The sequence below is a fragment of the Pelmatolapia mariae genome, linkage group LG20, assembly GCF_036321145.2.
Source record: "Pelmatolapia mariae isolate MD_Pm_ZW linkage group LG20, Pm_UMD_F_2, whole genome shotgun sequence".
Taxonomy (NCBI): domain Eukaryota; kingdom Metazoa; phylum Chordata; class Actinopteri; order Cichliformes; family Cichlidae; genus Pelmatolapia; species Pelmatolapia mariae.
In genome coordinates this window covers 36,118,106-36,169,867 of record NC_086244.1, presented here as the reverse complement: position 1 = coordinate 36,169,867, position 51,762 = coordinate 36,118,106, and the positions used below count along the sequence as shown (strand labels likewise).

The following is a 51,762-nucleotide window of genomic DNA, read 5'->3' as shown; positions in this document are numbered from 1 at the left end:
ATCCGTTTCAGATAACACATTAGACCAGTATCCTTGCAGTTTCAAACATGACCAAAAGCAGTGAGTTGGGGTACCAATTTCTGTCTTGCATTTGAGGCACATGGGTGAAAGGGTAGGATTGTATTGATGTCTGCAGTATGTGGATATGTGCATTCTGTGTATAGTATTTAACTGTTAACTGTATTGCTTTGGTGCGATTACAGACTGAGATTGATTTGGCATAACTCCAGACATCCTTCCACTCTTCATCATTAATTATTATACCCAATTCCTTTTCCCATATGCCTTTAAGCCTCTGTAATATCATTGAAGGTGCGAGATATAAAGCCTTATAAAATATCTTCACAGGTACCTCTTTATCTGTTAAAAATAATAATTTCTCAACAGGAGAACTTTCATGGTTCTCACTGAAATTAGTACCGTGCAAGATATAATGCCTTATCTGTAAATAACGCAAGAAGTTGTGTTTGGAGAGAGAATATTTCTCATTTGGTCAAATTTGGCATAACCACGTTGTCAGAGAATAAGACCCTTAACCTGTGAACCCCCGTGTCCCCATATCATTATTCACAGTAGGGGTGACCATAGATGTGAACTTTGATCTTCCCTCAAGTTGACATACTGATTCCCAGGCCTTAAGTGTATATCTTTAGTCATGTTCAGAGATGGGCAGTAACGCGTTACTGTAATCTGTTTACTTTTCCCAAGTAACGAGTAAAGTAAAGGATTACTATTGCAAAAACGGTAATTAGATTACTGTTACTTTCCCATAAGCATGCTGCGTTACTAAACCGTGATTTTGTTTGCGAGAGTGTCTCATGACATTAACGTAAACGATTGCAATGTTCAAGGCAACAGCTGTGTGCAGATCAACAATGGATAATATATCGAGTGCGGGAGAGAGTATGACAGCGCAGCGTTTAAAGCGTGGAAGTACTGACCTTAGTTTTTAAAAAGTAACTAATTACTTTTGAAAATAAGTAATCAGTAAAGTAACGCAATTACTTTGGGGGGGGGAAGTAATCAGTAATTAGTTACTGATTGAGTAATTAGTTACTGATCAAGTAACCTGACCAACACTGGTCATGTTAGCACATTACCTTCAACAGGTGGTGAGGCTGAATAAAGAGGCACACACTCCACTGCAGGGTCCCTTCATTCTTCACATAATCCATGTTGGGCAAAGTGTAAATCCCGAGGCTAAAATCACTTTTTTAAATTGCAATTTAAAAATGGATTTTTAAATTAGGTTTTTCCTAAAACATTTTGAAAATCACTTTTTTTAAAAAATTGGAATTCAAAAATGAATTTACAAATGCAGAATTTATTCTACAATTTATTACTTAATTACAGAATTCTTTATTTCGATGCGTGTGGCTCTTGTGGTCCTCCTTCACTATAATTATTATTATATAATTATTAGCTTAAAAAATCCAGACTTTAAAAAGGGAAATAAGGTCCAGCTAAGTAGAATTCACAGTATTCTTGGCTATGTGGTATGAATTCTAACCAATCAGACTTCCTGTGTTATATTTTAACTGGAAAACCTGTCACGGCCAGGGCCCCACAAGACAGACTCTTAGCGGAATTTACGCGGAGGCACAGAAATAACGTGGTTTACAAGACTTTATTTCAATAAAGCACAGAATTGTCAAGAAAACAAAAAAGTGTCCACTCTAAACCAAGGTTTTCGCAATAAAACGACGAAACAAGGACGATAACTGAGAACTTTTGTAGAGTTATGAAACAACAATAATCTGCTACAAAGGCTAGAAAAGAAAAGCTGAGATTTAAGAAAAATGCTCCCTTAATCTCATTTTTTAAATATTAGGATATACATTGTAGATGAAAGTAGAACACTCCTTCCTTGTTGGCTGCAATCATCACTTCATTTAAAAATAAAGAACTATACAGTGAACAAAGTTTGCTTAATTAAAAAATGACTGCATAGACTTGTAGTCAGTCATTTGACAAAGTTTTGCAACCTCAAGTTGCCAAAAAACTACTGTAGGTTGCTCCCTGTCACAGCAGGTAGCTCTGCATGTTTGATTTGGAAGAGTTTTACACTCAGTGTCCTTCTGACATAACCCCAAAGTTATCTGTTGCTGGAATCCAACTAGCAATTTTTTGTTTATTAAGCAGATACATTAACCACTACATCTCTGGAGGCATACAACAAAGCTGGGAAGATTTAGTGAGTTTCATTCACTATCGTGTGTAACAGTGAACCCAGAAGAATCTCTCTGCTGGGCTGAAAGCTCGTAGAGCCATCTCAAATCAGCAAAGGCCTTTAGTGTGACCATGTCTGATTTTCATAAGAATTTTAAGGTTTGTAAATTGGTTAAGTTTGGACATATATGATTGCTGTGAAATTTAAGCTTAATGTATAAAATACTTTTAAAGATTTAAAAAAAAATTCTCCATCAACCCACTTAAATCAAAGGTAAAAGCCTGAAAAAGAAAATAAATTCTTAGTTACAACATTTGGTACATTGTTATTCCACTGTTTTAAATTAAAAAACATTTTAAATGAGTTGCAATTGAAATCTCATGTTATTCACAGCAAAAATTCCTGGCACAACTTTACCTGCTTCCAAGGTGCATGCAGAGGATGAAAGAATTCAAAAAGCAGGAACTCCAGCAACACTTAAGGGAAGAAGAACAACTTTAATAATTGACCAACGCGTTTCGGCTTGTGGCCTTCATCAGGGTCATAGTAAAACATTGTAAAAAAATTGCTTAAGTACAAGACAGGAAACAGAAAAAAATTCAAATTAACCAGTCAAAACTTCACAGATAGGTCAGCTGACATATAATAGGTAGGTATTGGTTAATTGGTTAAGTCACACCCAAGTCCATGCACCTTGGAAGCAGGTAAAGTTGTGCCAGGAATTTTTGCTGTGATTTACCTTCCTTTGTTTCTGAGACACACTCACCATGGAGCAACAACATCAGAATTACAACACGTCCCACTCGACCACAAGAGAAGATGACATTCAAGGAGCATCAGCCTTCTGTGGCTTCAATCCCTTAGAAGTTTTGAGGAATTCTTCACTCTTTGAACAAGACACCAATCAGGAGGCAACAGATCACCTGAGAAAGTTCTATTTTGCACGCCAGAAGATACTCCGGAATAAATGGCATGCTATCACCCTATCAGACTACATCAGGAAAGAAATGATCCCAAGAGGACTACGTATTCTCAAGCCGCCATCTTTTGGTAAAGACAATCCAGCTTTCACTACTGCATGGAACAGTGTCCTCAACAAATGCTCCTATGCGTTGATGGTCATCACTATTAGGTATTTGAATGAGGAAGAGAGTAAGATACAAAATGAAATATTACAGACTGAGCAGCACCTGAGGTGCTGGCAAGAGACAATAATGATGTGCTGAAACAAATGGAGGAAATTGATCTAAGACTAACAGAATATGAAAATGAAATAAAGGACCTCAAAAGAACCAAATTCCTAAGAGACGAGAGAGACTACAGAAAGGGATTTATATACCCGTGGTCCAAAGACACTCACAACTTAACTACCAATGCTGCCATGATCACCGAACCACGCCAAACACAACAAAAAGTTTGGTTTAAGAAAACACATCCAAGACCAAGACTTCCTTCAACTACCACCAATAAGAAAAAGCCACAGCACAAATCACCTTATCAGTCCAAATATCCTTTTTTGGACCAAACAGTTTCCCCCCTTGGAACCTCCATCCAGGAGAGGCCCCAATGCAAACGCACACGGCGGGGGAAAAGGAAAAGACTCAGTGAACCGTCCATGGACCCGATCCCAATTCCGGGGAAGAAGTCAGCTGTTGTCAACTTAAGTACCGCTGCTTTGACCCCTGCTCAGCTATCAGTGCTTGAACTTGGTTTTTCTTTTGTAACAACTCCTTCTGTAAGTCAATTTGAACTCTTTTTAGATTTACAAAAATTCTTTAGAGATGTTAGACGCAAAGAATTTTTTATGAACAATGAACCTTCCCACAATACTATACACAAAAGTACCTTTTATATTAAAAGCAACTTTTGTCCTCCTAAGAACAGAAACCATCTGATAGATACATACTGTAGACTCACAGAACTAGAACTCGAAAAACATGTTAAACAGAAAACCTTTTCTTCACACAATCTAACAGATGTCCAACAGAAAGCACTGGCAGAACTGGAACAGAATAAATCAATTGTAATCAAATCTGCTGACAAAGGAGGCGCCATTGTCATAATGGACAAAATTCAACATGAAAATGAAATCTTAAGACAACTAGCAAATCAAACTTTCTATAAAAAACTTAAATCTGACCCTACAAAAGAATACTTTAAAGAACTACAATTGATACTTGAAGAGGGGTTGACCCAAGGGGACACTTCCCTGAAGGAGAAAACATTTTTACTTAATGAACATCCCTTAAGGGCTTTCTTATACATATTACCAAAAATTCATAAGAACCTAGAAGAACCACCTGGCAGACCCATTGTCTCTGGAATTGGTAGTCTAACTGAAAGAATATCAAGCTTTGTAGACTTCCACATAAAGAACTTTGTACCGTCCTTAAAGTCTTACATAAAGGATAGCTCCCACTTCTTACTTTTTCTCAAAGATCTGCCACCTATTGCTACGGATACAATACTATGTACTTTAGATATTGAATCCCTGTATACCAATATTAATCAGACACAAGGCCTAGAGACCTTGGAACACTTCCTTGAGACTAGGTCTACTAAACTACCATCTAGTTCCTTCCTAACGAGGCTGGCTGCCTTTGTCCTTAATAGGAACTATTTCTTTTTTAACAACACACCATACCTTCAGATCTCTGGCACTGCAATGGGAACCAAAATGGCCCCCAGTTTTGCCTGCCTTTTTGTTGGTCATCTGGAAGAACAAATTCTATATAATCACCAAAATAACCCTTATTTACCATTCATTGTATCTTGGAAATGGTATATAGATGACGTATTTTTACTCTGGAAAGGACCAGTCTCTATATTACTAGAGTTCGTAGAATTCCTTAATGGACATTTTGCAGGCCTACGTTTCACCCTTAGTTACAGTACTGAAGAAATTAACTTTCTGGACATGAAAGTAACAAAAAAAGACAAATCTCTGTCCACATCTCTGTATTCTAAACCCACTGATCGGAATACATTATTACATGCTGCAAGTTTCCATCCGTACCACCTCAAAAAGAGCCTCCCTGTAAGCCAATTGATTAGACTCAAGCGTATCTGTGAGATTCATGATGAATATAATGAGAGTAAAGAAGAGATGTTGAACAAATTCAAAGAAAGAAAGTATAAAGAGGACTGGTTAAGATCTGCAGAAGAGAAGGTGAGTTCAGTAAGTAGGGATGTCTATTTAACAACCAAGAAATCTCCAAAACGTAAACCTAACCTTATCTTCTGCACAACCTTTACGCCAAAAACCAGAACAATTAAAGAAATAATTCTAAAACATTGGCATATCCTTCAGAATGACCCAAACTTATTAGGTACCTTTAAAGAACCACCAATGATAACCTACAGGAGAGGAAGGAATATTAAAGATAGACTTGTTAGAGCTTGCCAGGACCCTATTACTCCAGATAAAACCCTGATAACCCATAACCTACATGGTAATTTCAAGTGTGGGGCATGCATTAATTGTCAATACACCAAAAATGTTAAATCATTCAAAGACCCTATAGGTGACAAAACCATTGCCATAAAGGGCTTTATCACATGCAGAACTAAAAATGTAATCTACATGATACAGTGCCCATGCAATAAAATATATATAGGAGAAACATCCCGCCCTCTTAAAGATCGAATTAATGAACACAGAAGTTCGATCAAGAGGAATGATTTAACCAGCCCTGTTGCAAGACACTTCAATGATAAACATCCAAATTCACCATTATTTTTCCTAGGCATTGAAGCCATTAAACTAAACCAAAGAGGTGGCAATATAAATTTTATCCGGAAAAAAAGAGAAGCATTTTGGATATTCCGTTTTAAGAGTCTACACCCCAGAAGTATGAATGAGGATTTTTCTATCAATGAGTTTTTATGAACTATACCTTTTTTTTAAAAAGGTTTTTTTTATCCTAATTTTATCAGTTAAATTACTCTCACATTAATCTTGTTATTTCAGCCAAAGAAGGAGTAGCGTTCTAGACATCTCAAGTCTACACTTCAAGTCTAAATTTTAGAGACATAAATAAGGATCTTTTAACAAATGTGTTCCCATGTGTTGATGTAATCTTGTTTTCCAATTCAAACGTGCTTTTACCATTAAAGACTGCCCTTTTTTTAACCTGTGTGTATATTTATAGTATCCTTCTTATGCTATTCATGCATGTATTATTTTCAGACATATGGGGGTTATGTCACCCCCCCTCCTCCTCATCATTAATGTTCTAGTCCAGTATTTACTTGGGCGTGACTTAACCAATTAACCAATACCTACCTATTATATGTCAGCTGACCTATCTGTGAAGTTTTGACTGGTTAATTTGAATTTTTTTCTGTTTCCTGTCTTGTACTTAAGCAATTTTTTGAAGAAGGCCACAAGCCGAAACGCGTTGGTCAATTATTAAAGTTGTTCTTCTTCCCTTAAGTGTTGCTGGCAGTAGCGGTTTTAGATACGGGCGACACGGGCTGTTGCCCGGGGCGGCATCGTGGTGGGGGGCGGCATCACGGGCATCGGCAAAAAAAAATGCTCGTACTCATGCTGCCCCGACAACATGCCAGCGCAAATTGGGAATGTCATAGGCACCGATCGGTTTTCTATCGCCCATTTGCTGGGAGTAAGGGCGCCCTCCGTTTGCGAGGTGCGCCTGCTGCTTGCGGCACAGGGAGGAGAGGGCGGGGCGGCGGGGGATTCTCTGGGTGGCTGGAGCAGCATCTAATAACCAACTTGCAAAATAAAACAAAATAAAAACAAACCAACAACACGAAAACAGCAGACATTATGATACAGACTTATAATTTGCACCGATGTTTTTTCGAAATTCTATACGCGAAAAGTGAGCGCGAGAGCCCTCGGTGCGCCTGCTCGCTGCTGAAGTCAAAGTAAACTTTATTGTCATCTCCGCTACATACAGTCCAGTATATAGAGAGACGAGACGACGAGGCTCCAGTTACAGCAGTGCAAGTAAACGAACAATAAATATAAGAAGAGTAAGAAAATAAATCTACACTTTAAGACCAGGGGTAAAGGGATCAATAACAATTTAAAATGTATATTTTATATTTTGTTGCTTTAAAGTCTCACACACAACCCGTTTTTAAAGTTTAAAAAAAAGAGAAAAGAAGAGGAGTGTAGCGACTTCCACAGTCGCTAGAGGCCGGGGATGGAGCCTGCCTATTTGCCTGACGCGCTGTCAACTTTACGCAATAATGCGAGAGGTGGAATTGCTTGCTTGTTTATTAAAGTGCTTGAAAAGTTTACAGAGCAATGTGATCGGCTCGCGACTCAAACTCTTAAAACATCACAGCTCTAATGCAACAAGGGGAAACTCGTTGTGCTGCGCCCTCCTCTCTGTCAAAATCAAACCAGTGAAAGACAGACTGACAACGCCCTCTTAATGTCACCGCTAGCACCCACGTGACTCCCGTTACACATCACCATAGCAACCAAACAAATGAAAACCCAGTGATCATTAAAATTCAATACATTTAATTCTGGCTCCTACAAGGAGAAACGAGCAAAAGATACAGGTAAGCAGATGTGTCATTGGATAATGGCAGGTCATGTATCCTAAAACATTAAGAATCAGAATACTTTCTTAATCCCTAAGGAAGTTATGTGGGTTACAGTTCCTCCAAGAAGAAATGGTAAAAATAGTAACAGTAAGAGACTAAACTCCAAACAATATATACAATAATATAATATTAATTAGTCAGTGTCAGTTGTTGATTTGTCCTGTTCCCATTGTATGACGAATTATGATGTCTGTTTGGTAGCCGTTTGCATACTATGCATACTCTCTCTCTCTTCATATATAGGGTCATATATGTGTGTGTGCGTGTGTGTGTGGGGGGGAGTGGGGGAGCGGGGGGGGCAGAGGGCGTGTTCGCCCGGGGCGCCAAACAGGCTAGGACCGCCACTGGTTGCTGGAGTTCCTGCTTTTTGAAATCTCATGTTATTGACATTTTATTGACATTGGCCAAGCTTTTTTTTGTGGTTCTGGGTGACAAAATTTGTGTTATATTTGAGTTCTTTATCCATTCATTCATCCCTGTCATTATTATCAGTTTTCCACGTTATTTTTTTTTAGCGCATTTACTGCACAAAGGCCTAATTCACATCTGAGATAAATCATTTCAAATTACTGAAGTTGAGAGGAATGCACTACAAAAGCAACTGATCTTTCAACCTTGCTTCTTTCTCTCATAGAGATGCAAAGAAAACATGTGATTAAGAGAAGTAAGGAGACCTGTTAGTAGTGATGCCCGCTTAAAGCTGACGCTCCGGCTTGTGTGTCCAAAAAAACCCAACACACTGCATTCAATGGTTTATAAGGAAATTAATCATTCGTGGGGTTATGATCATTCCACTGATCATTTTACTGAGAGGTATGGAGCCAGCGAGGAAGGGAGGAGGTGGTTGATTTTAGTTATTCGAGTGGGTTTGCTAGGTTTCTGTTCTTGTTGTTTGCTTTTGTTTTGTGTGGGGTTTTTTTTATCTGTAAATGTGAAAACGTAAAATGTTTTAACAAAACAAAAATCTGCTTTTCATAGTACAAATATCATTTAAAAACTTTAGAAAGACTTCCATTTGACTCTTTAAATTTTAATAAAATTAAAATATATATTTTATTTAAAAAAAAATCTTAAAATGTTATTCTACAAAATGTGCAGCAATTTAATGTGTTTAGTCTTTTTAGGTGATAGCCTGTGGGACCCAGGTAGACCGTATACCTGCATCTCTACCAACTTGCATTGCAGTTTATCTGCACTCCAGCTTCTTCTGTTTTAAATTAATAAAACCAAACAGGACCCTAAATGCATCATGTTTTTACTTTACAAGTTCATAAGCATTTTCCCTTTCCAGTTTCATACCCCTGGTCAAAAATATGTGTAAGAAAATTGTCCTAATATAATCTTATTTATAAACATACCTGTCTCATGATTAATTGTATAAGTACATGGAGGCAGGACCTCACAGCAGAACAATATTCCATAATGTGCTGTACAGTATCATATGTATATTATATGTATCTTTCTTCTATTGTATTTACCAACATCAAGTAGTCACAAGCAAAGAAAGACCACACCATGACACATGTTTAAATAAGAAAAGTTTATAGTTGAAAATTATTAATTAAACAAATAGACATATTTTTCCCCCATGTTCAAAGCAACACAAGCGTGGCCCAATATCAGACAGAATTGGGAACTCCAGTGGTCAGTCATAATGAAGCCGTTTAATTTTTAGATTCAAGCTGTTCTTCATATTTTTGGCCACTAGATGTCACCAGAGATCACTGTGTTGAACGTTGAAGTAATGAACGGGGTTTTTTTTAGCACAAACTTCGTTTGGCCATGATGCTACAAACACCAGAGGGTGCTGTTATTCCAACCCCATCAAACTGGATCACTAACACTCTCTGCAGTGCAGCCAAGGAAAAGGCAACAAAAGACAACAAATCGAGTTTTCTCTGGCACAGGGGAGTATCATGACCATCACCATTAACATTTTTATTTCATCTGTAGTCTACTATCTGCACAGGATGTGCAGGATGAAACCGGAGACTATAATGAACCACACCAGGTTTTATAACTGAGAAAGAGTCATATAATGAGGTGAAAAAAGAAGAGCAAGATTACAGCCAAAGAATTTATGACAGACTGACATGTACTATGGCCAAGGTCTCATACCAAGCAGGAGGCAGGGCTTTTGATCTCAGGCTTGGATTTAAAAGTGCCTGAGAGCAGAGATTCCTAAGCAAGGAGGTGACTGTTTGAGACTCCTACAGGTGAGCAAGATCTTTATATAAACATTAGCATATGAAGTGAAAACTGATTTTTGAACATTTGGCAATCTCCTGTGTAGAATATTACATCAGTTAGTGGTAATAATCAAACAGATTTACACACAAATCTCAAAATTATGATCAAGATTATGACCTAAAAGTCTTTTATGGACACTTGATATTTTGTTATATACACCAAGACAACTCTCTCTGAACTCGCTGTTTCAGAGCGCAGTGAACCTGTACAGGGAAGCAGTGAGTGAGCAGTGATTCCAGTAGATGAGTCTCTGAAAGGAAGGAGAAGTTTTCACATGGAGTCCAACGGTACCCCCAGCGTGCAATACGACCGCTGGAATGAGGAAAATATCAATATGAACGTGGAGGCTTCACAGCCTGTTCTGCGAAGGTGAGACTTGAAATGATGCATGACATTAAAGTTGCATATTTCCCAGTGGTATAGAGAAGCAAAGCTACAATGCACTGAATAGAAACAGAACTACACAGATGAGATAAAACATAAAAATATAATGTATAGGTTTGATGGGGGGCATTGCAAATTCAGTTTCAAACTCAGCATTACATGAAAAATATACCCACAAGTATTGTTTTAACCTTTTAAGTCTGAACCACTAAATAATTGATTCTTCCTCCCTTTCTCTGCCATTCACAGAATCTACAACAGAATGTGCACCGGCAACATTGGAATAGCAGTGAAGGTTGCAGGAGCTGTAGCTGCACTGGTGACTGTTTACATTATAGGATACGTGACTGGATACCACGTCCATCGATGCCCGTAGAATGAAGGAAGCCATCACAAGATAAAAGTGCATGGACAAACCATGAATTTATACAATGCTATGTTAACAGTGAAAAATTTTGTGTTGAACAGAATTCAAATCAACTCATATTTCAATTTTTATGGAAAAAAACACAAATCTGTGGCTTTGTGTGGGATTCAGTGCCTCTGATAAATCTCATATCCACCTTCTTAATAAAAAGAAGCTGAAAGCCATGTTGCAGTCCTGGTGGATAGCTGTTGCTACTGTAAAACTACAGTATCACTGGGCACTCAGCTGTATTTTAAAATGCAATTGTATCTGAATGTTTCTTGCCAAATTCATTCATTCAAAGGAAATTCACTCTTAACTGACATCAAGCACTGACAGCATTTTCTGAACTCTAGACAGCCTTTTCCTATTTTGCTGCACACTGATTTCATTATGCTTTTCAGCCCGTAGTTAGTTTTCCAGCATTATGTAGCAAAGACATCCTGATTTGTACATTCAACAATATTTGCAGCACCTAGATGAGTGTTCCACTTTTCAGAAATGCATCTAAACACAATCATCAGTTAAACTGTGCAGGACTGGCTGATTACACAGCTTCTTAAAAAGGAGTGACTGCAGCAGTTGACTTGTTATAGTTTGTGAAACACCCTCCACAAACATTCACCAGCAACTACACAGGAGTTTAATTTCCCAGTTATTAGCGCATTACAATTATCTTAAAAAGCAGAAAAAGCAGCAATGATGAATTATCCTTATTATGGAGACTTTTAACACTCATGTAGCACATAAAATTCTGCTTTTAAAAAGAGAAATTAAGTTAATCAAAACTAACTTTGGCATTCTTGACTGATGCTTAGGTTAGAAATACAACAGCATCTAATGTAGTATTTCTGAATGAGTCTGAATAATGCCTAACTAAACTCACAGTTTGCTGAATGTTTCACTGCAGCTCCTTTGTAATCATTCCTTCTTTTAATGCTCTGCTTTGAGAACTCACTTTTTGTTTCAAATAAAACCAACTTTTACTTTCATACAGTGTCTGTTGGTTATTTCATGCATTTGATTACCCTCTGGAAAACCTGCTCCAGATATTTATCTTAGTCATATCTTTGTGTTTATTACGCCTGAAATATTAAACTATAAGGGCATCTAATCTTTCACTGACATTTTGACATTAACCCCTTTGTAACATGAGAACAAAGTGGACAGGCTGTTTGGAGTAGGAAATGACATGAAAGATTTAAAAGTGCGCATTTAACGCTCTACATTTTTATTCTTTTACTCTGCCTTATCTATAGGGTAGCTTTTGTATCACTTTTCCATACATTCATCTGTTTCTACCATTTATACAGTAGAAAAACTGATGGATGGATGGTTTAAAAATAATCTTTATGTATCCTATAATTGCCCTCAGTGAGCTCCCAAACAACATCCACTGTTTTAGCTCCTGTCCCTTTAAGGCCATCTTTTCTTAAAAGCAGCAATTCTCTGATTGGCTGCCATAAACAGAAGGCTGTGCTCACAGCCACAGCTGTGTGCCAATCATTCCTCAAAGATCCCAGGTAAACGAAAAAACAAACAAACACTTGACTTTTAGTTCTGTGTTTATTTCAAAGTGTTGCACTCAGATCGCCTTCATGTCTTTATTCAGATTATTAATATCCTACAAGTATTGAATCTACAAAAGATGTCTCCATTGAAATGAGATGTAGGACATATTCTATCTAATATGTACAGTATAATCTGTTGTTTACAAAAAATAAATGAGTAAAATGTAAAAAATAGCAGCACATTTCTGTTGCATTGTAAAACAGAAACATATCTGGCTGCAATGGGGCACATAGTGCCACTAAAACTGACATGCACATCAGTGAGTTTATTGAGTTCATGTTCTTTTTGTCCAGGTTAGCTCCAGTGGATCCGGTGTAAATCACTTTAAGAGCAATTTGAAAGTCTTTCTTATCTATGAATAAAACTGTGATAATGAGGAAGGAAATGTAACTCCGGTAGCAATAAAGATCTCTGGATAACAAGTACAGTACAATAATTTAACAGCTTGCTGTGTCATCAATCAGTCTGACTTTCTAATACAAATTACAGTGGGTCTTCTTTATTTTATGCAATGAAAGAAGCGATCATCACTGAGAAAATATATGCTTGGAATAAGATCATATATGCATGCACATGAAAATAATACTATATTTTGGTTATATTTGCTTTGAACTTCTAGCTTTTATGCTTTAATGAAAAGAAACACCCAAAGAGATTTGAACATGTAATGCTTTATAAGATCTGATTATAAACATGAGCTCTAATCCAGCAAATATTGCTGCCATATATGACAAAAAAGGACTCCAAGCTGAGGAAATTATTCTCTCAATTCGAGAACACTAATGACTTTTTCTTAGACATAATAGCACGAAAAGGGAATACAGATGGAAAAATAATGAATGAATTCATGATTTCTGAGGCTCACTAAAGAGCGAGCCATATTATTTGTGCAGCCACATGGACGCTTTTACCTCGCTTTCTAATGTAAAATTTAAACACACACGAACCACAGATGTTAATGCAAGGGCATAAAAAGTATGTGTCATTTTATGACAAAGATGTCACGTAGCACAACTGGTTAAAAATACTGACATCTGCATATGGGGTTTGGCTAAGAAATCTCACTAGAATACGCAAATGTCCTCTGAGACCTGTCTTTATACTGTCCCTGAAAACGGTGCGACTTTTGTTATCATAAAGCTGTACGTGAGAATTGTTAACAATGAAGAAGCCACTGTTTTTGTTGAACACAGTTCACATAACTTTACGCATAATATAAATGCTCTATTTACCGAGACTGTGCTGAAATGTAGTGTGGCCTTAAAAAAAAAAAAATCAGCGTCAAACTCGGGGGAAATCCGTGATCGTGACGTCACTGTGTGAAGGCAGCCGGGAGGCGGACCTGAAGGAGGACGGTTCACCTAACTCTACAGCGTGTCTGAGCAAAATGTAACATGGATGAGGAGATCGCTGAAAGTTGGGAAGAAGCTGCTGATAGTGGGGTAAATAACAAATGTCTCAGTGTAGCTTCGGTTAAAGACACATGTGCTTGTAGGTGATTCTTTTTAACGACGGGGTTAGCTTTAAGAAGTTCCCATAACGCTGTTCAACGTTAACGGGTCTTACGGGCCAACAATGTGGCTAAAGCTAATGTTAGCTGTAAGAAACTTGGCGAACAAGTAGCAATAGCTCGATACTGAGCCAGGCTTAACGCGGACTTTGCCAAGCAAACGACTTGAGCTGTTTGGAATAAATTTGCGTTGAATGTCGTTAATGTGCTAGATTTTTAGCTAACGTTGGCGAGCTAAGCACTATGGCTTCTGACGCGAGCTAAACCCCGGAATTCCATTTGAAATGCTAAGGTTCAAGTTGGCTAATGTAATGCTAAGCTAGCTGTTTACTGCTCGCGTAGAAAATGTGTCAAAATAAAGTCAGTTTATTTGTCGGCAGGTATAGGCACTTCGCACAAGAGCACCAGAGCCCATATTCCTATCTAAATTTGCCTCATATTCATTTCGGCATACATTTTTAAAGCTTAAAACTTATCTTGGAAAAAATGACATCTCCGCGATAACCTCAGAGCCAAAGCAGCCCGTGGATGGCGACAAGCAGCGTTGTCAATTTAAGGAGGAGGAAATTTGTCAGAAAGTGAATATAAACTTCTTTAAATAGGCACCGCTACGTTGTCGTTCATTTTCATGGGGCCTGATTGAAAGTGGTCGTATTGTTCAGTGTGTTCTTCCCCCCCGACTTCACAAGGCCAGGCTGTTGCTCGATTATTTCGGCCATGTTGTCAACTAGTTCCCGGTTTGATATCTAGTTATGTCACCAAACTGGTCAGTTGGTATCACTCAGCTAACATTAGCTAGCTGTCGTCACGGTAGTTTGGCAAACGCTCGTTAGCTGATGACGTCAAGAACGTGGCTCTTGGTTGGGGCTGGCCGGAACTTCAGAAGCTCCTCAGGTTGAACTTGCGGGTTGATTTAACGTATCTTGCTGGGGTTCGACGGTACCTCTGCTAACATCTACATTTAGTTTTCGTTGGCAACATCAGGCGGCTAATGTTAGCAGGCGGAACACTCACTCTGTTATGACTTGGCAGGTGTTGTGCACATGTATAAATAGCTTGTAACTGAATCCCAACTTCAATCCACTTTCCCACTTATTGCCTGCTGAACTTCTTTCTATCTTGAACATTTCATTTGTTTATATGTTTCCTCATGCATGCTGGTTTTCCACACAGGAAATGGAAAAACGGTTGGAAGAGAAGCTAAGGATCAGCCAGAAAGAAAAGTAAGGATTTTAAAGGTTGAAGAAAAATGGTATTTGTGTTCTTATGCTTGTTGCTGTTCCCACTATACTTGTACCATTTATAGCAATACCTGCTTTTGTTAATACAACTTTTTTTTTAAAGATTTTAATTCTATCCTCTAAACCTATTAGCACTCATTTGTAGTGGCCTCTTCCCATCTGTCATGTAAGTAAATTTACATGGACGGCCTCTCTGTTGTTTTGCTTCCAGGGATTCCAGCAATTCTTCGAGATCTCTGAAGAAAACCATGGTAATACAGGACGACTCCTTACCAGCAGCACCTCCACCCCAGATACGCATTTTGAAACGGCCTGCGAGTAACGGTTCTCTGACCTCGGGCCTGAATCAGAACAGGCCTACCCCGCAGGTCAAATCCCTGGCCCAGAGAGAAGCAGAGTATGCCGAGGCCAGGAAGAGAATACTGGGCAGCGCTTGCCCAGAGGAGACGCCTCAGGATAAGCCCAACATAGACAGGTAATACTCATCAAATATAACTGAGGAGTTTTAATCACAGACTAACAAAATGCTTGCTTACTTTAGGGAGCTGAGCAGTCATTTGATAGAACAGCAACCTATGCACAGGCACAAGTATGAAGTTTGTGTTTCAGTCTAAAATGCAAGGCAGTCTCTTATCACAATTTCAAAACGGGGTTGTTTTTATTTACAATTTTGATTTGACAGTTATAATCTATACTCTTGGATAAACAGGAGCTTTGAGGACATGATTACTAGGATGGGTGGACTTCATGTCCTCCCGCTCTGAAGATTACGGCTAATTAATATATCTTTTGGTTTTGGTTGAAACTTACACTGATCACAGAAAGCTCCTAATCCTTTGCATTACTTAATGTGACATTATTTGAATAAAAAAGAGGAAGTTCTATTCATTTGATTTGAGTTTTGCCAGAATCAGTGTTAATGCAACCAAAGTGCAGTGGTGTAAAAGTTGAAAGTTTGATTTGCATAAGATTGTTTTTTTTTTAAAGACAAAACTGTAAAATCGTGTGCTGGTACTTGTCTCTCATGACACGACAGGAATCCTTTAAGTAGGACAGTTCTGGAGTAGGACGTCCATTCAAAACAAAAACTATGACTGAACGTTGCCAACTGGCAGTGAGTTGTGTGCAGTTTGTGTCAAGCTGTTGGCATATGGAAAAGGCTGCTGTCTCTAATTTATTCCTGTTTCTTTTTTTTTCCATGCCAGACCAGGGCACAATAACTCTACACTGCCTTCAGAGGACACCAGATCAAACAGTCACACTGTCCGGCAGCCAGCCGGCCCAGATGGCACCCAAGGGTTCCGACAGCACAGATAAGTGCACCTAGAGGGCCGCCCAGCCCCTGAGGGAGAGAGATAAAGGGTCCCCTGAGAGCAAATGCAGTACTGTATTCTTAAAAACGTCTTCCTTCAGTTCCCACATACACGGGTGCTATAAGTAAAGCATCCTCGCTGTCGGCCTCTTTCACAGCCGTCTAGGACCGACAGGGAGCGAGGAACTCCAGGAAGAAGTCCAATGAAAACGTGCTCTCATCTCTCCCCACTTCAATCTGTTTGGCACTGTGATTATGGACATCTTCTGGACTCACTGTGATGTTCCCCTTTAAGAAAAGCCCCTCACCTCCATCTGTCTCCCCTCCCGTCCTAAGTGGCTTCGTCAGAGGATGCCAAAAGGACAAACAGAAAGACTTAAACAGAGGAGGAAAAATGAGGGGCCATGTTAAAATGAGATGAGCTGGTACTTGTGCAGCAGCTTTCTCCCAGCAATAAGACGTCACCTTTTTGTGTTTTTAATTTTCAGATGTTGGCTCACTAAATTTTAATCTCATCTTTCTCTTGCTTGTCTTTATCAAATCTAGGGTTGTTCTGATATCTAACAGGTAAAAGTATGTCTCTCTCACACACACACATACACCACAAGAATCTGTTTAGAGCAGCTTTTTATATTGAGTTTGTGTTTTTAAAATAAACATAGCATTTGCTGTTTTTAAGAAATAGGAAATATGTTTTCCACCTTTATTTGGTGGCAAAATCTGACAATATTACATGTTGGGTTCTTTGTATGGTTTAAACACCTGGAACTGCAGCTGGTGTCTAAAATGCACACACTGCTAATGAGTACTTGACTGAGATTTTAGATTTATCAGGACACCACCTAATATGTAAATTGCCATTTGTTTCTTAAAACAGGGGTTAGGATTTATGTGTGTGAAGTTGTATATCTGACAAGGTATGTTTACGTTTTTTTGTTTTTTTTGTTAAAGCTTTCTGGCTGTCTTCCTTAGACTGTCATTTCATTTCTATTTAAAAGTAAAGGCAAAAAAGATGAGATGTTGGATTGAAGTCCATTTTAAGTAGCTTTCCTGCAGTTTTTTCTTTAACAAGAGGGCAGCAATGTCAGAGCAGTATTTTTAACTAAAAAAGAACCAAAAGCCCTTTTTTAAAAAACAAAAACTAATAAAAAAAAAAAAACCTAAAAATCATTATTTGAAGGTGATGTTGGCAGCAATTTAAAGAAGGGTCAGATGGTGAATTTACTGCTGTACCTCTCGAGCCTCACTGTCTTAACTCCACCTTGTTGGCGGCGTGCTTCTTTTCTTCACACACCCCACTGAAGTACAGCATGTAGGAACTCAGGTCAAGTGAATGAGGCTGAATGAATGAATAAGATTGTATTTTTCCAGCAGGGTTGATTGCTCATACAGCTAATGTCCGTATTTAAGCTTGGGTTGGCACTTAGAAACCGTGCTCTATAAATTGCAATGTAACTGAAATGATGTCTATGCCCCAAGGTGTATGAATGTTGGGTGTGTTTTGTTTTTTTCCACCGTCAGCATTTTAGTCACAAGAATGGTGAGTGATGGTCCACTGCTTAAATGGAGCAGCTAGATGCGATCCAGAGAGCAGTTGCCTGTGTGGCTTTCAAAGACCATTGTGTTCAATAGATTTTTTTTGATTTTTTTTTTTTTGGAAACAGAGGAGATTTCAAAGCCATATTAAATGGTGTGACATAAACACAAAAAGTTCTTACAGTGGTTGAATTCAGCTTGTGCCTCCTATATCACATCTTTACTTCCTGTTTTTTTTTTTTTTTTGGTTGTGTTACTGTATTTCAAGAAACTGAGGGTGAGTTCACAGTACTGGTAAGCGATTTTTGTTCAGGAATTCTAGCGACAGAGCAGGAGACGGGTTTAGCCAAGTGCGAACACAAACTGCCTGTAAATACTTTAATAAAATGATTTGGAGAAAAAAAAAAGGTTTACGTTCAGTGATTTGCATTGGAAAACACATTAAACTCTTGGAAATGACTCGTTAAAAACACGCTTGCAGCTTAAATAAAAATAGTTTATTATTGAAGACTTTGCATTGTTGGTCAAGTTGGGGATGTAGTTTGGACATCTGTGGCATAGTTTGGCTCAGATTACAGTCACGGAAGGCCAAGCAGATGCTAGCTACAGTACATAACTGTATCTGTTGGGGTCAGAGTTTGATTGAGAGGCGGCCATGATGTAGAGTCTGACAGAAGAGAGTCCAGCTGTTTATACTGTTTCTTAGACGGACGCTTCCCTCGCAGCAGTCGAAGGCAGTTCAAAAGACCCAGGTCTATCAGCACCTGGGAGGAAAAAACATGGAAGTGGTAGAATAATTCAGGGAATCTGTCGATATACAGTACTGCACAACAGTACTGAGGCACCCCTATCCTTTATATTTTGCTCAGAAAATAGAAAATGACAACAAATTATTACTGCCTCAGGTCTTGGCTGGATTTCTGTTTATGTTCATCTAATATAAGTTACTTTTTAGACTCAGCACTTCTTTTATAAAGAGAAGTTTTTAAAAAACAAAGCAAGTCAGTGTCCAAAGAAAATTTTGAAAGACCTTCAGAGTCTTGAGAACTATTGCTCAAGACCTACTTTGCAAAACAAGCCTGGCTCCTTGAAAGCAAAGTAAGCAAAGTATAAGGAAATGAAGTGTGAAGACTTTTGCACAGTACCGTATCTCACTTAAAGCAATGAAAGCATCATTATTACTATTACCCCATTTAATTTGATCCCTCTGTTCCACTGCAGCCTCCGTTTAACAGTCTACAAGATGTCAAGGTTTGTGATACCGTGTGCCCTCTTGCTTCTTACTGTTCCCTCACTGTTAATTATTTATTTTTTTTAGATGCTTCTCTATTTTATTTAACAAATGTGGCCACAGTTGTTAAATAATGTTCTACCAGTTACATCAATTCGCTAAAGAAAAATCCCATCTTCTTTATTCAGGCCATCAACACCTCTAGTGTGGACTATGTGTGGTTAGTCCAAAATGCTGCTGTGCATTTTTTAACAGAAAGCATGGTCACATCACTCCTTTGGTCAGCACTGCTGCTTTTAAAATGTGCTATAATAAAAAAAAAAAATGAAAGTCTACAGTAGGGCCTTATTCTAGCAAACATGTTCACTTTTGAATATTACGAGCTTTCTATCACAGCCACTGTAAAGATGTCTGATTTCGTTGATTTTGCTGCGTAGTTTAACAGACAGGGAATCTGGGATGCTCCGTACAAATCACTCACCTCCACGACAAAACAAATGAGGAAGTTGAGAGCAGCCAGACTAACGAGCAGCAATTTAAAATTCATGTCAGAGATGTTGTGCAGTTGAAGTAACCAGCTAAAGACAGCCCCAGGATACAACACCAGCCAGGTCATCACACCAAACTGGACGAACAGCAGGATAAGGAAAACCACTGGGAAAAGGAGAGAAAAAAACACCTGTGACTCAACTGTCCTGCACCAGTGATAAGTTTCACTAATAATGTTGAACTTAGTATGACTTTCATGAATAGTTCTAAATTTGGCCAAATGCATCGCCCTCCCAAACTGAAATTATCCTCCTTTGGCATTTGAACATGTCGACTCACTGTTGTGGTAGAGGGGTTTCTTGTGGGGGTAGCTCTTGGTGACTACCACTGACATGATGATGTACTGGAAACCTGATATGTCAAACACACAGGTGTTTTCGAAGTTTGGCAGATTGGCTGTTCCGACCTCAGTCGCATTGAGAGGAATATACCTAAAAATGAAGGAGGAGACAAATAAGAGTTAAAGTGCAGAACACGTGGGATGCTCTTTTTCTAAATCTGCATCTGAACACACAGAAGTCAACGTAAACAGTTTTCTTGAGGGCAGTCTGATGAGAAATAAAAGCTATTTTGCTGACCACTCCTCTGAGGTTGTGATGAAGAGCGCAGCCAGCTGGCCCAGAGCGATCATGCAGGTGTGGATGAAGAGGCTGCCCAGGACGGGCAGGGCCAACAGACTAGCCGCGGGTCTGGAAGGGTGCAGCTCTTCACTAGGGCCTCCTCTCCCCATCACAATGGCCAGCAGAGTCACCAGAAGAATGTCATAATACAGGAACTGCTGGTCTGCTACGCTCGTCTTCACCTGGACACACACCAAGAATGATTATTTAGAGGAGAAAAAAACAAAACAAACCTGTGTGATTTAGGACTTTGTTTTGATTTCATGCAGATCAAGTCAACCGAACTGTGGTTCTGTTTGGCATTTGGTGATAAGAGACTGCACAGGTCACATCTTATGGGCTACCAAAGTGTTCAATATTAAGTGAAAGAACATTTTTCAAATTTTAAAGTTTTATCAATGAAGAGCTCCACATGCACAGTCATTTCCATTTGCTTCTAAGAATAACAGTTAAAACTGCTTTTTTTGAGGAGCTGAACAGAATGCAGTGTGCTTTCGCTCATGCCGTTTTATTAAAATTTTGGGCCACATTTGTTTCTCACTACCTGTAGACCAGGTTGTACTGTTTTGGTTTTTTTTCACCCTTGGCAGCAAGAAGTCCAATCAAGCATTTGCGATAACTTGCAATGAATGTTTCACATCGCTGTGGAGGAACTTTGCTCAACTTCGGAGAACTGCTTTCATTCAGCCAAAGCGGAGGGTTTTCCAGCGTGAGTGACCTGGATGAGTCTTCACTGAGCTCTTGGAGTATTTTTGGTAGGCTTGCCACTGTAGGTCCACCACTGTTCCGAGTTTTCTCCATTTGTGGATCATGTCTCTCTCTGTGGATCACTGGAGTCCCAAACCATCAGATCTTTAACCCTTTCCAGACTGATAGATTTTGATGACTTTGTTTTTAAGCTGCTTTTTGAGATCTTTTTGCCTGTTTCGCTTTGTCAAACAGGTCACGTGATTTCTTCATCCAACAGGTCTGCTAGTAATCAGGCCTGGGTGTGAAACTGAACTCATCGTTCAAAAAAAAAAAAAAAAAAAAAAAATGCAGTTAATCACATTAATTCATTATTAATATAGAGGGTGGGATGAAGAGGGGGCAATAACCATTTCCCACAGGGCCAGGTAGGTCTGGATAGCCGGATAGCTTTTGGCTATCCAGACCTACCAAAATGTAGGTATCATTACACCTACATTTTGTGTTATCTTTGTCTTGCTTATCTGAAACATGTGGGTGTGACCCCCCCAAAAATTGTTTTGTGTAAAACCACAAGTCTGTCAAGTACTGTAGGCTCTTGATTTTAGTGGGTTTCAGCAAGTTTCAATGTTTAAAGACATTTTGCAAAGCCTTAAATCAAGCTGTGTTCTATGAACTACTATTGTAAATAAACAGACCCTGATTAGCTTTGACTGCTTAGCTCAGTTAAACTTATCAGTCCACACTTTGTTGGTGAGACTGTGAATTAACCAGCTAGCTAAGTCAGGCACATAATATTTGGAATCTAAAAATATTCCTGAGAGAAAACACAGGACTCTGGATTGTTTTTGCCAATGCTAGCAAGAGCTAACCAGATCTAACAGGCACTAACGGCAGCTGGCTAAATTTGGTAAAAGTATTAAACTGTTTGCTTTGAGGGCAGGAAGGGAAAGAAGAGGACATGACAGCAGTCATTTATCAAAGTAAACATTGTGCGTCTCTTTAATAATTAATAATTTCATAATTAAATTTCATTATAAAGTGTCTTTGTGGTAAATGTCAGTTTACCTACTAGTTGCCTTTTTTTTTAACCTTGAAAATAAGCCTTTCAAAAGCGTATTTTAAAATGAATGATGCATAACGTTTATTATGAGTTATTTATACACATATTTTCATAAATTTTCAGTTTATTTCAGTCATTTTATCCATAAAATGTATGTTTTGGTTTATTTCTACAATGGAAAAGCTGGCAATAAATTGCAGCTTTATGTTGAAGGTGATCTACCGGGACAAAGCAGAGAAAGATGAGGGAGTTGTGATCTGCTGATACTCACTGTGTAGAGGATGATGACGGAGCAGAACTGAATGAGGCTGTAGAGGGCCATGTATCTAAAGAGACTGAAGGAGGTGACCAGAGAACATCGTCCCTCTCTAAATGGAAAAAGAGGAGGGAAAAAAAGGACAAATTTTTTTCTTTTTGCAGACAAAAATGAGAAGTTTGGTTGGTCTTCAAAAAGACTTCCCCCATCTGCTTTGTGTTTTCTAGGCTTTTAATCTCAGTCTTTACCTGATAAGCAGGGGCACACAGCTGATGTTTTCAGTTTTGGAAGTAAAAGGTGAAGCGACTGAAGCCTCAGCTTCGGAAAGAGAAACCCCGACATCAGCAGCTCTTAGTGCCCCGCAGTCATTGGCCCCGTCTCCACACATCCCCACTCGGTAGCTTCAGAAACAGTAGCAGTATTTCACAGTTAATATTATAAAAATGACTCTCTTTCAGTATATTTCTACTCTGTTTTATTTCCCATTTGTTCTCCTTATGTGTCAACTCCTTTCTAGTTTGTGTACACTGCAGAAACTGCACTCACTTCAGTTTTTGCAGCTCCTTCACTAGCTGGGTTTTCTGGTCAGGGGCCATACGTGCAAATATCGTGGCTCTCATCAAAACCTGCAGTGACAGCAGGTTAAAGTCATTAGCGTGCAAGTGCGGTGCACTGTCAAAGTATTCCTGTTTACACAGTTTCCATTACCTTCGGCAGATACTCAGGGAAGTGGTCACAGAGGACAGCAAAGGACTTGCCATTGATAGCCAAGTGATAGACAAAACCACCCTGATACAAACCCTGAGAGAGGAGGAGAGACATCAGTAACAGTAACTCGAATGAATCCTGCCGGTTGAAAAAAAGTAGGCCATAGCTGGACTTGTTATGCATACAACTGTCATAGAAACAGAAAGCATTCAAGCTGTTAATGTGTTGATATGAGAGAGAGATGAAGATCATACCATTTCATTTGCCTTCAAAGCTGCACATATTTGCTTTCATTAAAAATGAACTATAACCAGGCAACAATATGAGGCCTCGACTTTACTTGAGCACTGAGGTCATTTACTTCCATGTTTGCAGGCCACAGGCACAAACACAGAACCCAGGCGTTACATCAGTGAGCAACACTTCAACGGGAACTCTTTCACAACGTAGCCGTTTCATAATTTCATAGCTGCTAGTGTGAATGTAACAAACATTTTAGCAACAGAGTACAATCCAGAGTGGAGTGTCCCATTTAAGCAAGACCAACCTGAGTGATGACCTCTACTGAACTTTGGCCAGAAAGAGCCGCTTCCTCCTCCAGGCTGAACGTCAGGGTGGGCATGGACTGGGCAGTGTGGGGGGTTGCAGTGACGAATATCACCTTCTCGTCAGATCCCACCATCCCACAGGTTTTTGCTACATTAACTGCTGTTAGAACATTGTCCCCTAGGGTTAAAAAGACACACAAGATGGGACAAAAAAACCTTTAAAAAACCCATCTGTGTCGATTCCTGCAACTTACTATCTTATAACAAGAAATATTATAAGTTGCACAGTCAGTGGTGAATACAAAAATATTCCTCACCAGTGACCATAATGCTGCGAACGTTCGCCTTTCTCAGAATGTTGATAACTTTGGCACTCTCAGGCTTTACCAAGTTCTTCATCATCAGCAAACCCAGGAAGTGCATGTCTTTCTCTACTTCCCCTCTGTGGACAAACAGCTTGATCAGCAAACATATTAAACTATTCTAGATAATTTTTAAAAAATTGATAAGTTTTGGTGCCACAACTAAGCCAGAAATATAGACTATGTTCTTACCGCTCAATGGTGCTTAAGTTAGAGTTCACATCTAATGGCTTGTAGGCGACTGCGAGAACCCTGAGGCCTTCACTGGAGAAGCTGTGCAGTTTGCTGGAGAACTGTGCTGGAACTGGAAATGCAAACATCCCATTTTGGACAAACTTCATAAAATAGGAAAACATACTGCAAAAAAACAAAACGTGAGTGAATGTCACTAAAGCTATAGTTATGATTCGTGTCAATTTTGAACCTGTTTGAGTCTGGCAGAGGCTCGCCACCATCTCTGGAGATCCTTTGATGAAAGCAAGAGCTGAGCGCCCCCCGTGGGTCACTGTCACCACACTCATCCTCTGCAGGGCCGAGGAGAAGGGAAACCTTTGTACAATGGCCATCGCCTCATCCGTGGACTGAGAGCAAAATGAAAGAATAAATGAAGACTTTCGGCAAGTTCTTGATCTTTCCAAATGGCAGACAAAGCAGACTAAAAAAAATTACAATGCTTAAGCTTACGCGTTTTCATTTATCCACCTGCCCTGGCTACATCTGCTTTCCAACTGTCTTTCATTAGAAAAGAGGCACAAACCAAGTACATCTTTCATTATCAGCAGCCGAAACACAGGAGCAACTATTTGAAGAAAAAAAAATAAAATACCGCTGCCCATATAACAACTTTACAGTCAGTAAGCATTTGCTTTAATAAATCCTACTGATCAACCTGTATCAGTGATAACAGGGATACTCACTGCTCCATAAGCTTGTTGATCTGGTGGTCTCATTACTGCCAAAACTTTGTGGCCTCCAAACTCTGCATTTAGCACACTGCCATCTCCATCTGGCTCTTGAAGAGTCTGCAAAATCAGAAAAAACTGAACTCCAATTCCCATTAATGTTTTCAGATTGTGAAACTGAAAGAGCCTCCAAGCATACATTTTCATCAATTATTAAAAAAAAACAATCAAAATTTTTAAATGAGATGCACGCAAGCTCAAGCACTTTGCAATAAGTAACACGGTAACATACCCAACCAGTGGACTCGACCATCTTAAGCTCCAAAGGGTCTCCGAGGAGCTGGCCACGCAGCAGCGCAACAGTGTGACAGCAGGCCAAGCCGGACCTCAGGTGCCCTGAAGGCAAAAGCCTGGGCTCAGGCACCAGCTCTGAAAAACCGGCAGGCCCCACCTCCATCACTCCCCACACATCCAGACCCTCCTCTGTCAATGTTCCTGTCTGACAAAACAGATGTACAAAGCACCGGCAACATGTAAAGTAGCTGTGGTTCATCTCTATGTACACAGCACACTTCTGGTAACACTCTCCCTCCTCACCTTGTCAAAGCAGAAGAGTGAGACCTTGCCACAGATGTTGATGCGCGGTGGACTGATGCAGAAGATGCCATGTTGCTTCAACCTTCGCTGAGCGTAGATTGTGCCAGTAGTGATGGCAGCAGGCAGAGCGGGAGGCACCGCAATGGTCACAATATCCAGACTCCTAATAACCAGTTCTGCCCAGGTCACCTGGATACACATCCAACCACAGGTCAGTGATAGCATTTTACTATGCGAGCAAAACATGCAGTCACTAGAGATGCCACTTACATTTGATCTATAGAGGACCACAAAAATGTAAATGGTTCCAATGAGAGCTGCAGCAGTGAGATGGGAAATATTGGAAAAACTTGTTATTGGGTCAAAAGGCTTCATGTCTTAATGATAACCAGGTTGCTGTTAAAGCTCTTACCAACTGAAGCCAGGATGAGCAGGAACTTGACGGCATCTCGGTAAAAGCGGAAGTCGATTGGCTGAGGATATAAAATGGAGCTGACCAGGTCACCTTTGGCTGTGAAAAACCCTGCGGATAATCCACATACAAACAGAAGTGGTTTCACTTGGTGTATAAACAGTTTAAGTGCCAAAATATATTTAATGTATAATTATTTGCAACTGTAAACCCTTTTATATTTTCTTTATACTCGTGTTTATTAATCACTGCAGGAAAGTCTGATCCGTCTTGCCTCAGTGAAAAATATTTCTGCATGGAGTCAAAGCATCACAGGGTCCCTTCAACTTGCAAAATAAACACTAAAAGAACGAGTCACATCATCGGTTTCTCTGCTCACCGGTGCTTGTAACAACAGCAACAGCCCCACCGCCTCCTGGTCTTCCTCCCTTTGCCTGAATGAGCTGCGTACCGGAGAACAGGGTGTGTCTGCGCTCAGTGTCTGAGCTGTACTTCCTATCACTAGCCTGCAGTGGAGTCTTGAGCACTGGGACACTTTCGCCTGGACACAGATGACAAGAGCAGATTACTGCACACATTCCTCAAAGGTCAGGCTGTAATAAAAATTAGTAACACACCTTTATGACCAAGCGCCACGACCATTAGTTGGTCAAATAATAAAAATGTGTCTGAAGTAAGTTATGTACCCTCTTTTGGACAGACTCATATACTAAACATTCATTGAATAACTAGCACTGACGTGAAGTAGTTTGGAAGTGCACGACGAGCAAATAACATGACCACTGAGGAGCACGGCCAATCGATTTTGTTTTTCCACACATTAACTCCAGATGCGGAGAATCAGGTCAGGACCTGGTTATGATAGTTACATAGGGACATTGTTAGAAACTGTCCTCTCTCACAAAGCAGGAAATTGTCTGCCTCACATTTATTCTCACTACTGGAACGACTCAGTTTGGTTTAGGCCAGGGTGCTACCTGGTTAGAACACACTGAAGGTACGATTGCATGAATTCATCAGACTATTACCTGTTCTAAAACATCAGTATGGGCCACAGAGCTATCATACATTACACAGACTGGCAAATAAAATGTCCAAACATCTGCTCTCACGTGCACCTCTGCAGGATGTCTTAGAAAAGTTCAAAATGGCTGTTTGAAAATGTCTTTAGGTGCTGTTGAGGTCAATTAATTACCTGTGAGCATGCTCTCATTGACAAGACACTCCCCAGCCAGCAGGGCAGCATCGCAGGGCAGCAGCATACCTTCCTGAGGGATGATCAAACAGTCGCCGGGGACCAATTCCACTGAACTCACACACTCCTCCTCTGAGAAAACACACAGTCCAGTACAGATGTCTATGCGAAGACTTCTGGAGTGACTAGTCAGAATCGAAAACCTACTAGAACATGATAATTTCACACTTCCTTTGCAAATGTTTGTCCTCGTGACCAGTCCTGCACTAATGTGCTTAATGTAGTACTTTTCTCTGTTTCTACATGTGTAGCCTTACAGGCAATGTGGAACCAAATTATATTTTCTCACTCTCTCTCTTTTTTTGTTACATTTCTATAGCTGCTGGATATTTTAGCAAACTAGTTAAACAAACAAAAAGCTCAGCTGGTTTATGCCTCAAGGGAACAGCTTAAAGTTTCCCTGGGGAGTTTTTCTGTTTGCACTCAGCGATGCTTAGTAGAACATGTTTGTGTATGAGATAGAATAACAAAGTTACACAACTACAGCCGGTAAAGCACATTGTCAAGGTCCTTGTCCACGTTGGTGCATAAAGAGAGGACCATAAAGGGAGGACAAGCATGTGCCAGTTAAACCGTTTAACAAATTACTTGTACACTACAACTGGTCCAAATGATTGGACTTGACATTCTGTTTTAATAGGGTGCATCTGTCGTTTAAGAGTTAGCAACTGTTACCGACACAAAAAACAGCTACAATGAGTTTCATTAAGTTTGAACACTATTTTTTGATCTCATCAGCAAATCGAAGTGTTTTTAACTGACAAACATGCTCCTCTCAGTGACTGTCATTGCTTTACCAATTAAAACTTTTTAATATTATTTATTGAGCATATCGACTGCTCTTCCATCTTCACATGAATTACATTAGTGGACTCCTGTCAAAGTTATTTTAAGTATCAATCAGTTAAATATTCTACAAATAATTGTGTTTCTGGGAAAAAAAGTAAATTCATATTAGAAAACATCTGCTTAAAAAAACAAACAAACAAACAAACAAAAATACCCCTCACCTCCCGACTTTCTGCGAATGGTGACCGTTGTGACCAGCTGGGCCATGTTGCGAAGCGTGATGCTTTGCTGGTCACAAAAACATAAATACCATTATTCTCTCGTTTCTGTGCTTAAACACAATCAGTTACAATTCCAGTGTGTTTCTGATAACAGGCTCACCTTCCGGGTCTCATAAAGTGAGATACTGATGGAGATGACAGAAATAATAAATATACATATGGCATAAATATAATAGTGATCAACCATCCAGAGGATGATGCTGAACATCTGGAACACATAGAATGGGTTGAGGATCTACAGAAACAAAAAAAAGAGTGAAACAATATATTTAAAAAATATATAACTCGACGCATCATGTGAGCTTTTTAAATAAATTATTACATCAAATATTTAAAAGCCCAATGAAAAAGAAATCGGTATGAAGGTAATCATGTATCCCACCTCCTCAAACAGCAGCTTTGTGTAAGGCTTCACAGGCACATCAATAAGATTTGTTCCATATATGGTTCTCCTGAAAGAAATCGTGCATTTGATTATTCAGCATGGTCCTCTGAGATTAGGGAATGTGTTTGTGCCCATGTGTTTCCTACCTAAAGCTCTGCTCCAGGGGACTCAGTCCCTTTTGGAAGCCATGCAGGTTATTGCAGGTCCAGTCCTCATTGAGGACACTATAAAAACAAATAAATAAATAAATCCACTTTCTTTTGGGGGTATGTTCTTCTTTTTATTTAAGACACACAAACTCATGAGTCTAGTTTAGTTGAATCCCACTGCATACCTAACACGACAGAACGCGCCTTTCCTATCCACCCAGACGTAACGCAGTCCTTCAAACAGGTAGTACCGCAGCAGTGTTTTCTGTAACACAATAAAGCTGTCAGATCTTGGAGAAGTACCGTTCAGGACAAAAGGTTCTGCTGAAACATTTGCTTTACCTCCTCTTTGTACAGCTGAACTGTATCTCTGGATTCAGTATCCTCCGACTGTCCAAGCAACTCCAAACTGGAAAGAAACAACCAAGTTAGATTAGTTTTGTTTAACAGTTCTCTAGATACATGTACACAGTTGAAAGGCTTAAGGTGTCATGTAAATATATAGACAAGTAGTTCACCTTCCCTCCTCCATCTCCTCTGTAAGGACCTCCACCACATGCTGCTGGCCAAAACTGTCCTGAAGGAAAAGGTTACACAAATTCACCAGTTAGAGTTGGAAACTGGACACTTTCAAGACAGAGGACCACAAGACAGGAAGTATCTAACAGAAAACTGCCATTCAATCTGGGTGATGAGAACATCACAAAATAAAGTAAAGTAATAACTCTTCAGGTTAGTGTAAGCAGGAGTATTTCACTAAAAAGTTCCAGTACTTCAGTGATTCACCCACCTGCTGTTCAAACCTTATGTTTACATTTGGAAGCCAATCTGAAGACAGTTGGCGTAAAAGGAGGCTGGTCTTAATGAGAGAGGAGCTAAAAAAGCTCGTTTCAAACTGTGAATGCAGGACACCAGGAATACAAAGCTGGAGGTGACACCCTATTTAAAACTTTGGAATGGAACTATCATTGCATATATTAGCGAGCATATATTTTTAAAAAGTTACGTAAAGTTACGCTAGTATGCCAGATGCCCTTCCTGACGCAACCCCAAAGGGATTTTTGTTTCCTCCTGGAATCTTTTGTTGGAGAATGTGTAAACAACTATACATAATACATATACTAATACTCTATGACCACGCCAGTTTTCGCAATAAGAAGCCTAGATTAAGTCCTGCAAGGACAATGTGGAACAAAGTGATAGGCAGTGATAATAATGCCAGCCATCAGGTTGAGTTTACTTCAGCATAGGAACTGTTTGATTATCTCACTCTGAGAAGCACAATATCCGCCAAAGCCAGAGGGCAGGACTTGCAGCGGGCAAAGACACCAAACCGTGGGCGCCAGTGAAACACAAGCAGGAGGAGCCCCAAGGACAGCAGGGCAGCCAGTCGACACAACCACACCCGCCAGCGCACCCACTTATACCCCTGAACATCCTGGTGGGAGAGAGAGCCAAACAGGATTTCAGGTTCAAAATCAGACTCATTTTCACATCCACACAGCGGTTCATTTCCATAAATCTAGTCAACTTATCATTGCTGGCATTACATGTTAAACAGCCACTGTAGGAAGCCAGATTGTGTCAGGTTTTGTCTTTGGAAGTGATACTAAAAACCACAAATGAGAGCTGTTATTTATAACAAGGCCACAGAGACCAATGCAAGTTCTGCATCTACAGGTGACAGGTGCTGGGCACAACATCAAGTCACCAGTTTCTGCACTTTCACTTATACAGCATTTGGTTTTCCCAGTTTAACCTTTTCTTTACTATACCTATCTAACTCACAGCTATATAACAAACAACACACGCCACAACAGGAATCAGAAACACTGAGTAGGTTCTTACCATGTGTGTGTCAGGACTCAGCAGGGGGTCTCGTGGACTGGGTGAGGGGAGTCCGCTCTGCGGCTCCACCACACTACCTACAGAACAGGATGTACAGGGCGAATAGTGCCTCTGTTAAAACATTAACATGAACCGAGCAGCATAACACACACACGCGCACACATACACACACACACCTTCAAAGTCAATATTAACAAAACGCAGTGCAAAGCTTGTGTCCAGTCCATGCCGCAAACTTGAAGAAGACTTTCTTTAATGTGAGACATCCTGAGCAGGAATTCAGATACAAATATTAAAAAATGTTTTGCCTCTGCAATGTGGTCTAAACTGAACAGGGAGAGCTCTCCAGTCCAGGACAGTGCGGGTAAAAACATGTCAGTGATTAAGTTGTTCATCTGTGTACTTCTAAATAAACAAGATCACAATGTAAAAGATTTTTAGGAGATTCAAGAGTCACCATAAACTCTGATGAAGTCAATCCACGCATCTCATTAAGCTGGAAACACTTTGATGTTTTACGAAAACATTAACTTTACAGCGCGAGAGAGGTGAAAAGCTCGCTATAAACTCATACCGATAACAGCGAAAAACAAAACAAAAGCACAATAAACGAAGCTATTTTCAGAACAGACTTCCGCTTCTAAACAGCTGGCTCGCATCGAAACGAAACCACATTCCTTTATTTTGAAAACACACTTAAGGAATAAACTGACTTTACCGTCAAAGCGCGATTAAAATTAAGCCTTTTCCCGAAAGTTACAGATCAGACCACCTTGCAGTGGTGCTTCGGCTCCTTGTAGCCTGCGTATACTGATCCGGGCTCTTCATACCTACGAGTCTAACCGGCTTCTGAAACAAACCCGTCACACGAAACGTCACCCGGATAACTGCAGACAGGACATTGATTTGTATTTATTTTAATCTATTTGTATCATGTCTGAGACTACGCGTGCGGACAAACGGACAGGACAGTTACATTAAAAAAATGTACTGGGGAAAGGGGAATATTATCTTATTATTATAAAGGTAGCTAACAGCCAGAGTGCAGCCCGCCCACCGCCCCGGGTGAGGTAACCATGGGAACGGCACAGTAATTAAGCCGCACCTGGGCACAGAAAGGGCTCCGGACAATATGAGGGGCATTCAATACCTCACAGCTGTTTTCTAGCACAGACATTAGACTCCGCTGCTTTCCCTCGTTTGAAAACTAAAAGAATGAGTTAATCTGGTTCATACCCACGCGCGCACACACACACAGACACACACACACAGCAACAGTTAGAGACAACAACACAATTAAGTTTCTGTGCTTGTTTGCGCCACCAGCTATCTTAAAATACACTGGATGTTGCTGCAACACTGTGGACAGTTCCAGCTGAGAAACAGTGATTGCTCTCTGCCTTTCTTATCGTGAGCTTTGCTAAGATAAAAGACAAAGTGGAGATAGCAGAGGGCTAATCTGCGCCTTTCCCAGATCACCTACCCCCATCTAGTTTATGTCCCAGTACACCTTAACTACATTTAACTACATTTCCACAGATAATAACAAAAGAGAGAAACTCTACGGAGGTAAAAATCTACATTTTTAAGGGGAAAAAAGCCTTTTACAGCCAAATTTTTTAACTGGTTGAGATCAAACTTCTGTCTTTCTATTAAAATTATAATTAAACTGAAGACAGTGCTTTGTCAAAATAATTTTCAACATGACTCCTGACTACCAGGGTTTGCTTCTAGAAAGACTTAGATTTGCCTAACTCATTTCACTTCAAGACCAAGTGTGATCTTGTTGGAAAAACAAGAAACACACACATGCGCACACACTTATCAAGTTATCATTAAGACAATGCATTGTGCATGATAAGTGATTGTATTGGGTGTTACCATAACTGCTGCATGTTCATAATAAGAATATGATGTACTGTCACTTTGTCTACATATAAACACACACACGCACGTACACACGCTACCCTGACCACAAGAAACAACCGAGTCATCTGTTCTGCCATGCCTGTACTGCAGTCATGTGGAGGATTATCCAAGTTGGGCAATTTGACCAAATCACATGCTCACTTTGGTCGAACTAGGCCATACTCAACCAAAAGAAGCCTGTAAAGTATCAGCTATTCATTCACCACAGTGGGCCTTGATTTTGAAGTCATTTACCACGGTTTTCTGTGTACCCAACTATTTGGAATGGCTCATTTAACACATGTTGCTACTCACCAGCTTCTACCAATTTTCTTTGTAAAAACCAGTGCTTGATTTCATCCGGTTAAGAGTCACCAACTCATTCAAATATGTCACCCATGTAAGGTGTCATCTCTTTACAAAATGTAGAGCACATTGTGCACAAACTTAAGAAAGCCCAGACTTTCAGTTTCACGATAAAACAGAACTTACACAGAGTAAAATTTCTGCAGTGTCTCAAAAAGGAAATGCCCTGTGTGCAAAAAAAAAAAAAAGACTAGACAGACACAAGACAGTCATCTGAGCTGAGGATGCAAAAACAAATCCTTCAAATTAAATAACCAATACTGGGCTTTTCTGCCGGGACCAAGAGCCCGTACACCCAAAGGATAAGCTTGCCATCCTGATATGGCCAGTAAATTCCTTTGTTACATCTTAGCAACTTAGAAACAGTTTTAGCAACAACAGCAGTGAAATTTACTGACTCGGAGCCCAAACAATACTTTATGAAACTGCAAAAGGGCACACAAACTTATTAACACACAGCACAAGTGCTAGAATTTGTAGCTGCAGCAGATACAACAGCAATACCATAAGTAACACTAAATTGAGGAAACAGTAGTTTCTGTAATGCTTTTGTAAGTAGCAAAAGTAGGGCAATGCTGAAGTCTTTAGATTGCCAAGTCCTAAAGGGATAAGCATTAATTCATCTCCAGGGTATTATGTTATTGGCTGAAATTTCACAAGAACTTGACCGAAAAATCAGTGGCAACAGGTCTTATAGAGTGACTGTCGTCAGTAAGTATGGAGGAGGTGAGAAGAGAGGTAAACAATGAGTGTCTACAGGGTGGGGCTTCTGTTATGGTTGGGTCTGCATTTCATCTAGTGGTGTTGGGATCTTGTCAAAATTGATGGAATTATGAATGGAGCAAAGTACCATCAGATTTTGACCCGCCATACAATGCATAGAATTGAAAATATGCATTATGGCAATGGCCAGTGCAGTAAAAGCACACAGTTATAGAAAAACACAGAGTAGAACACTATCAGTCATGAATTGGACTGTCCCCAGAGCCAGACCTGAACACTATCGAAGCAATGTAGGATCATCTAAACAGAAAACAGAACAAAAAGCAGCCAACATCCAAAGAAGAGCTTTGAATGTCCTTCAAGAAGCCTGGAGAACTATTCTTGAAGACTACTTAAAGACATTTTTATGAAAGATGCCTAACAGAGTTCAGACTGTGCTGAAGAATAAAGGTTACTTCCTAGCTTGCTAGAACTGTAAAAACTAGGTTGCTGCCTTATATACTGTATTTTCATTTACGTTTGCACATTTTTCGATAAATCGCTGCACCTTTTTCCCATTTTCCTACAAAAATATAAAGAAATGAAAGGTTTATGGCTTCACATTACAGTAGAATTTCCAGTAATTCTGGATGTTTATCTTTATTAGCAGCCCTTTGTCCTTTTTTGACACTATACTGACGTAGTACACAGTCGATCAAATGAAAAAATAAGAAAGTGGGACCTTAGTAGGCAAGCTGACAGAAGATGACTGTTAGTTTTTGCCATCAGCGCCCAACATTTATCAGTATCTAGCCGGCGAGATAACGGAGTTGTGGCTAACAGTTAGCAAACACAGTGTGTATGTATGCAGGAAACGTTCCCTTTAACGCATCCGCACTTACTGCGCCTGTTCATCCCGTCGTCAGATCCCGCATACCTCTCATACCATCATAATGTTAATGACAAACAGTTTCCTCATCCCGGTCATAAAAGCTTTCAAACCATGCAGCGACCCAAACTACAATGACACATGTCTACGGATAGCCTCCTCGTCCAAAATTGTGACGACGCAGAAATAGCATTACGTTAAAGAGCGTGAAGTGGTGAGGTTTACTGCTGGTTTGGTAAGGACCACAAATATCTGCTCATTTCTTTCACGTAGCTCGTTTTCCCAAATAAAGCCGTCATGATATGCGTGAACAGTTGTTGTTTTAGGTGCAGTTCATGTGGATCACGCATATCATGACAAAAACAATATGTCATAATTACATGTCTCTAGAAAAAAAATGACATCCAACAAATTAACTTTGGCCTTACACAAAAGAAAGGTTTAAATTTTTATTAAATGGCCGAAAATAACAAATAAAATGCTGTGACCTAATATTGGAAAACCCGGTTCCTTAAATATAAATACCAAACAATCGTATTCAGCCATCGCCAAGAGTAGAGGTGGGCGGATCAATCCAAATAGCGATACCGACGCTCTTATTGGTATCGATACCAGCGCGAAAGGATCAACAATTTGTTTCTACCCAAGTTCACCACGCAGCCCGCTGAATTGTGTTAAATAAATTATTTACTCGGCAATGAAATATTATACCTGAAACATGATCTATTAAAAATGTCTGAATCTTTTTGCGTTGACTTTCACCTCTATTTTATTTATAACCTACAACACATTTAAACAAGAGAAGCTGGCCTAGCTGGTCTTCAAAAAAAAGTTTCAAAATACATGCAAGACTGAAAGGTGTGAATTACTGTATTAACTAACTATTGTGTGAGGTAAAAAAAAAAAAAAAAGTGTTTTAGTGGTCATTAAAATGTGTTCAAAATCTGCAAACTCATGACACACTGCTCTCTCTGGCATAAGCTGCCTTTAAATATTAAAAGTATTTGTACTGGTATCGACAATATTGGCCCTGTATTTACTTAGTGTTGGATCAATACCAAAATGTGCAGTATGGCAGAGCACTACCACAAAGGCTGGTATGGAGACAGCTGGTGGGCGAGCCTGACTCAAGAGTTGGCAGTTTGTCTTGTAATCGGAAGGTTGCTGGTTCGAGCCCCGGCTCGGACAGTCTCGGTCGTTGTGTCCTTGGGCAAGACACTTCACCTGTTGCCTACTGGTGGTGGTCAGAGGGCCCGGTGGTGCTAGTGTCCGGCAGCCTCTCCTCTGTCAGTGCGCCCCAGGGCAGCTGTGGCTACAATGTAGCTTGCCATTACCAGTGTGTGAATGGGTGGATGATTGAATGTAGTGCAAAGTACTTTGGGGTCCTTAGGGACTAAGTAAAGCGCTATACAAATACAGGCCATTTACAGTGTGTAAATGGCTTTAGCATAATATGCATGTAATATTACCTGGTTACATTTTACCGCTACTCATTCTGCTAAGAATATTTACGGTCCAAAAAAAAATGTTCTTGTTTACACAGCTTACTACAGACCAATAACACATGCAGCCCTGTAGTTGTTGGGCAGTTTGTTGGTGTAGGACATCAAAATATAGAATTCGGGTAATGCTTGTTGTCGTTATGACAACAGGTGCAGATTTTTCACCATAGGTTATTTCTTCCTCTTTGCCATAAGCAGAAAATTATGTCACTGTGAGAAAACATCTGATATGTTTTCATCTCATTATCCTTCAATATTGGAATGCAAGTTGCGAAGGTGATCAGCATACGAACATAGCCTCCATATCAAGCTTTACTTGAGTTTAATGATTATGCATATAAATATTAACAATCTGATACAATTTCAAGCAAATGTAGTACAGCATGCAAAAAGCAGAACTGTAGTCCAACATGTTGCAACACTTGTACGGCATTTCTAGCGTCCTTTTCTCAGAATTTCCATCTTCCTGTTCACTTAAACACACTTGGACTCATTCAAACACATAGGACACTCATCAAGAGCACAACATTTACAGTTGTAAGCAAGGTTTACAGCTGGCCTCCTAAGTTTGAGGTATCCTCAGTGGATCTTGAACCAGTTTCATATTCACACGCTCATGAAGCTGCTGCTTTCTTCTCTTTGTAAGTCGCCATCATTTTCTTGATCTCCGCGATGGCCTTTCCCGGGTTGAGTCCCTGTAGAGAAGTGAGTCAGACAGAGTGAGAAACTGAAAGTCTTAACTGTGAGGAAGTGTGTGTTTGGTCACATCGGAGCACCTTGGGACAAGTCTTAGTGCAGTTCATGATAGTGTGGCAGCGGTACAGCGAGAAGGGGTCCTGAAGTTTAGACAGGCGCTCCTCTGTGAATTCATCACGGGAGTCAATCATCCACCGGTATGCCTGTGGGATAAAGACACCAAATTCAGTATCAATGGCATCTCCACCAGCAGTGAAAAAAAGGGCTATCTCCCTAACACTATAATAATAATATAATATATTACCCACCTGCATGAGGACAGCAGGTCCCAGATATTTGTCTCCATTCCACCAGTAGCTGGGACAGCTGGTGCTGCAGCAGGCACAGAGGATGCACTCGTACAGGCCATCCTGTTATGTTAGACAGTCAAATACCAGCTTATTCTGCCTGTTTGCTCAAAGTAGCAACAGCTCCTAAAACTCTGCTACCAAATTAATTATTTATTTTAATGGTTAAACCAGAGGTGTTAAGCATGAGGCCTGGGGGCCAGAATCGGCCCAGTGTAAAGAAAGACAGAAATTTGGACTTTTAACTACATTTTCTCAGGTTGTACAGCTTCTCCTAATGATAAAAACTTCCCCCATGGCATCTCACAATACAGCAAAGTAATTACATTATAGATTTCTGTAATTTTACACATTTACTTCTTACAATTTAAGCCGAAAGAGTCAGGCTGACAGATTTCTTTAATTTTACTACAGCAGCATTTCTTTATCATGTAGAAAAACCTAGGCACACTGTTGAAATGAAGCTTCTTCATCTTATAATAAGATATCCCATTGATTAAATCTGCAGTTAAACTTCTGCAGACTGACAGAAAGTGGAGTTTCACTGGTCTGGCCTACATAATATAAAAGTTGGCTGTATGTGGTCAGCAATGTAAAATAAGTTTGACATCTCTGGGTTACGCGATCAGTTCTCAGCGTGTTATACAGTACTGACACATGGCTTCAATGTTGCTTGTGTTAACCATGTAAATCACGTAGAGATTAAAAGAATAAGTTTTTTTTATTTTTCTACCAGCTTCTGTCTGTCCTCCACTGACTGGAAATACTGCTCCTTCCCCTCCTGAGATTCATCTTTCTTTTTCAGGTAGGGCTCGATGGATTTGTACTGTGCGTAGAAGTTGCTCATATCCTGGTGGTAATAAGGAGAGACACATGATGAATGTAATAAACTGTAATATACTTTCTTCCACGTCGCTTGTTTTTAAACTTAGATGGGTTCTCTCGACTCGCAGTACTTACAGGCACCAGATCTTTGACGACATACATGTGTGGAAGCGGGTAGATTTTGGTGGGTTTGCTAGTGTTGGCGTCGATCTTGTTGAGGCACGCCAGCGTGTTTCCTCCATTTATATTCATGGCACATGAGCCGCAGATACCTGAAGATATTTGAGATATTCACAGACAGTCAGTCTGAAACCAAATCATTGATTTCTTTCATTCAGAAATTGTTCACATTATTATGTGCAAACAGAATCCAAATGGCCTCTCTTACCCTCACGGCAGGAACGTCTGAATGTGAGCGTGGGGTCTATTTCATTCTTGATCTTAATGAGGGCATCCAGAACCATCGGCCCGCAGCTGTAATAATGAGGACACGTCAGTTTATTAGACAATGATTAGACAATGGCATAAAACATGCAGTAAAAAGTAAACATACTGCTCAGCAGCCTTCTGTTCAATGGCCAGATCGTGACTTACGTGTTGAGATCGATATCATACGTCTGCATTCGTGGTTTGTCTCCGGGTTTGTCGGGGTCCCAGCGGTAAACCTGGAACTTTTTGATCCTGGGTTCAGGAGCCGGAGCAGCTGCAGTCTGAGCATGACGCACCATCTGTACCACAGATAGTAAACAAACAATCCCAAATGAACTGAACTGAACATTCCCAAGGTATCTGAATAAGAACAGTACAACAGCACAGTCCGATTAAAAACATTAGATATGTACAAAGGGATGCCTCATTCCTGTTGGTGGTGTCATGTAAAACTAATCTGGGAATATCCTGGAATACAAGAGTCTAGTACCAGTGCTAATGCATTCCCTCATATGAACAACAGCAACAAGGGCATTTAATTTACAGTTATAATGACAGACAGTACACTTAGATGCCCTCAGATCAGTCTTTGTCGCGTTGAGTATTTACACAACACAGTTACTTACTGTACGCTCCTTTTGTGTAAGATAGTATGGAGTCTCCCCCTAGTGGAGGCCTGAAAGAACTGAACTGAAAGCGTTACATCACCTTGCGGACTTTGGTTATCTAACTGACTCTTCCAGGACAATAAAAGATTAATTTAATGCATTAATAACTGATATATTTATTAGAAGGTATGAAGTGTATAACTTATGTGCACTACCACTCAACAAAGAGGTCTTTACGAGGAGAAAAAGTTGTCCGACAGTTTTCGCTTGACAGCTGACTCTGTCAAGTACTGTCAGATTTACACATAGGCATAAACACTTTGTGATAATATCCTGTAGCCTAGCACAAAGTAAACAGTGCACGAACCAACAAAAACAGCCATTAATAGTTACGTCAATGAAGCCTTCAAATACCGAATTAGATGTTTTTTGTTGGTTTTTTTTACTTACCACCATCACACTAGAATTCCTAAAAGCCAAAACATTTCTACTGAGACACGCCACCGACATGTTTCTGCCTGGATATTTCTGACAGCCACAATAGTATCGGTCACTTTATGTGAACTGCTGCTGCTGTCTGCGCTCCTGATGTAAGCCGAGACCACGCCCTCTACGTGCTTGACGCAGGGAACGTCTTTGTTGTTGCCTTCACGTCCCCTCTCCAAATTCTTTAAAGTCGTCAAGCATATTAGTCTGCTCTGACTAAAGCTCGTGCAGAATTACGTGAAGCATGAAACGAGAACATTTTAACATTTTAACGATCATGTATGAAACTCTGCTTAATCACTTAGCGGGCCGTAGGGGTAGGTTTAATCCATTACTCATCCATATTTTTCCGACAGCACCTGAAAGCAGCATACGTATGAGTCTCTTTCACAACTCTCATTGCTGGGTCAGTTACATACTTTAAAATGCAAGGTTGTTGTTTGGAGTAATTTATCTTAGGTTATGATTGTAATCAATTCTCTTTGTCCCAAAACCCTAATCATTGCTATTTGAGGAAATGAATACTATTTATCTATCTATAAAGACACCATATTTTAAGATATTTTCAAAATGTAAGTTAATCCAAAATGTTTTACGTTCTTTTATATGGTTTATTTTCCTAATACAGAGCAGAGTCACCAGAACGTCACTCCAACATGCTGGTTGCAGTTTCATGAAGCATCTCAAGGAACACCCTGCCTGTCCGCAGTCTGACAGGGGTCAAGATGACAGCATCTTCTTTTCAAACCCCTAATTCTGAAATGGCTGGGATGCTGTGTAAAATGTAAATAAAAACAGAGTGCAATGATTCATAAATCTCATAAACCCATATTTTATTTACAGTAAAACTGAGAAAACGGAGAAGATGTACAATTTTAGCTCATCCTAAATTTGATAGCAGCAACAGATTTAAAGTTAGGACAGGAGGGCCATGTTTACCACTGTGAATCATCTCCTTTCCTTATAGTTTGTAAATATTTGGGAATGGGGGAGACCAGGTGAACTGCTGGAATTCTAGGAGAGGAGTGTAGTCTCATTCTTGTCTGATGTAGGATTTAACCAGGCCAGTTTAGCACCCAGACTCTTATACTATGAACACATGCACTGTGTGGTTTGGCTTGTTGAAATATGCAAGGCCTTCCCTGTGGATGGGAGTAAATTTTGGCCTAAAGCCTTTCAGCACTGATGGCACCTTTCCAGATGTGTCCATGAGAATAGAACAGTTTTCCACTTTACCTTAAACCATATTAAATGAGTCTTAATTCAGAGAACACAGCAGCATTTCTATATCATTTTCACATATGGCTTCTTCTTTGCATGATTGCAGCTTTAACCTGCACTTGTTGATGAAGTGAACTGTATCTATGCAGGGATTTGCATGAAATAGTCACGACTGTGTTTAATGCAGTGCTGCCTGAAGACGTTCAAAGATCACAGTTATCTAATATTGATTTTCACACTTGTCCCTTGTTCAGTGTCATGAATCGCTCTGTGCAGGCAAGAGATTGGACCCAAAATGCAGGACTCGCAACACGGGAATCAACTCAAAAAGGAGGTTTATTGTAGACTCAGGAAAATGATACAACTAGTGATGAACTAAACTAGACTGGGAAAATATAACCTAAAGTTTCACAGAGAGGCACACAAAGGATCACACAGCATGAGGGACAACACGACACGGAACAGAGGGGGAACGCTGACATAAATACACAGGAGGTAACGAGGGAAGTGGAAGCACACAGAGAACACAGCTGAGGACAATTACACATGACAGAGCAGGGAGGACACGAAACTGAAAATGCTGATGCCAAGACACAGACTTTAAACATAACACAGAAAGTACACAGAGATAGCCAAGAGAGGCAGAGAGATAGAACACGATGGAAAGAGGAAAACACGGGACACAAGGAGTGGAAGCAAAGCGCAATAACTCAAATCACTATATCCACGGTCACACAGAGGGAGACACAGAGGACAACACAGGGGGGAAATCTAATAAACAATACTGAACAGAATCAGAATCAGAATCAGAATCAGAATCGTGTTTATTGGCCAAGTATATGTGCAGACAAATACAAGGAATTTGGTTCCGGTAGATGGTGGCTCTCAAGCACAGCAATGTAAAAACACACACACACACACACACACACACACCTATATGTACATTACGCATGCATACACATACATACACAAAGCTGTGTGAACCAACTATAAATAACTAAACTTATGTACATAAAATACAGAAATGAAATGAGGTGGAATGAATACTACAGAATGTACATAAGGTGCAGTTGCAGTCTGGCAGTGGGAAGCAGTGTGACAGGTCAACTGTTTAGGAGGGAGATGGCGAGGGGAAAGAAAGTGTTCCTGTGTCGGGTGGTCTTGGTTTGCAGGCTTCTGTACCGTCTGCCAGAGGGCAGCAGGTCAAAAAGTCTGTGTCCAGGGTGTGAGGGGTCTGTGACGATTTTCCCTGCCCGTTTCCTGGTTCTTGAGAGGTACAGATCCTGGATGGAGGGCAGGGGGGCACCGATGATCCTTTCTGCTGCCCGTACAGTCCGCTGCAGTCTGCTCCTGTCCTGTTTAGTGGCTGCACCATACCAGACTGTGATGGAGGAGCACAGGACAGACTCAATGACTGCAGTGTAGAACTGGATCAGCAGCTCCTGTGGAAGACTGTACTTCCCCAGTTGTCTCAGGAAGTACATCCTCTGCTGGGTCTTTTTGAGGATGGAGTTGATGTTGGTCTCCCACTTCAGGTCCTGGGAGATGGTGGTACCCAGGAACTTGAAGATCTCCACAGTCGACACAGGGCTGTCTGATATGATGAGGGGGGGCAGAGTTGGGGGGTGTCTCCTGAAGTCCACTGTCATCTCTACAGTTTTAAGAGTGTTCAGCTCCAGATTGTGCTGACTGCACCAGAGTACCAGCCGCTCAACTTCCTGCCGGTATGCAGACTCATCACCATCCTGAGTGAGGCCAATGACGGTGGTGTCATCTGCAAACTTTAGGAGTTTAACAGCCGAGTTCTTGGAGGTGCAGTCATTAGTGTAGAGGGAGAACAGTAGTGGTGAGAGGACACATCCTTGAGGGGCACCAGTACTGAGGGACCGAGTTTCAGAGGTGATCTCCCCCAGCCTCACTTGTTGCTTTCTGTCTGTCAGGAAGCTGGTGATCCACTGACAGGTAGCTGGAGACACGCTGAGCTGGGAGAGTTTGGAAGAGAGAAGTTCAGGCACGATGGTGTTAAAAGCCGAACTAAAGTCCACAAACAGGATCCTGGCATAAGTTCCCGGGCGGTCGAGGTGTTGCAGGATGTAATGCAGCCCCATATTCACTGCATCATCCACCGACCTGTTTGCCCGGTAGGCAAACTGCAGAGGGTCCAGCTGGTGGCCTGTAATGTCCTTCAGATGGGCTAACACCAGTCGTTCGAAGGATTTCATGACCACAGACGTCAAGGCGATAGGTCTGTAGTTGTTCAGTCCTGTGATGGTAGGTTTCTTGGGAACAGGGATGATGGTGGAGCGTTTGAAGCAGGATGGAACTTCACACAGCTCCAGGGATCTGTTGAAGATGTGAGTGAAGATGGGAGCCAGCTGTTCAGCACAGGTCTTGAGGCAGGAGGGTGAAACACCGTCTGGTCCGGGGGCTTTCCTGGGCTTCTGTTTCTGAAATAGTCGGCTCACATCCTCAGTGTGTATTCTGAGTTCCAGGGAGGAGGAAAGGGGGGTGGGAGGTGTGATGGAGGTCGTTGAGTCTGGATTGGAGAGGGAGGTGGCGGTCGTTGAGTCTGAAATGGGAAGGGTGGTGGTGGTCGTTGGGTCTGGATTGGGGAGGGTGGGGGTTGTCGTTGAGACTGGATTGGGGAGGGGGAGGGTGAAGGGGGGAGAAGTGGAAGGTGTGTTGGGGGTCATTGTCTGAAGCAGTGTCTCTGGGGAGGGGAGGATGAGGCGTGGGAGTCTGTCCGTCTCAAACCTGCAGTAGAATGTATTTAGCTCGTTGGCCAGGTCTTTGTTTGCTTCAACAGTGGGTGGGGGGCGTCTGTAGCTGGTGATTTCCTGCAGGCCCCTCCACACTGACGCAGGGTCGTTGGCTGAGAGCCGTTCTTCCAGCTTCTGGGAGTAGATCCTTTTAGCTGCTTTGATCTCCTTGGTCAGTGTGTTCCTGGCTTGCTTGTACAGGGCCCTGTCACCACTTCTGTAGGCGTCCTCCTTAGCTTTACGAAGATGTTGGAGTTTAGGAGTGAACCATGGTTTATTGTTGTTGTATGTGCAAAAGGTCTTTGTTGGCACACACACGTCTTCACAAAAACTGATGTATGATGTCACAGTGTCCGTGAGCTCATCCAGGTTATCAGATGCAGCTTCAAAAACAGTCCAATCAGTGCAGTCAAAACAGTCCTGTAGTTCCTGCTTTGCTGCGTTAGTCCACTTCTTCACAGTTTTGACTACAGGTTTGGCACGTTTGAGTTTTTGCCTATAAACTGGAATAAGATGGACCATGCAGTGATCAGAATGTCCCAAAGCTGCCCGGGGCACAGAGCGATAGGCATCTTTTAGAAAACCTAGGGATCTTAAGAATACAAATGAACTTAATACAGAATGTCAAAACTCAAAACATCAGAAGTCCTGGGACCATGACACACAGAGAGCTCTCCAGATTATAGAAGATAAGATCTTTTGATGATAGAAGACGATATATTCACCATTTCCACAATTTTACATTGAGGAACATTATTCTGAATATTTTCCACAATTTATAGACCCAGTTTTTCTGCTGACTAATGAACTTCTGCCCATCTTCAATCCTCAGAAACTCTGCAGCTCTAATATGCTCTTTACACCCAATGGTGTAACTGATCTGTTGGCAATTAACCTACTTAGTTGTAAAACTGAACTTCAGCTGTTTCTTTTTAGTGCTTCTTAATTTTCCAGCCTTTTGTTGTCCCTGTACCAATATTACAGAGAAACTGTACTTCTGTTGCTGAGCTGATATTTTTAATAAACCAAAGTAAAACGTCTCTGTTTAAACATTTGATGTGTTTTCTGTGTGCTGTTTTTACCCCTGTGCTAAAACCAGAGCGGTGTTTGGGTGCAACTTCAAGTGCATGAAAAATTCACGACGTTAAATTCGGGAGGAATCTATAAGTGTCTCCAGCTTGCAGCAAAAGAGATCGTTCGTGCAAGTACGCTAAGCATGAACTGTTTATTTACAAAAAGATAAAAACTGTAAACTCAGTAAATCAGTGGTGTGGTATGTACACTTGAATGAGCAAGCAAACTGCCTCTGGCCATCAGCCCAGAAGCCTGTCTGCCATGTGGAGGAGAGGAGAAGAGAGAGAAATGGTGGCCAGGGTAGTTCCCTGTATACTCGAGGCCACAATCAGCCCTTGATGACAGATCCAACCCTGAATCACATGACCCGAAAAACTGAGGAGGGTCATCATAGTGAACCTATAGTGGCCAACCTCACCCTGAAAACCTATTTGTACATGCAGCACACTGGGGCCATGAAAAAAAATCTAATAAACACCAAGGATAACGTTGGATACATTTACCAGTATTAAAGACTGAAATGATGCTGGTATGGATAAAGCTGAAGAACCTGACCAAGATGAAACAGATGGAGACAAAGATCCTACAGAGCTAAAAGGACAGCTTGAAAAAACAAACAATGACTCACCGAGATAGTTCAATAAAAAAGTAAAATGTCGCACTCAAAGTGACAAAAAGAGTGCCAAGAGGAGAAGAATAAAAAAGGAAGCAAAGGAAATCTAAATCAGGTTGATGAAGGACAACAGAGGAAGAGAAAAAAATAAGGAGAAAATGGAAAGTGGAGAAAGAAAGAAGACGAGAGGACGTGAGCAAGCAAGAATTTGACCTCCTTTCCATCCATCGCTTTGGCCTTTTATACCAGGTTCAGCCAAAAGTAATGTATGTGACTGTAAATGGTTACATTATGTTCCACCTCTAGAGGGCACAACTTGGTAGTCTGTGTGGCTGAGCTCAGGCAACAGTTTTCCCTTTAAATGGACACCAGTAATAAATATCAGCTAAATGGGGCAGTCGTCATTTGTTATAACACTGCAGTGAAGTCTATGATAAAAGAAAAACAATGCTGATGTTTTAGCTAACTGCTGGGATCACCAAACCTCAATTATGCTGTTTTTGGCAGCAGGAGGTGTTTTTTAGGAGAGACCTGACACCATTTCCAACACCACGACCACATTTTCTAACTAGCTGGTGGAACATGGTAGAGCACTGAGCAGTGCCATGTGTTTTCTTCAAGTTGTTACTGTACACTGCGTCAGAGGTTACATACAGCAGGTGGGCTCCCATTAAATATCACACAAACAGGGAACTGTTTGCTCTCCTTTGCACCATCATTATTTAATAAGAAAATAATATGTTGTGTTTACAGGTTATTCAACTGCCCCCAAGTGGCAAAACAACAAAACCAATTATTTATTTATTCAGAGAGAGACTGGCTATACGCACTTGTTTACAGCGACCACAACAAGATATTCATGGAAGACAACAAGAGATGCTCGATGAGGAACAGCCTTAATAAAAGCAGCCACAAAAATTGCCCCCAAACCAGAGCAACTGTTTCTATTGAAATACTTTCCATGCTAAATTATACTAAAATTATATAAAAACGCCTTTTACCAAGCACTTGGTGACAATGGGAAGGAAAAACTCCCCTTTAATACAAATAAACCTCTGGCAGAACCAGGTTCAGGGAGTATCAGCCATCTGCCACAACTGGTTTGGGGGTGAGGGGAGGAGGACAGGACAAAAACACAAATCCACCCTAATTAAAAGTAGGTCAATGCCAGGAGTGGTCAAAGCATATACATTTAAATAATATCTGTTTCTTTTTTTCTTTCCAGCTAACGTGTAACATAAAATGCAGCTGTAAGAAGTTGCAGCAGAGGCCAAAACCTGTGCTCTACAGGAACCAGAAATCTGATCACAGAACAGATTAACCTGAAAGCTACTGAACACAGACAGACTGTCCTTGAGTCTATGAGGTGAGAGAGGAAATGACTTTCTTCTTTCCTTAATCCTCAGAATGACTGCTATGTTATCTTCTAGTATCTCACTCAGCAGCGCTTTAAGCAGGAATCTCACAGGGCAGCAGTGACTGGAGCTGCCATCGAGGCAGCAGTCAGTGTGATAATTGTGCTGCGTTGCTGGCAGGACTGCAGGAGCAGTGTTTGGGCAGCAATTCAGGGCCTTCATCTCAGTCTGGGACAAACTCACAGCCATGCTTAATCTCTGTCTGACCTGTCAGGTTCTGTCACACTTTCACCACAGGAGCACTGTAGGAGTTTGTGGGAGGCAGTGTGTACTCATTCGTTCAAAAATGTCTTTTTTTCTAGCGTAGGTTGCTTGATTGACCCTGATGGCAGCAAGAATTTGTGCAGCACGAATTTGTGCCTGGGTGATGAATGCATCATCTTGGACTGAAAGACCTCCAGGTTAACTGTTTGCCATCAAAGACAGAATTACGATCAAATTACGTTCACATTTCCATAATTTAAAAAGGAAAAATAATTTGTTTTCTAGTTTGTACTGCTAATAAAATCCAACTATCGCTGATCATTATCATCACAAGGAGGAATTACATGCAGGATGTGTGGCTAAATAGGATATTTTAGTGAGTTAGGGCTCCATAAATTAGCTTACACTAGTAAAGTACAAATTAACTAAGTACTAATATGAGTTTTTTGTGCCACTTCTTTGATTTACTGAAACAACATTTCTTTATGATGTAGGAAAACTGAGATGTTCAGTTGAAATTGCGTTTCTTTTGCTTATATTAAAATATCTTAGTGATTAAATGTGTAAACTGCTTTAAAATGACAGAAAGAAAGTTTTAACTGCTCTGAAATGATTACGACATGTTTGCACCTCTCCCTAAGCCAGGCACTGCTGGAGGTTTCTTCCTGTTAAAAGGGAGTTTTTCTTTTCCACTTACTTAGAGGCAGTCGTTTGATTGCTAGGGTTTTCTATACTATAATTCCAGGGTCTTTCTCTTATATTAAGCACCCGGAGGTGAGTGTTGTCGAGATTTGGTGCTGTATAAATAAAACTGAATTTAAGAAATCTATAGCCTTTCTGTGGGTTTTCCAACATCAACTTGGAAGTGCATAAAATTTCAAAATAAAATAAATGCTTTCAGTTGTCTATTCATGTGCCATGTGTAGTGCATCTTGTTGATTCTGCCAAACAGGCTGACTCTGAGAGGATTTCTTGAATGTAACATAAAAAAAAGAAGCAAACGCTTTCAGAGATGCTTTGAAACACCAATGTGGTGTTAAGAATGACTGACTACATTAATTTTAGTATATCTAAAAGCGAAACTATGGTTATTTTCAGGCTTGGTTTGAATATTTTTCACTTCTGTAAGTTATATTTATGCTGCAAGTTCAAACATAAAAGCCTGAGTGAGACTTTCCTGTAATTGTGAAATGATTTGTGCTAAAATGAGCAGGTCCTCACGGCTAAGCCTCTGAAAAGAAGCTGTGTGGTTTATTGAACATGGTTTATCATTCTGATGTACTTTTCAGCCCATATTCACATGCACATGAAATGGCTGTTACAAAAAATACCAAATGCTGCACTCGAGTCTATATATAGATGTTCCAGCCTTCTCACTATAGCTAAAATCAGATTACCCAGCTCATCATGCAGCTCCTGAATGTACAGAGAATTAAAACTAAATGAGGTGAAGATACATACGCCACCGAGGTACTCCATAGTCTTCTCTCTCTCTCTCTCATGTGTGTGTTATAGGAGGCTGAAATCTTTTTCTTCGTCGAGCATCTTTATGCATTTACTGTAAAACACATCAAGTTCACCTGTGTATGAAATGTACCACACAAATAAAGCTAACTTGACTCCACTTTTATCTAGTTCACACAAGCAACTTTGAAAGAAACGAGAGGAATTACCTGTGACGACTTGAATCCCTGAGCAGAACAAAGGTCTGTAAGAATACATCCTAGTACATCTGGACAGGAAGCAACTCTCCTCACAAAGGTATGGCTCTGTCTGTCTTTTGAATAATTAAAAGGTTTCTTGTTGCTCTCAATTTATGTAGTGTTGATTAACACTGCGTTTGGTTTTGTCTGGGATAAATCTATGTAATGCTATGTACTTTATTTCTAGTTCAAAGAAAATAAAAAACGGTGTGATGGTATCACAACAGTGTAAAGCACAGATTATGAATAAATATTTCCTACATACATCATTTGCATATACAAATTCTATAAAAACAGTGTAATTTATCATTTATAATGCTTATAACAATAAATAAATATTTACTTATATATCTTTAAGATGGCAGTGCAGTTCTGTTCTATTTTTTCCCTCTTTTTCCATTTCCTCTCAGAAACTGGCTCTCCATTCAAGCATGGACTGTGCCACTGTGACAGGTGGGGACGTGGCACCCATGGGGAGCAATGGAGTCACTGCCACAAGGTGTTTGAGCGAGCCAACGCCAGCAGGAGAGGGGGAAGCACTTTAATGTGCTCCATTAACAATCAATGAATTAGATCATGCGAATCAGCTGTCAAATACTGACTCTTGAATAGGGTTGAATACGGTAGACTGTTATAGTGGTATATGTGGAAATGGTTTGGGGTTTATTTATTTATTTATTTTTTATTGGCTAATTAAGTAAATGTTGTTTTTAATGTTCATTCTCTTTGATGTTCTCTTCTGCAGCATCTTGCTGTTCGGAGATGAAGCTGACGCGTTCTTGTGTAAGCGAGCCACAGTGAGTTCAGCTGCAGTGCCATATGCATGGTGATGATGCCCTGTTTTTTTGATCATATATTTATGAGTCATGATTTTTGCATTGCGGGAGTGAAGTAGTGAGGACCTCGATGGCACCCTCAGTGCATTCCTGTACTGCACCGGGAGCAAAGCGGCACATTGGCGTCGTGCTTTATTTACCGTTTACACTGTTGGCCATGAAAAGGTCACCGCTGTGACTAAAAAGGTCACGAAGTGGGTATAGTAATGACTGGGCCTTTAATGGCAATGTGGATGGGATTTCAAACTTTTTTAAAAAATGGTTTAGCTGTACTTGACAAATTTGCATTGGCCCCCTAACTGCAGAGAGACAGTTAGTGCTTGTCTTGGTCCTGGATGGCTGAGGTGATTTACCACCGCAAAGGAAAGTAATAGTCCCCAGACACTTCTTTGCTAGCTCCAGTTGCATTGTAGTGTGTATAATGCTTTCAATCGTGAAACCACAGTGGTGCAGTATCACGTTTACAGCCTTTATGAAATGATGTTTAAGTCCCCAGCAACACAAGCAGACTACTTTGCTCTGTGAAAATACCAGGTTTTAGGTATGGTTAGATGGAGTTAAAGGTCAGATAGGGTTAAAGCTCAAAAGTGACTATTGTGCAGACTGTTTTTGCTTAACTCAGCAGGAATTTAAAGCTGATCTAGATGAACAAAGGGCAGAAGGGTTCAGACATTTCAAAGCACAGAGGCAGCACATCTGATTGTAAAAACTTGGTGATCAGGAGAAAGCGTCACTAATTCAAAACCAACCTGGCAACAAATGTGTTTCCTGCAAGGATGGAGTTTTGACTTACCTTTACAATGATGATGCCATCAAGCAGCGCAGTGTTCAGAGAAAACAACCTCTGATGGAAGCAGGTGTCAGGTGTGGCATGGCAAGTGTACTCCGGCACATGTGATGCATGGTTTGCTCATTGCCCATTGCTTGGTCATACTTTGTACAAGTCCTACAGTTTTTCACTCCAAATTAACGATATACATTGAATCTGAAACTAGTTCAACCCTGACTGCTTCATTCTAATACTGCATGCACTGAGGCTCTTATAGACGCTGAAGGTTATCCCAGGTTCCAGCATACAAGAATCTGTTGTGAGTAGAGGGAGACAGCTGCTAATGTAATGCAAGAAACTGAGTCCAGAGACATTGTCAGTGAGAAGGGCTTAGATGTTGTCCTCTCTAGAGATGATGTAGGGACGACACCAACATGGAGATTTTTCTAGGGGTGAGTCAGTAGCCACTGCTACTCACAGAGAAGCAATTAAAGCTGGACTACAGTATATAGCAATTGGCAGTGCAGCAGATTATATTATACCAATGTAGCTTGAATGAGTAGACAATGGCAAATTTAAACAAGCCTGAATGTATAATAAGTATACATCTCCTCACTGAGGAGATGTGGGGAGAAGAAGGAGATTAAGAATTCAGCAGTTGTTCCAAAACCAAGGTTGATATAAATAGATTATGATGTCAGAACTATAACCTGTTCACAAAAATAGGATTTCAAAACAGATAGAGTCTAAAAAAAAAGTCAGTGTGGAAGTGCCTTAAGCCTGTAGTCTAATGGCCATGAGGGGACGACCCCTCTGCTGGCAAAAAGGCTTTTATTGGACAAGGTGTCTCTGGTGTCCCCCTGGTGCTGTTGTTCCTGCATCGTCATAATAATGTTGGTCCAGGATCAGCATTGCTACTGACCAGTCACATTGTTGTGATGTCATAGGAAGAAAAAGAAAAAAATACCCTTGTTTATATAAAACTCTCTTCCGAAGCAAATATTAAGGATTTCACATGTTTATTTATTCATTTATTCAATATAACAAATATTTTATCAAGTTAGGTTTGCTGTCAGCCAAATTTAAGTTACTCATGTTGGTTTGTTTGTGATCATTTGTAAGATAGCATTAGCTAATTCTTGGCTAATGCTAACTGATTGGTCAGACACGATGTAGGGACAACACCAGCATGGGGATAACGGCCAACTCCCTCGTCTCGCTCTCCACTCTTTGATGTCTGTAAGTAAGTTCCTGTTGAGTTTACAGATACATTTGATAGTTTCAAGTCTTATTCAGGACAGCATTATCATTTTGTAAATGTTTTAGCACATGGCTACCTTGCATTAGCAATTTGCTTCCATTTGAGCAAAAGCAGCTGGAAAACACGCTTGTCTGAGAGCTGGTGACGTCGAGGTGGGGGCGTAACCATCTTTTATATACAGTCTGTCAGTCTGCCTCTCAGACTCCCAGCAATGAAGATGGGAAGTTCCTTTCAGCACACTAGAGTTCATAAGCTAAAGCCAACAAAATGACCACTGAGGAACTTTGATCACATTCTGTAAGTATAGAGATACTATATTCTTTTACCAACATGGTACATTTCATGTGCTGTAAACAACAAGATAAAAATAATCTTTAGATTCTGGGCTGTAGTATGTTCGAACAACTGGCATAGGCCAACTTTTGCATTCCTTATTCCTGTATTTCCTTATACTCATGTCCTGTTTCCAAAGTCTGACTGTGTGTACACTTTAAAACAGTGTTTAGCCTAATAATCACTGGAACAAAATGAATCAATAATTTG

At 40.4% G+C, this 51,762-nt stretch overlaps 3 protein-coding genes across 4 annotated transcripts; 1 reads left to right on the top strand and 2 right to left on the bottom strand.

Annotated features, from left to right (window-relative positions):
* Nucleotides 1-13,688: 13,688 nt before the first annotated feature.
* On the top strand, nt 13,689-18,364 carry szrd1 (SUZ RNA binding domain containing 1). The gene is made up of 4 exons (XM_063463809.1): nt 13,689-13,807; nt 15,049-15,098; nt 15,328-15,591; nt 16,322-18,364. Exons 1-4 carry the CDS (start codon nt 13,760-13,762, stop codon nt 16,431-16,433), a joined length of 474 nt encoding a protein of 157 aa, XP_063319879.1. The 5' UTR covers nt 13,689-13,759; the 3' UTR covers nt 16,434-18,364.
* A 91-nt stretch (nt 18,365-18,455) lies between these two features.
* On the bottom strand, nt 18,456-34,618 carry atp13a2 (ATPase cation transporting 13A2). Of its 2 annotated transcripts, none has more exons than XM_063463807.1 (29): nt 34,485-34,618; nt 30,607-30,683; nt 30,029-30,196; nt 29,277-29,335; nt 29,101-29,167; nt 28,944-29,023; nt 28,756-28,833; nt 28,607-28,676; nt 28,325-28,459; nt 28,165-28,231; nt 27,095-27,226; nt 26,279-26,440; nt 25,900-26,010; nt 25,758-25,804; nt 25,488-25,676; nt 25,183-25,389; nt 24,906-25,010; nt 24,413-24,569; nt 24,181-24,292; nt 23,944-24,068; nt 23,626-23,804; nt 23,079-23,171; nt 22,917-22,996; nt 22,619-22,771; nt 22,386-22,482; nt 20,323-20,546; nt 20,024-20,175; nt 19,677-19,849; nt 18,456-18,728 (listed from the first exon to the last, which is right to left on the bottom strand). In XM_063463807.1, the coding sequence occupies exons 1-29, from the start codon at nt 34,495-34,497 to the stop codon at nt 18,564-18,566; spliced, it is 3,477 nt and encodes a 1,158-aa protein (XP_063319877.1). In that variant the 5' UTR covers nt 34,498-34,618; the 3' UTR covers nt 18,456-18,563. The 2 variants fall into 2 exon arrangements, with proteins under 2 accessions (XP_063319877.1, XP_063319878.1); XM_063463808.1 differs by lacking the exon at nt 34,485-34,618 and adding an exon at nt 31,325-31,485.
* Nucleotides 34,619-36,280: 1,662 nt separating this feature from the next.
* LOC134618554 (succinate dehydrogenase [ubiquinone] iron-sulfur subunit, mitochondrial-like) lies at nt 36,281-39,472 on the bottom strand. The gene is made up of 8 exons (XM_063464003.1): nt 39,329-39,472; nt 38,436-38,569; nt 38,230-38,315; nt 37,977-38,113; nt 37,750-37,866; nt 36,978-37,079; nt 36,750-36,872; nt 36,281-36,668 (listed from the first exon to the last, which is right to left on the bottom strand). The coding sequence occupies exons 1-8, from the start codon at nt 39,386-39,388 to the stop codon at nt 36,588-36,590; spliced, it is 840 nt and encodes a 279-aa protein (XP_063320073.1). The 5' UTR covers nt 39,389-39,472; the 3' UTR covers nt 36,281-36,587.
* Between the last annotated feature and the right edge of the window lie 12,290 nt (nt 39,473-51,762).

Bases quoted from the DNA above. Each gene is read 5' to 3' on its own strand.
- LOC134618554 (XM_063464003.1), bottom strand. From the start codon at position 39,388: ATGTCGGTGGCGTGTCTCAGTAGAAATGTTTTGGCTTTTAGGAATTCT. The intron at 38,316-38,435 runs GTAAGTCACGAT...TCATTATTACAG, and splicing joins TATGATATCGATCTCAACAC to CTGCGGGCCGATGGTTCTGG. The intron at 36,669-36,749 runs GTGCTCCGATGT...ACTTCTCTACAG, and splicing joins GCACTAAGACTTGTCCCAAG to GGACTCAACCCGGGAAAGGC.
- szrd1 (XM_063463809.1), top strand. From the start codon at position 13,760: ATGGATGAGGAGATCGCTGAAAGTTGGGAAGAAGCTGCTGATAGTGGG. The intron at 15,099-15,327 runs GTAAGGATTTTA...TTTTGCTTCCAG, and splicing joins AGGATCAGCCAGAAAGAAAA to GGATTCCAGCAATTCTTCGA. The intron at 15,592-16,321 runs GTAATACTCATC...TTTCCATGCCAG, and splicing joins GATAAGCCCAACATAGACAG to ACCAGGGCACAATAACTCTA.
- atp13a2 (XM_063463807.1), bottom strand. The intron at 28,834-28,943 runs GTATGCAGTGGG...TTGTTTTTATAG, and splicing joins GGCGCGTTCTGTCGTGTTAG to TGTCCTCAATGAGGACTGGA. The intron at 18,729-19,676 runs GTGAGTGATTTG...TTTTCCTCCCAG, and splicing joins TCATTTGTTTTGTCGTGGAG to GTGCTGATAGACCTGGGTCT.